This window comes from Cydia fagiglandana, chromosome 2 (genome assembly GCF_963556715.1).
Source record: "Cydia fagiglandana chromosome 2, ilCydFagi1.1, whole genome shotgun sequence".
In the NCBI taxonomy this organism is placed as follows: Eukaryota; Metazoa; Arthropoda; class Insecta; order Lepidoptera; family Tortricidae; genus Cydia; species Cydia fagiglandana.
In genome coordinates, this window is record NC_085933.1 from 3489545 (window position 1) to 3561633 (window position 72089).

General features: G+C 36.0%; 2 protein-coding genes and 3 long non-coding RNA genes across 5 annotated transcripts; all 5 read left to right on the top strand.

The window, feature by feature from the left end:
* The first annotated feature begins 1161 nt into the window (after positions 1 to 1161).
* Positions 1162 to 4396, top strand: LOC134679577 (uncharacterized). Its single transcript, XR_010100352.1, has 3 exons — positions 1162 to 1504; positions 1625 to 1812; positions 4035 to 4396. It is a non-coding gene; the product is annotated as an uncharacterized LOC134679577 (long non-coding RNA).
* A 24034-nt stretch (positions 4397 to 28430) lies between these two features.
* On the top strand, positions 28431 to 29149 carry LOC134679578 (uncharacterized). Its single transcript, XR_010100353.1, has 2 exons — positions 28431 to 28720; positions 28885 to 29149. It is a non-coding gene; the product is annotated as an uncharacterized LOC134679578 (long non-coding RNA).
* Positions 29150 to 38364: 9215 nt separating this feature from the next.
* Positions 38365 to 41142, top strand: LOC134679579 (FLYWCH-type zinc finger-containing protein 1-like). Its single transcript, XM_063538534.1, has 2 exons — positions 38365 to 38527; positions 39959 to 41142. Exons 1-2 carry the CDS (start codon positions 38452 to 38454, stop codon positions 40240 to 40242), a joined length of 360 nt encoding a protein of 119 aa, XP_063394604.1. The 5' UTR covers positions 38365 to 38451; the 3' UTR covers positions 40243 to 41142.
* A 6513-nt stretch (positions 41143 to 47655) lies between these two features.
* LOC134679580 (uncharacterized) lies at positions 47656 to 50480 on the top strand. The gene is made up of 2 exons (XR_010100354.1): positions 47656 to 47949; positions 49433 to 50480. It is a non-coding gene; the product is annotated as an uncharacterized LOC134679580 (long non-coding RNA).
* Positions 50481 to 51249: 769 nt separating this feature from the next.
* On the top strand, positions 51250 to 52074 carry LOC134671848 (uncharacterized; the record flags this gene model as incomplete). Its single annotated transcript, XM_063529704.1, has 1 exon — positions 51250 to 52074. A coding segment is annotated over one exon (627 nt), but the record flags the coding sequence as incomplete, so codon positions are not given.
* Positions 52075 to 72089: the final 20015 nt, after the last annotated feature.

Below are 72089 nucleotides of genomic sequence, written 5' to 3' on the forward strand. Positions count from 1 at the left end.
GTCAGCCAACATGGCGCCATTTTGAACCATGTCAATGACCACACTCATCCACCTATTAAGTACATAATTATATAAAAAGTCATCTGGACACCATTTTAAAATATACATAGTTAGGTTAGGTTAGTACCGTAAAATGTGCCTACTTTGCAGTTAACACTATTTTAATTTTTTACACATTATTTTAAATTTTAAACGGGTAGTAATAAATAAAATTAGTTATGGACTGTATAGAGAATATCTCAAGTTTAGTTTTATACTTAACTATTTTTTATTTACGTCCTATTTTAAGACCTTTTTTATTGCTTGTATTTTTTAGCACTATATACACTTACATACGTACATTAATTAGTACAAGAACCGATAAAGTAGCTACTAAATAAATACCAAATGCAGATATTTTCTTTATTATTCCCCAACGTAAATAATAAGTATAGATTGTTACTAGTTGACGGAAAGTTTTATTTTTTAGAGAACTGTTATTTTCCTGCAGATGGCCAGGAATCACTGCTCACTGTGTGTAAAGTAAAACATACTTCTGGTTTCGGACACTGGCCGGAACAGATTCCACTGCTAAAAAACTCTAAGTCGCAAGCTAAAAGATACATGAGATGCTGGGTGTGCAAACAAAAGAAGATCAGAAGGCAAACCGCAATCAGGTGCGGGAGATGTGCGGAGAAACCGGCGCTGTGCGTTTTTTGTTTTGAAGAATGGCATGTTCAAAATAATTCAAAGTAAAACAGCTATTGTCCAACGATAGCTAGTTTCCCCTCTCGGTTTGAAGTTGGAATGGGAGGTCTTATGGCAGTTGCTGTCGTTAAAAGTAGTGTTGCAAGCATAGAGGTACGCTCCTGGCTCCGATAGTGAGTGGTGGCAAAACTACTTTTTATGTATTCACTAAATTACAAAATATTTTAAGTCCTTACATATTCTTTGTAATATTTAGGAATTCACATTATTTAGTACAAAACCCGATAAAGTTGCTACTAAATGCAAATATGCTCTTTATTTAGTAGTTAATTATTCTGCTAAGGGTCAGAAGCAGTTGTTTTAGCTTTGAATTTAGAACTCTTATGGAATGAAAGTTCAAAATAGATTGTGGATTATGTACAAAAAATTGTACCGAGGTCTCAGGTGGATAAATTATTACAGCCGTATTCATAAAAAATCCTTAAATGAGGAATGATCAGCTTATTAGCTAATCCGCTGTTTAGGCTTAATAAGCCGTTGATAAGAACCATGATTTATAAACGTTTATTAGGGGCTTCTTAACTAATAAGTAGATTAGACGCGTTATGTTGGCATCTTGGCACATCATAGACAAAAATATGGCTGAACATTAAATTAAAAAAAAGTTTGACAGCAACACTAGCGGTAAATCGTAAAATCCTGAACAATACGATGTACAATTTTGATCAGTTTTCTGGGTTATTATATATTAAAATAGCCTCTGCATCACAAAAAACATATGAATAATATTGCACGGCTGGAAATTTTACAAAACTTGGTAAGTAACCACCTATATCACAGTCTGATAATCAGACATGTTTCCTTTTTAAAGTTACAAGTACCTAATTATGAGTTCTTTGCAAGCAATATTGATAAACCTATGTGTTATTGGTTATAGTTTCAATATATTGTGAGGTAAAGAGGACGGAGTCAAGAATTGGAGAAATCACAGCAAGAAATCACCGCAAGCCCGCCTGCGCGCCATCGCCACCGTGATACCACGGATTCCAACACATTTTGTTCTGGTGGCGAAACACGAACGATATTGACACTATTCATATCAAATGATCGTTGAAGATAAATCAGGTGAGCAAGGTTTGGTTATTCATTTTTATATTTTATATGAGCCTAGAGTGTCCCACTGCTGGGCAAAGGCCTCCCTCCTCCCTTTCCACGTTTTATTCATTACTTAACGTAAAATGTGGAAGTATTTTTATGAACATACACTCGACACCCAAAAAATTACGGCCTCTTCATTTTTAATTTGACATTTCATTTGACTTACTATCGGTGTTTTCTAGAAGAGCAGAGCTAACTAAGCTAGTTAGGAGCTGTTTATAATTAGAATTAGTGGATAACATACTTAACCAACCACGATGGAACCAATTCAGTGAAGTGGCGATTTATCTTCAAACCTTTTTTGTTTGGATTGGGCGCAGAGTTAAGCGCTTATATATGCAACTAGACAGTGACAATGTTTGCAGTGAAACATCTCAGCCAATAGCCGCATTAAAAGGCAAACTGCACAATTCATAATGAGGCAGAAATGTTCATTATTCACAGGAGTGTCGCTGTTGGTAGGTTATGTAATTTAAAACCAACATAGATATCAATATGATTTTTACATAATGTTCTTATCAATCATAACACACCTGTGTAGGTTAATTATTTGTTTAAAAGTATATTAGAATTTAAATTCATAACTTTGTTATTATTGTATAATTTCATTTTTTCAAACTACAATTGCCGGTAAGAAACAGTGTAGGTACGCTAGGTACAAGTACTAGTATGTAACTATGAACAAAACAGACATGTATGTAATTCTTAAGTTTTGCTGTGAGATAGCTATGGTATTGACAAACAACAACAGAATCTCTGCCTGGATGGAGATCCATTAACCCTTATCTTGGCAAGGCTCAAAATATCTTAAATATAAACATTTTTTTAGTTTTTTGTCACCTATTGAGCATACTAGACTATTAAAAAATAAGAAAAAAAATCCAGGATTTTCCAGTTTTGGGAAATCATATGTATCATATTTGATACAATGCCAATAACTCGACAAAATAGTTACCTACTTTTTAGAAGAAAAATGTAGATTTTAATAAAAATAAAACATGTAATGCAACAGAAATTAGCATTTACTGCTAATTAAACGCAATCTAAATCATCAGATGACTATTAAACCTGTAAAAATAAATTATATGTACGAATACCTGATCACATGGACGGAAAATTAGATCCCGTAAAGTTTCAAAAAAGTCGTCAGCAAAAAGTTGAGTAAAATATGAAAAGTAAACAAATAATTAAAAGTAAAGAAAAGTACATTTTTTTTTACTTTGGGGCCATTTTTTGCCATACACATATTTTTCCGTGCTACGGGCTACGGCGTAGCAATAATGCTACAGCGTACGAATACATAGTTAAATAACATCTAGTACTTAAAAAAATCAAAGTTTAATAACTAAATAATACGACAACTAATATTAAATAATTGAAGCATGTTTTGTAACCCCACAAAAATAAAAAAAATAAAAAATCATGTAAAAATATTTTGACGATAACTTGGCAATGTATTAAATGTAATACAATCCCTTCGATATGTACATTTCTGAGTTCTTGGCAGTGTATCAAATATAATACATAACAGTTTCATGTAAGGTTCTGTGTATTAAATGTTTTTAGATTCGAAGGCATTGTAAATATGTATGCACTAAGAGACAGTAAAGATATCAAAATGTAGATTATGGAAAAATATATACTAACATAAGAAATAAATGCAAAACTTCCAGTACGAACCGAAATCTATTGTTTCCGCGGCGCCATGTTGATTATTACTAATTAATTTACAATGACACTCGTGTCAATTATTTTTTTCTATAAGTAAGGAGGGTAGCTCGACATATTGATGGCAGAATTATTGTGTTAGGTAATAAAGTGAACCTGCTAGATTTTTTTAAGTTCCATGTATCACGGGTGTTACGATGCCAAGATAAGGGTTAAGGATGACTCGCGTTATACCGGGCCGGGTCCGGGCCGGAGCTTCCGGGGCTTATTTTTATATGACATGACAGGCGATCACGTGATGCTTTCCATAGAAAACTATGCGTCGGAAGCTCCGGCCCGGACACGGCCCGGTCTAACGTGAGTCATCCTTTATTCCCTATAGTTACCACAACATGTTGTTGCAACAATATGGAAATTATTCCATATCGCCATATCCATTAGGATGTTGTACTTAAACTAAAAATAAAAGATGATATAGGTTGATTCATTGAATATATTAATTGAAACTGTGTTCTTTTCAGGTTGTGAGTATTCCATCATCAGCTATTGTCCGGAGCTGGCTACACAATCCGGTGGCCACACTGTTCTGGCATCTAACCAGCCAGCAAATGAAGTTGGTTGTACTGAAATAAAGAAAAAAATATTAACTAGTTTGATGATTGTAAAATGTAATAAAATTGTTTTATTTAAGTGGGTTGTTTAATTTCCCTAAATTAACACATGCAATATGTTGATATGTTATAATAAAAATATCAGTTTAAAATACATGAACTTGTTTTATTTATCTATCACAATGTCAAAAATTAACTCTGCTCAGTGTGGACTTCAACACAGAAATCAGCATTCAGTGCAGTGGCAGCGTTAAAAGTGCATAGAAATCCAACCAAAGTAGTTGGCATAGTTTATTTTGATAGGTATATTATATTTTAGTGATAATGATACCTACAAATTGGAATATGATCCCCCAGCAAAAAGGTCCCACAACAAAGGTACCTATATACCTGCCCATATTATTCAATTAAGTATCTTCAGTATTGCTGTGAGTGGCCTTACAGGGTCCTATGTACAATGTGCGCAATTAATACCTTTTAGTTAGAGCTTGAGAATACCGTGATCTTATAATAAATCAACGTTTTATGGCAGGTAATGAGTATGTAAGAAAAGTAGGTATACTCACTTCTTTGCGCTGTAGTAGTTTTCATTCTTTAATGATAGGTATATAGGTTGGTGAGGTGCTTTATCCGACGCCGGTGCCCCAGTCGTGAAGTCTAGTCTTATGTATAACAGCTCGTATCGCATAAATTGCTTGCATCTTGATGAATGCGACACACAATCATGCAAAAAACTCCTAGCAAAGGCGCAATATCCAGGTTTCCCGCTATTTGCGCACTATATCTAGGTATGTAATGGTTTATCTCCTTATTTACACATATTAAACCACTCATTTATTAAATTTAGAGGTTTTTTAAACAAAAAGAACACCCAAATCACTAAATTACGATACAAGTCTCATCGACGTTTGCACTAATTTGTGAAACTGTCTTGTCAAAATCAGCTGTTTTGTGACCGCCATCTTGTATTTTAGGGATAATAAGCAGATAAAGAAGGGTCCACGGCTCCGTAACTTTCCGAGGATTTAATAAAGAGATGATCAACTGTTTAGCGCTAAAAAGTGTTTATGAATCACATTTTGTGACATCCGGTTATCATCAACTGATGATCAATGCTCTAACTGTTTATGAATACGGCTGTTAGTACTTAATAGATTGTTATAGACCGACCGCTTACATGAGTCCTCGCCTGGGCGGTACGAGGGCGACGGGGAGGTGCGGGCGCCGTACGCCCTTAGTCGTCCCTCCCCGTCGCCCCCGTACCGCGCAGACGAGGACTCATTTAAGCGGTCAGTTGACAGAAAGTTTATCTTTCTTAGAGAACCGTTATTTTCCTCCAGATAACCCGGATGCACTGCTCACTGAACACAAAATTAATCCTACTCCTGTTTTCGGACATTGGCCGGAACAAATTCCACTGCGTCAAAACTCCAAGTCGCAAGCTAAAAGATACATGAATTGCTGGGTGTGCAGGCAAAAGAAGATCAGAAGGCAAACCTCGATCAGGTGCGGAGGATGTGCGGATAAACCGTCGCTGTGCATTTCCTGTTTTGATGAATGGCATGTCCAGTATAAGGGCTTTGTGCCTCATGTTGAATCATCGAACGAATGATTAAAAGTAAAATGGCTATTGCCCAATAATATTTATAGTTATTACCCCTCTCGGTTGCAAGTTGGAGTGGAAGGTCTTATGACAGTTGCTGCCGTAAAAAGTAAGGCCATAGCTTGTGAGATCCAGCTATCATACCATAGATGACATAGAGATCTGTCATTACACTCATTTGTACATACAAATAAATTTTAATGATTCTACAATTACGACTACGGTATCTTGGAGCTCCGCTGAAAGATCACGGTCGATTTTTTCATAAAATGGTTTGCGTGTTGCGTATCCCACCTTGGCAAGTCTCTGGACTCAAATACATAAATCATGGTTCAATTTTACACAAATCAAACTAAGCCCGCCATAACTGCCATAAGGTCACACTTTTGAACAGGTAGTTTTTAAAATTTTAAATAAATATACATAGGTGATGGTGATTATACTTCGTTTTTTTTAGCATTAGAAATTAGGTAAACAATCATGATGTGTCTTTTAATTGAAAAACACATTTTAAAAATAAGTTACGGCAAATATGTAACAATTATGAATCTAATACGATCATTTATATTATTCTGCTTTCATAAGTAATAGTTATTAATTTTTTTTAAAGCGTTTTTCAATTAAAAGACATGCCAAGATCGCTTACCATCTTTCAAGTTCTTTCTAATGCTAAAAAAAACGAACTATAGATTTATTTTTTTGCAAAGGTTGCACTTAATTTAAATGATGTAATAAAGTAAGAAAAAATACATACAATAAATAAATGTATTGAAGAAATACTGAACAGGCTCTTTTACTGACTGAAGGTAAACTCATGAAAGTAACTAAAATTTTACTCGCCACAACATGGAACCCAGAGTTCGCACATGAGGTCCGTGAATTCGAGAGCTGATTAGCCAGGAGAGGGCAAGAGAGATTCGTTTTGGCTTACTCGGACCTCGTGCTTGAACCGTGCCGCAGCCGCGCACTGTATGGTTTCAAAGAAATCACGCATCCTGCCAAAGTTTTTTCGAATGAGGACAGTATACGGTTTACCAGTATAGGTACCTATAGTAGTACAGTCGCCATCATATATATCGGAGCGGCCAAGGTGCTCACAAATATCTGAGCACGCCTCTATTGTCAAGGCGTTAGAGTGCTTGTTCAGATATTGTGAACACCTTGGCTGCTTCGATATATCTGATGGCGACTGTACCTATCAGAACGCGACCGGTTGATTACAACCAGTAAAAAAAATCAAATAAAATTAAAACATTTCCTTCTTTAAATTTTCAGCAAAATATATTACTCTTAGTCGAGGAACGAGACTCCTTTACTTCAATGATTATACATACTCTCTCCACAAAGGAAACATACACGGTGGAGACTTCAGATATAGGTGCTCTAGTTGCCTAACCAAAAAATGCAAGTCTTTCGTTATGGTCAGCAAAAATGACGAAATTTTGAAAGTTGTTAATGAACACAATCATACCCCGATCAAGTATGTGAAGATGTCTACGGGACACTATATCAAAATAGGCTACTAAATTTTATTTAAAATTAATTTTATTCAAACACAAATAATAAATAACATAATAACTCAACATAATAATTATATTTATTTAAAATTGGAATTACTAAAATGTTAATTAAGGTTTTGTATTATTATTTGTACACATTGAACATTAAAAAAAGTATTCCATTGTACCTAATCGATTTGTTTCCGTTGAATCCACCATTAAAAATTTCAAAACTTTTGGATAATGTTGAACTGCCGTGGGACTTAGTTTAGTCAATTATTTTAACTCTTTTTGCACAGACAAAGACTGTCTACAACTTTAAATTAAGTATTAGGCTCCATTAAACATTTTGTTACAAGTTTTAATTACGAATGCTGAATCGGAATAAAAAAAATGACATTAGGATTAGGACTGTTGGTATAAAGTGAAGGTGCTCAATGGTGCTGGTATTCTTGTTATGACTGAAAAATAGTGGTAAAGTGAGGATCAGATCTAATCCAGAAGGGTAGGTTGGAAAGAGACCAGCATATAAGTCGGTTCATGTTACTGAAGAGTGTAAACGCTATGTCGCTATCGGGGACTGAAGGTGGTCAACATCGGGTCTCGTGAAGGGCAGCTACATCGAAGTCCAGGAAGAGTTTGGCTCTTTATAGACCATTAACTATTTGTTAGGTTATTCTTATATATTTATTTAATGTACCTATTCACTTATTTTGCATTAAATATTTTATTTCTTCAGAACCGAGGCATTAATTGGTCTTGGCAGGTTAGAATGGGGTGACAAACTGCAGATTAGCTCAGGGTAGACTTAGCAAGTTAACATCTCCCATAACGTGGATCGACGATCTGATGAAAGTGTAAACCTGTCGGTGTGGTGTGGACGTCGATAATTGACGGTGATTTCGTAAGCACTCTTCCCAAGGTAAATTGTTTAGGCTAGGTAAGCCAGCTTAGTTTATAAGCATCTTGAAGAAACCAGATAAAGATCCTTACAAACTTGTTTTACGAATCCTAGACTTTTTAGTTAATTTTACTGTCTTTTTTCAGCAACGTACATAACTTCAACACGAGGAAATAGGCTTCTCTGCATCGGAGAGTATACCTACTCCATAAGTAGGCCTGTGAACAGCGGATATCGATACAAATGCACAAATACCAACAGCAGGAAATGCACCGCATTTGCTTATGTGAGCTGTGACGACATAATTTTAAAGCAAGGCAATGAGCATAACCATCCGCCTAACAAATATTGCAAGACAACCTCGGGATTATATGCTAGAGTCTAGTAAATAGTCATGTTCGTTTTATTACTAATTATTATTGTACAAGGTCAAAGTTAAAATTCACTGGTTTGGTAACACTCCATCCACTTTTGATTTGATCAGGAGAACGTAAACATGTTATAAAAAAAATAAAACAAGATCAATATTACACAAGAATAAGACACGACATCGCTTCGTACGAATAATTGGTTGGCAACGTGAAGATGCTTTCATTGCACTCGCTTCCCACAACGACTATTACTATACAAAGTGAATTTTACACATTATGGAGCCCTAATAACGTGGATAAGAGTTATTAAATGAACGCCAACATATCAATCAACTACTTAAATGTTGTAGGTACGCTAGAATACAGTAATGAGGAAATTTTAATGGCCAGACATGACGGTTAGTGAACTGTAAGTGGAACCTGTGTTATCAAAAAAGTATTTGATTGCGAATATATTGTCATAGTACTTAATGACTGTTTTATTTTCTATTGAAAAACAAAAGTCACAAACTTTTATTGAAAGTAATTTGAAAGAGAATGATGCCCTAAGCGCCAGTCGCAATGAGATTTCAAAGACAGTAATTTCAGTTTATAATAAATCTTAAAATGTAATATTCACTAGCGAGTGATGTTCTTTCAGTTCGATTTGTCAGATCAGCCAAGGGCAAGGGCGCAGTCATAGCAATATGCAACAACTATCTGTTCAGCCGAAATTCGAAGATCGGCAAAGGAGGGACCAGATTCGCTTGCTCAAAACTGGCGAAGAATTGTAAAGCGCATCTTCATTTATCAAGCGAGTATAAATTAATACACGCTAACCAGGATCATAACCACCCACCTCCAAAGTTTTTGATTAATCGAGAAGGATATTTGATACACATATAGTTTGGGACAACGTCCCGGGAAATGGCGAGGCACTTAAAGAAGAACGACTTAGTAAAACTCGCAGGGAACGCCGGATATTGTTATCTGGAGACTTTATCCAGTGATGGACGTGAACGCCCGCGCTATGTTCTCAGATTGAACAATATATAAATAAATATTTTCTATAATTTCTAGACTAAGTAGTTCTCTGATGACAATACATTCTTTATTCAAAGTAAATTGTAGAAAAGTCCTATTACAGTTACATTGAATGTAATATTCAGCTGTATGTAGTATTCAATTTTTATAATAAAAAGTTACTGTTTATAATTGTTTTTTGTTAAATAGAATGTTATATCTTGATAAGTATGCCTGCCTTGATATTAATAACCACTTATATGTAACTCTCGTTCTATCCCCATTTATGTCCAAAGGTACAGATGTAGTGCATAATTATTTTCCATCGTATTTTCTCAGAAACGTTCGTATTTGTTATGCTACCAACCTCAGTACTTTTTGCATCGCGACTCATTGAAATTGCAAGTCACGTTCGTACGTTTCCGTGAAAATACGATGGAAAATATTTATGCACTACATCTGTTGTAGTAATTACCATGAAACACATAATATCCATCCTATTCTACTTGCTTAGAACGGAAAGTGTGAGGGTGAGATACGGCGTAGTAACGTTTTGATACCTACACGCGAGTTAGTGAGATTGTCAAACTTGTATCCCTCTTTATTTTGTTCCATCGAGAAACGGTTATCATTTAATAATAATTTCTGTTTAACATTTTCATGATCAATATCGATTATTATTTCATAAAATGTTCAGTTTAATACTTCTTCATTAGGCCGTGGCAGGATTCGCGGAAGGAGATACAGAACCATGGGCATACGAGCGAGATGGACCCAAGAGGAAATGCAACTTGCCATGGCAGCCGTGAAGAGTGGGGAGATGAGAGTGTACACAGCATCACAGCATTTCAACATCCCCAGGCGGACTCTGGATTACTACCTGAAGAATAAAAGGGAACAGAAATCGAAGCTAGGGCGGAAACCTTCTATATCAATCAGTGACATGACTGACTCGAGCAGCACGCAAGAATCGGGAGATGTATAAAGGCGTAATAGAGCCTTTTTAATTGTTAAGACTTAAGACGACCGACTAAGAAGAATTAAGGCGACCGCAGCTTTAAAAGCTTTTTGGCTTGTGTGCTGACGTTTTAAATGGAATATTGTAAGTTTTTCATGAAGAGATTAAGGCCAGGTTAAACTAATACGGAAATTTGTATAATATATATCGTTATGCAATGATCTATGCGATCTCATTTTATAGTTCAAGGGTATTTTTTGTAACTTTTGACTGTTTGGGTAAGATCTTTTTAATTTATTTTGTAAAATTATTAATTTAGTCGAATTCCCTAGATACCAATGGTGGCATAATAACTCATTTCGTAATATCTACTTTTTACTTCTAGACTTCTTGCAAATATACAATGTAGCTAATAAACATGTTTAAGTTTGATGTTTTACAAGTGTTTGCTTTACTGCTTTTCTAATCTGTTAAGTACGTTTTTAACCCTCAGAAGTCTCTTAATTTACTATGCGTCTCTATGTAGCATCAAATCCATATGACGTCAAAAAAATTATTGCATTAACAATTCAAATTAAAGGTTCAAATGAAGCACTTACCTAGAGTACTTAACCACTTTAAACAGTACATTCACATACATTTAGTTAAGCCCACAATGACATGAAAGACATAAAAAGATATAAGAATATGATAAAGAATCATTATAATGCAATGAATCGTACCTATATAGATTTTATCTGCATTACCTACTTGGAAAAAAATCGGGGACCGCGAAGGTCTGTTTTTCTGTTACATACTTCTGTATTATTTAAAATTCATTAAATTATTTGGTAAAATCACAAGTAAATTCAATACAGGTCGCAGTTTGGCATTCATTGTAATTTTTGCATTCTAGTTACAACAATACGACTGGTAACTGGCAAGCAGCTAACCATGGTGGACGGGTACACGTTCCACAGAAACGGGGCCAAGAGAACCGGGGGCATCAGGTGGTTCTGCTCGCACAGGTCCAGGGGTTGCCCAGTGTACATTGTGCTGAACGAGAGCGGTGTGGAAATGGAACTGGTCAGGTTTTTGGGGGAACACAACCATGAACCACCGAATTATGTGAGGGCTGGGCCGTATTATGTCAAAGTTTGACAGTAAGAGTTTATACTTTATTTGTAAGTAATCACTTGTTCTCAGTGAGAATAGTGCAGTTTTGGATCAGAGATTGAGGTATTGAATCCTATATTGTATACAAGTAATCGAAAAGGCACTGAAACTATTTTACGTAGCGCACGGCGGCATGATGCTCTTGCATAAGACTGTATTGGGACTTGGGACCCCTTGTTTGTGTAAAATAACATACCAAGTATAAAAATTAAATGAATAAATAATATATTTATCTGTTAAAACGACTCGTTATTATTCTATATAGATTTTTATCGATTTTGGAAGAGTATCATCGAAGGAATAGCTAGCTGTAATATACTTGGTAGCTGCAATTTGCTCGGTTGTTGTATTGGGAAACCTTTCAGTTACCAAAATCTAAACAAACCTTCCTTTCAGATTTCCAGTTCGTAACCCTCGTGAACGGTAAGCAGTTGCTCATAGTCAACGGGTTTACATACCACAAGATATCCAGAGAGATGTACTCGGGAGGCTTCAGATGGCGCTGTTCCACTACGCAGAGTAAGCACGGGAGGTGTAATGCTTTCGTGGTGCTGACTTGTGACGCGAAGACCTTGTTGAGGATTAGTGGGCATCAGCATTGTCATGACCCCCCTGTCCTCAAGAAGACTAGTCAGGGCACTTACGTTAGAGTTTGAGTGTAATGTAAATAATACGAGTATACGGTATGTCAGCGGTGTGGAAGAAGATCGTACTGAGGGAAAGCTGAAGCGTTTGCTCAGATCTTATATCCACAGAAATTATATGGACCATTGCATAAAAACTACGTAGCTTACAGATTAAGGCAGGGTTCTATTCTAACACTAAGAATACAATACAAAATGTTGTTTTAATTAAATTCAAAACTGTCGATGCTGCATAATGTACGATAATTTTAAGAAATCAGTCACTAGTTAATATTTCGTAAGTTGCCAATAATTACGGGTTAGTCCCATATGAAGGCAACAAATAATTTTACATTCCTTATACAAACGTCTTGATCTCTATTAGTAATAAGTCTGCTTGTATACAAGCCTTAACATGAATTTTATAAAATCTCAATGTAAGAAATTGTCTTGTATACGTTTCATTATACATTTCGTCATTTTTGGCAATATATTTATCAGATGATCTCGATTTTTTTTATTAATAAAGCATTAAAATCCTCGTTAAATTTTGAGACTGTTTTAAGTCTGATGTTTATTTGATCCCTTATTTTACCTTCTATTCTGAATACGGCATTCATTCAATGCGTTTAAGGACTGTTCAGTTTACTAAGCGGACACTCTTACACCTCTTTTAATCGGCGAATTTAAAATCAATTGACGTACAGCTCATAACAATATAATTAACAATCCCTTATTTATCAATTGCTACATATTTATTCCCATAATAGTCAAATATTTTTCCCGAAGGACCGAACAAATTTGGAACATAGCAAGTTAGTTCTGCAATAAGGATGCACAGGCTAGTATTCACTGCGAAAAATCGTAAATATGTACAAATTTTCCAAGTTAAACGTGAATAAAATTATTAAAACATTTGCAGAGCATCATATGCTTGAAGATTTTACAAAATCCCGGCACAGAAGCGGCCCGGCCAATCCAGAAACAAAAGTATTGTCATGCGGCTGTTAAAATCAATAAATTACTTATCGGTTCGCGAAATTCCTAAGACAGCAGGCGTTAGAGTAGGCACAGATTAAAATATAAGAAGTATGTACAATAAATGGACCCATAGAAAGAAAAAAATGGACAAAAGAATTACAGAGCAGCGAAAGCAATCGAAAAAAAGAAGCGTCAAACTGTACTACATTTTACATTAAGATAAATTTCGTAGCATTTTAATGGACAACGGAAAATGCGTAAAATGTTGCTGTAGTACGTTACCAATGGCCCTGATGCTACCATGCCGTTGTAGAAGATCATATATTCGACGAGGAGAGTAACATCAAAATTGACCAATTCATGAAGAAAGTCCTTGTCTGGCAGGCAATTGGTTCCTGTGGCCTTAAAAAGTTTGTTCTATTTTGCGACATGAACTTTGGTTGCGACATTTACAGAAAATAATGCATCTAATAACGAGTACTTTCCGTCTATCAGACGCATAATGTCACCTCTTCATTTCGGCCTGATTTGGCAAGTGCCCACTATGCTGGTCAGAAAGTAAAGCTACTGAATTTGAAAAACATTGATTTCGTTCAAAAACAAGTCAACTCATCTAATTGCCCGGAGCTCCACTCCATCGAGTGGCACTTGACCAATGTGAAGATGCACTTAAAAAAGGGTAGATGAGAAGCTAAAACATTGAAAGAATTCAAACGAATGTTGTTTACAACTTGTCAAAAAGTGTCAAAAATTTATGTGCAGGCACTTGAACGGCGCAACCGTGTAAAAGTACGAAAATCTTACCGATGTTATTATATTATACTATATTTACATTAAAATGTTTTGCGTTGGTTTCCGTTTTTATTATATTTATCTAAATAAAGCGATTCCAGAATTAGAAAAATGTAATTTATACTTTTTTGTGTGTCCGCTTAATAAAATGAACAGTCCTTATTCATATTTTCATGGTGTTGAAATAACATCAACGAATATGGCCTTGACAACTTCGCTTTATGTTATAGTATCTACTTAAGTACCCAGAATTATTCAATACGAATATTTTAGGGGGCAAAAACAGAACGGCGAAAAGCTTCAGTTCTCCGCGACCGAATAGGTACTTACACGGCGCGGGCGAGGGCCGTGGTAGGAGAAGTAAAAAACTACCCTGGATTTGGCAGTTGTCAAATGATAGGTTGTACAGAACACTCATTATGTCATTAGCTAAATGCTTGTCTATGTTCGTTCGTGTTCCGTCACCACAGAACCCAATACGTATTCCCTCACGGCTGTCCCTGATTCCCTTATCCCTGTTTTACATGATGATGTGAATTATTCATTTCAGCAGCCGAATTGATCACACTAGTAAACGGCAAGCAACTCTTCATGTTCCACGGCTACACCTACCATAAAGTCTCCAGTGGTTACGGTGGCGGGTTTCGCTGGCGATGCTCCTCCAGACTGAACAGAAACTCTAATATAAGATGTAATGCGTTCGTGGTTCTCAGCTGCGATTCGAGCCAAGTATTGAGGATATCTGGCCAACATTGCCATACTGCTCCGAAGTATAAGATTACATCTTTGGGAACTTACATTAAAGTTGGGAAGCCGGAACTGTATTTTTAGCTTGAGTTTTTGACAACTATAAAGTGGTCTGTTAAAGATCATTGAACGTAGAAATATACAATTACCGAATGTTTTTTTTTCAATGTTCTGCCTGGATGATAAAATTTATTTGAGTAATTGAACGAGTGTTTTTTTTTCTAAGTGCAGTGGGGGTTGGCAAATTTTTGAGAACTAGAACCAATCCCAGTAGAAATTGCCAGTTTAAGGAAGCTTAAAGAGCCGCAAGTTTAGTTTTCAGTGGTGTAAGAACTCTCAACTGGGTTCATTTTATGGGTAACGCAAAGAGCCGCATGCGATTTGCCGAGTCCTGCTCTAAAGTAACAACTCCCGATGTCTCCTTCGTAGTCCTCATCAGTGATGCGAGCAAGGTGTTGAGGACACAGGGCCAATATCCATTGAGGCATTTGACTAGTATTCAGGTTGCTAATGATGATGATTATTTCAGGAACCGGATTGATTACACTCGTGAACGGCAAGCAACTCTTCATGTTTAACGGCTACACGTACCACAGACTCTCCGGTACTTACAGCGGGGGCTTTCGTTGGCGGTGCTCGTCCAAGCAGAATCTGGTCTCCGGGTGTAAAGCGTTTGTTGTTCTCAGTAGCGATGCGACCCAAGTATTGAGGATTTGTGGACAGCATTTTCATTCTCCTCCGAAGTATACAATCACGCCAGAAGGCTTTTACGTTAAAATTACGAAGCCGGAAATATTTTTTACACCTCAGCAGCTCGCACAAAGTTACTTTGCTACTTAAAAACAGTGAGCAAAATCGCATTTTGGTCACTGAGTGATACAAAATGACATTCAGTTCAAGTGACCTTTATTCAAATGTCACAATATGCGGGGCCTAATACAAGCTCGAATCTATTCTCTCTTTCCCCTTCACCTCGTTAGCAATAGAAAGAGACAAAAAAAAACATACTTCATTCAACGGTACATACCGTATATACGGTGTATATACCGCATATAACATACCCCCAACAAAAGTAGTATGAATCCTTAATAATTAATTTATGAAATTTAAGTTTAAAATTTGAAAAATACACTATTTTACGTAAATAAAGAATTCTGCTATTAACAATCTCTACTATAGTGACATATAGTAGTATCCGCAATTCGGACCGTATCTTACAGAGTTTTTTTGTTACAAAAAGTTAAAAGTCGATTAAAGTGTCAATTGATGTTCGTTAATTCCATATTATTTTACTGAAATTTATTTCGTTTTCTTTTTGTGTTTGATGGTGGTAATTGAAGTTAATTGTTAGAATATCATTAAAAAAAAGTGAATAAGTGATGAAGAAGGATTACAATTTTCAGGTTGTCTAATTACTATATGTTCTCACTGCTGTATTTACTACATGAAATCAAAGTTATTTACATCTCGTGCGCGTTTGAGTCTCGAGCATATTATAGAATATTTCGCTTGTATGGGACTCAAAATTAGCACTCGAAAAAATGTCAGACTTTGCTCTCTTGTTGTACAAATAACTATTAGCGTAGCTGGAGGTGTTTTTAGCGTGTGAGATTCGACAACTGAAATGTGTTCTATAAGATGGAAATATACAGTCACCAAATAGTTTATTTTTCAAACTTGTGCCTTAATCTTATTCATAATATACACTGTATTTATTATAACACAATAAATTAAACAAAAATGTAAACTACATTACTATCTAAAATTAAAAACTATTAAAACTATTCATATTCATAATATTAAATTAATACGAGTAATTGCTATATGCACTGTCCAAAAGTAACACTGCATAAAGCAGTTACGATAGACGCACTTGTAAACCGAAGCTTTTATTTGAAAAAAACTTTGCGAAGTCGAAGTCTTATACTGAAGATTGAGAGTTATAATTACACATAGATTCGTTTCCAAATTTCATCATCATCATCATCATCTCAGCCATAAGACGTCCACTGCTGAACATAGGCCTCCCCCTTGGACCTCCACTCGTACCGGTTGGAAGCGATCCGCATCCAGCGTCTACCAAATTCCAAATTTGTACCTAAATAATAAAATGTAGGATTCTAGCATAATACAATAATTAATCTAGTATTATTGTTTCTTTGCAAAAAAGTCGATCAGTATATCGTGTTCATAATACTCTCAGTGTCTTTATTATAGATCAAATAAAAATTGTAATTAGGTATGTAGGTATAGGTACAGCTTTATTTATTCGTTTTGTAGTAGACAGCCAAAATAACTTGAACTGCATTTAGAGCAATTACCTACACATGACCAAGAACATTAAATTAATAAACAAGGTAGTTTTACACTATGGAGCACGTTTTTTTACATATCCCCCAAATCAATATAAGTCCATTGGAGCATTATGGTAGTCCCAACCTAACACCTAATTGGAGATAGGACATTAGAGCCTAGCATACAGGCAGCCGCTGCCGACGCGAGGTATTTATTCCAGCAGCCGAATTGATCACATTTGAAAGTAAGTGGCAAGCGACTCTTTATGTTCAAAGGCTTTTTTTACATATCCCCCAATATAAGTCCATTGGAGCATTATGGTAGTCCCAACACCTAATTGAAGGTAGGACATTAGAACGTAGCATATACAGGCAGCTGCTGCCGACGCGAGGTATTTATTCCAGCAGCCGAATTGATCATGTTTGAAAGTGGCAAGCGACTCTTTATGTTCAAAGGCTACACCTACCATAAAACACATGGTTAAATACAGCGGAAAGTTTCCTTAGAATTACTCGAGCCAGAATAAAAACTCTTCATGTAATGTTTTTGTCATCCTCAACAGCGACGCAAGCCAATCATTTATTTAACATTTACACTAGAACTTTTCTTTCAGACTTTAGATTCATAACCCTCCAAAACGGCACGCAGCTACTCCAGCTAAACGGCTACACGTTCCACAAGGCTAACACGGTGATGTACGCGGGCGGTTACCGCTGGTTCTGCTCGTCTCGCAGGAGAAAGCGGTTCCAATGCAAGGCATTCGCTGTGGTTACCTGCGACGGCGGCGCGGTCATGAGAGCCCCGATGTTCCATTGCCATGAGCCGCCTTTGTTAAGGCTCACGTCTGATGGACGGTATATTAAACTGTAGTAGATGTCATATATTAAAGAAAAAGTGACGAAGCCCTCCAGTGGTGAAGGCCGGATTACGATATAGCGAGAAAGAGCGTTAGCGATCATGAGAGCCGCGGAGCTCCATTGCCATGAATTGCCCTTGTATAGGAGCACGCCCACACGCATTCTAAAATCAAAAGATTGCTGTCTCGGCTCCCGCTCCAACCTATGGCCTGGCCGCCGCTCACCGCTGCCGCCGCCGCGCGATGTTGTGGCCGGGTCGTCAAAGATTAAAATAAAATCAGAAAATCACTAACTAGTCTTTTAGTCAAATTTGTCTTGTATGATACTAGGTTTGTTTGTTATGATTGGGTGAAGGAATAAATCATTGTCGTACAAAATGTATTTACATCAAAAACTTTTAAACATTTTATTTAAAAATCCAAATAACACCCCGTAAATAAGATGATCACACATTATTTTTTCAATTATACAGGTCTTCCCTTTGAAAGTTTTATGACGGTACACGGTAGTAATACATCAAATGCAGACGAATCTGAAATTAATACTGATGAAAGTCAATTCACTAAATCAGGTAAATCACGTAGAAGGAAGAAAACGAAGGTAAGAAAAGAAAAATTAATAGAAACTCGAAGACATGAATTTATGGTTAAACCTGGATGCAATCCCCTAACTTGTAAGAAAAAATGCACTAGTCATTTCACGGATGCTATGCGAAACAATATTAACAATATATACTGGAATCTAGGTTTCAGTCAAAGAAGAGAATTTATGAAAAAGTTATGCATTCATACGGAACCTAAAAACGCAACAAAAAGAAAAGTGACATTCAAATACTATTTCGAAAATACAGATTTAACGCTCACCCCCGTTTGTAAAGAATTCTTCCTAACAACATTAGGTTTTCATAAATTTAACGACACACCACTTTATAGAAATTTATATGCAGAAGATGTTCATGACAGAAGAGGAAAGTACGAGAGAAAAGAGGAACATAAATTTCGAATAGACAAATCTGTTTTCGAAGATCATATTACAAGCTTTAATCCTACTATTTCTAATTCACCAGACTGTCCAGAAAATCAGTTATGTCTACCAAAAAACATTACTATAAAGTCTATGCATGCTGACTTTTTGAAGAAACATCCTAACATAAGAGTATCGTATCATTGTTATAGAAAGAAAGTGAGAGCTATGAACATCTCTTTCATTGACTAGGATTGCGTTTATTTAGATTTTGCCAGAGATTCGTATTAATCTTCTTCTACCTAGCGTTATCCCGGCCTTTGCCAGGGTCCGCTTTCCTACTTGCTTTCCTCCACTTTGCGCGATCCTGGTAGCTAGGGTTCTAAGTGACAAAAAAAGGTCGAACCTTTTTTTTCTTGATTAAAGCATGAAACTTGGCACAGTTGTTCCTTATATCAAAACATGCCGATTTCGATCGGTAGCCCGAAGGAGCCTCCCCTCTGGGGCCCGAGAGGGGGGGGTCAAAGTACCGCTCCGCCCGGCTTCATTCTTAAAATTCTAACAGGCCCCGTTTAGCTAATAGGTCATATTTTGTATCAATTTCGGATAAATCAATAACGTAGAATTCATTTCTGGTATAAAAATTTAGCAATTTGTAGAAAAAATTAAAAAAAAACTCATAGTATCTAATTTTTCAAGTGTAATTTTTGTTTCTTAATTATTGTCAAAATTAAACTGCCTGGTTTTTCTACATTAAAAAAATATGATGATAAAGCCTATTTAATGCAGATTTTAAAAACATAACTTTTACATACCTTTATTTAGAGGAAATTGCATAAAAAAAACTTTTATCGTCTCGCGCCGGTGAATATCTTTTTACTGACATCGGCATCGATATAGACAACATCCGAAGTACACACTCTGGAGACCGATTAAAAGTATTGTTTATTGTTGTAGATCCTATTATAAAGATAGAAAAGCCTACAAATATTTTTTTATGTGTCGTTCAGTGAAAAAAGGGACCTTGGAACAAATTATCACAGAGCCTCGCGTTTGTATAGAAGCATACTCGTATTTAGTTAGTGCCAACCACTCCATGGACTCCATGGTCGCTGTTCTCAATATGGTATATTACTGCAATGTTCTGCCGCCAGAGTGCAGCACTACCGACTCTAGTAAATTCATAGACTAACTTATACATGTAGATGTAGATGTAGTGTAGGGACGCCCGGTCAGATGCAGGCGGGCTGTCGATCGCTTGTCGCGTTCATTCAGCCCAGTTCCCTGGAGTTGGAGCTTCAGGTTACTGTCCCGGCGGCATTCCCACACTATTCTCCTCAAATCTTCTTGTTTTCCTGCAGAATAAAAGGACATCTTTGAGTTCGACGTCCTTTAGTTCGTTTTCTTTTAGTGTGTCTCTACCGAATGCATTATATCGCGGTGCCGCGTACATAGTACATTCTGCTAGTAAGTGTAAGCTAGTCTCCTCCTTACCACAATGTGGATAGGAGGCGTCTCTACTAATTTCCATTATCTTGAGGTGTCTGTTGAGAGTATTGTGACCTGTAATGATACCTGTCAATAGTCTCAGACTGCTCTTACCTAGTTTCAGAAGATACCTGGTTCTCCTGTGGTCTATACCTCAATCCAGAGTGGCTTCAAGCCTAGCATTACCTCCATTGCGTGTGTCATCATGAGGCACGCTAATCTCTGGACTTTGGTTAGGTGGTCTCTTTGGTTTTCTTTAATATGTGCTCTATACCACCATGTCACGGCTCCATATAGCACCCTGGGTAGTATTATCGCCTTGTAGATCCAGTGGATCATTCCTGGCTTCAGTCCCCAGTTCTTTCCTATTGCCCTTTTGCATTGGAACAGTATTCTTATAGCTTTAGCCGTCTGCTCCTTGATGTAAGTTTTGTACCTGAGTTTACTGTCTAAAGTAATGCCCAGATATTTCAACTCCTCCACCATGTCTAGTTCTATACCTTGTATCTTTATGGGTTTCATCTCCTTTATTCTTCTATTAGTGAATAGCACCAGCTTTTTTTTCGATGGATTGAGATCCAACCCTCTCTCTCTACACCATCTCAGTACCTGTCTGAGACTTCTTATCATTATATCTCTTATCGCAGTGACAACCATTCCTCTCTCTAACAGCACTCCATCATCAGAGTAAGCCTGCATGTACATGCCTCCTCTGTTGAGCTCTTTTACCATTGAGTTTAGAAGTGGGCACCACATCAGGGGGGACAGGCATCCCCCTTGTGGGAACCCTCTTCTTGGACTAATCGTCTTTGTTACTCCTCCCAGCTCCGCCGTAATGGATCTACCTTTTAGCATTTTCCCTATCCATTGCGCTATTGCCGGTCAGATGCCCTCACTCTTCAGACTTTCCTCCACGGCCTCGAAGGTTGCTGTGTCAAAAGCCCCCTCAACGCTCAGTCTGTCTTCTTGGGAATGGAAGCAAAAAGCAAATGACTGTTTCCAAACTGTTCTGACAACCCTACTGTGGCCAGAATATGATTGAAACTGACATATATACTTACAGTTTACTTCTTATTCATTGAGAACAGCGACCATGGAGTCCTTGGAGTGGTTGGCACTAATTAAATACGAGTATGCTTCTATACAAACGCGAGGCTCTGTGATAATTTTTTCCTAGGTCCCTTTTTTCACTGAACGACACATAAATAATAATATATGTACGCTTTTCTATCTTTATAATAGGATCTACAACAATAAACAATACATTTAATCGGTCTCCAGAGTGTGTACTTCGGATGTTGTCTATAACGATGCCGATGTCGGTAAAAAGATATTCACCGGCGCGAGACGGTATAAGTTTTTTTATGCAATTTTCTTTTAATAAAGGTAAATACAAGTTATGTTTTTAAAATCTGCATTAAATAGGCTTTATTGTCATATTTTTTGTATGTAGAAAAACCAGGCAGTTTAATTTTGACACCAAATAAAACATAAAAATTACACTTGAAAAATTAGATTATTTTTATTTTTTTTTCATTTTGTTCGACAAATTGCAATTTTTTAATAACAGAAATGAATTCTACGTTATTGATTTATCCGAAATTGATACCAAATATGACCTATTAGCTAAACGGGGCCTGTTAGATTTTCTAGAATGAAGCCGGGCGGAGCGGTTCTTTGACCCCCCCTCCCTGGCCCCAGAGGGGGGGGTCCTTCGGGCTACCGATCTAAATCGGCTTATTTTGATATAAGGAACTGCTGTGCCAAGTTTCATGCTTTAATCAAACAAAAAAAGGTTGTTGCACTTAACATCCTCACTATGGGCGTCGTCTCGTGTGAGCCCGTTCACGCTCATATCTGCTTTCACGACATCAAGCCATCGCTTTTTTGGTCTGCCGCGGGTCGGGGGCCGCGGGGGCGGGGCGGGGTCAGTGATTCGTATTAATATTTATATTTTTTGTTTTGCGTTGTTAAATGTGCAACCTGAGGTTGTGTTACTTGGAATATTCTTCTTTATTAAAAATAAGTATTTAAATATTGTTCAGTGCCTAAATAGTGTTAAGTTTTGATTTCATATATATAAGTCTAAAATATTCATATAAGTCTAATTACGTGACGCGATAGAAGTGATAATACTGCGGTTCAATATTATTTATAAATTTAGTTCAAAGATTTGATTTTATTAAAAAAAATATTTTACTGTTGTTTTATATTTTTGCTTATGTAGTTCGTCCCTGGTACAAGATCGTTACATTACGTACCTTTCTCGTATGTTTAACTCTTCAATATTTCTGAATACCAGTAGACCACTGACGTTTAAAATACTTTTATGGGTTTATTGTAAGACGTACTATAAGTAATTAAGGCTTTCGGGACACTGTAACAAAGAAAAAAATGCCGTAGAAATGAATTACTTAACTTTCCCTGAAAATTAACTTATTTTGAGATTTAAATGAAACATTAACACAATATACGTTTAAATAATTTTCTTTTTACAGATGATGATGAGCCAAAATTCATAAAACTCTCCAACGGCAAAAGGCTGCTCATGTACAACGGTTATACGTTCCATAAGATCAACGATAAGAACTTCCGTACCGGCGCCCGCTGGCGATGCTCGAGCAAGAAAAAGGGCTGCAACTCCTTTGTACTGGTCAGCTTTGATGACTCCGTCATTCTCAAGATCAGCCCGTACCACAACCACGAGAGGCCTAATTACTCTATGATTGCTAACGGCGTGTATGTCAGATGCTGACGTTAGGTTAGATTTTTTTTAAAGACTGTCCGTTACAATACTCGTATATGGGGCATTTCATATGAAGCGGACAGGAAAAAAAAGTGAGGTTCCCGAATTTGTTTATATTTGGTTTAGTTCTTCTTCTAGTAGGTATAAAACCGGACGCCAAATATTTTTTATATATGACGTTTATTTTAAAAATTATGAGCTTTTCAAAAATTACCGTAATTGAAATTCCGATTTTTTGAAACTCGAATATCAAATAATTAAAATATATAACTTATTATTAAACCAAGCGTTTTGTATAGATTTTTTAATGATCTTTTCAGCGAAGAAATCAATTATGAAAAATAAAAAAAAAATAATGGTTAAAACCGGAAGTAAACTTTTCGAAACCATTTTTCGAAAACTTTGACCAGTTTTTTTTTATTTTTTTTTATCTCAAAATATAGCCCTAAGTATGTACAAAATACACTAGAAGTTGCAGAATGGGATCTCCATTGGTTAAGACAATAGGTCAATAAATGTACATACATGTCGCCCTGAGTGCGACGTACCGTACTGGTATACATACATATATTTAGCAGCTGTTTAGCTTATAAGAACATGTATTCAGTAAGACTGCTGGTAAATTCTAATCATAACATAATGAAATAAGAAAGTCAACAATTCTAACCAGTTTATTTCATAATGTTTATTATTTTACAATAAGAATCTATGCTAGAGCTCGTTCTTTTTACAAGAAGACCGTCAGTTTTCGGAATGAACGCATGAAACTTTTTTGTTCCTGGAATCGTGACTGCAGAATCAAACCTGGCCTGCAAAAATATCCTCTGACGTTGAATATCGTCTTTAGAGCAATAGTAGATTGCCGTTTGCTTCAAAGATGATTTTGCCCAGTCATACAATCGCATTGGTGAAATTATTGATCTACTTGGAGGTAACTGCAAACTTGCACGCGTCGCCAAACGTTTCAGGTTCCCTCCGAGACCGTCGAGGCCCTTTACCGTGAGATGTTGCGTGAAAATGTGCCTCTGCATTCGTATTAAAATCATCCTTGTAATAAATAAGATTAACAAAGTTAAACCTATTTTTAAAATGTTGTGAGGCACCATCGGTTATGTATATGATTTTAGATGCAATTATTTCTTTTTCTGAAAGGTGCTTGTGTAGTAATATCTGGTAAGCATAATAGATAGCTGTGTCATGTTTTAAGTCATCGGAAATCATGACAATGCTGCCGTGTTTAATTTCAGTGCCATCTCTATAGTAATAAACCGAAGTTAGGAGTGTAGCTTGGTCGTTATTCCAATGAAACGATTGGGCAGAATCTTGGACTACGAAACTGTAATTTACTGCAAAATCACACACACTGTACGATGATTTCCCCTTCATCGATAGTCTTTTTTTTTCTTAAATAAATAAATATTATAGGACATTTTTACACAAATTGACTAAGCCCCACGGTAAGCTCAAGAAGGCTTGTGTTGTGGGTACTCAGACAACGATATATATAATATATAAATACTTAATACATAGAAAACAACCATGACTCAGGAACAAATATCTGTATCATAATACAAATAAATGCCCTTATACCAGGATTCGAACCCGGGACCATCGGCTTCATAGGCAGGGTCACTACCCACTAGGCCAGACCGGTCGTCTACCAGACAAGCATAATAGGTAGCTGTGTCATACATGACACAGCTATCTATTATGCTTACCAAATATTACTACACAAGCACCTTTCAGAAAAAGAAATAGTTGCATCTAAAATCATATACATAACCGATGGTGCCTCACAACATTTTAAAAATAGGTTTAACTTTGTTTATCTTATTTATTACAAGGATGATTTTAATACGAATGCAGAGGCACATTTTCACGCAACATCTCACGGTAAAGGGCCTCGACGGTCTCGGAGGGAACCTGAAACGTTTGGCGACGCGTGCAAGTTTGCAGTTACCTCCAAGTAGATCAATAATTTCACCAATGCGATTGTATGACTGGGCAAAATCATCTTTGAAGCAAACGGCAATCTACTATTGCTCTAAAGACGATATTCAACGTCAGAGGATATTTTTGCAGGCCAGGTTTGATTCCGCAGTCACGATTCCAGGAACAAAAAAGTTTCATGCGTTCATTCCGAAAACTGACGGTCTTCTTGTAAAAAGAACGAGCTCTAGCATAGATTCTTATTGTAAAATAATAAACATTATGAAATAAACTGGTTAGAATTGTTGACTTTCTTATTTCATTATGTTATGATTAGAATTTACCAGCAGTCTTACTGAATACATGTTCTTATAAGCTAAACAGCTGCTATATGTATGTATACCAGTACGGTACGTCGCACTCAGGGCGACATGTATGTACATTTATTGACCTATTGTCTTAACCAATGGAGATCCCATTCTGCAACTTCTAGTGTATTTTGTACATACTTAGGGCTATATTTTGAGAAAAAAAAATATTAAAAAAACTGGTCAAAGTTTTCGAAAAATGGTTTCGAAAAGTTTACTTCCGGTTTTAACCATTATTATTTTTTTATTTTTCAAAATTGATTTCTTCGCTGAAAATATCATTAAAAAATCTCTACAAAACGTTTGGTTTAATAATAAGTTATATATTTTAATTATTTGATATTCGAGTTTCAATAAATCGGAATTTCAATTACGGTAATTTTTGAAAAGCTCATAATTTTTAAAATAAACGTCATATATAAAAAATATTTGGCGTCCGGTTTTATACCTACTAGAAGAAGAACTAAACCAAATATAAACAAATTCGGGAACCTCACTTTTTTTTTCCTGTCCGCTTCATATGAAATGCCTCATATAATACCTAATTTTGATCAACATAGCTAATTGGTGTCTATGTTTGGAGCAAGAGCTTGTTATCTAATAAGTAAAAAGTTAACTTGACCACTTATATGGTCAAACTGTATAGGTAATAAATAGGTAAATATCATTCAATGATGTGACTCTAAATAACCTAGAATTTTTCTGAAACAAAATGTATATTTTATATGATAACGAACAATTGCGTCCATATTTATAATATTGTTTGATGTGTCGTTTATTAGTAGATAGTTGACATGGGCCCAGACCCGGATAATTTCCTGCTATTTTAAGATTAAAACCGAATACGTACTTACAAATTTTACTGAATGATGGAGTGATCTACCGCATGATTTTCTATAACAAAGAAGGATCTCTGTTTTGCCTATTATTATTACGATCTATGTCACAGTATAAATAAGTTCAATTTAAGTGCTCAATTTATTTTATTTATACGTATTATTAACATTAGGTACCTTAATTTGTTTTTAAAATATGGTTATTGGTTGAACAAATTTTTTCTTGAATAAAATGTACTATGATTTCCATAAAATTTAATTATCTTTATTTTTCATGTTAGAATTTCCTACCTCTCGCTAGTCAACAAACCACTTTATGACTCCTCCGAGTCAATTTGGTTTTGACATTACCAGGCGAAATTTGACTTTCAAGGCTAACGTTTATTGATATGACCATACCATTTAAATGTTAACCATATTAATTATTAAAGTATCAATTAATTGAGAAGAAAATTACCTATATGTATAGTGCTCTGCAGCTATGCGCAAGACACCTATACCGTATCAGATGGGTACGAGCAGATCTGGTCTTATCACCAAATATTTACTCAAGTAATCGTGTAAAGTGGAACTTAGGTACATCCATAATCCATACTCGTACAGTTCATCTTTTCTTTATGGATAATTACAGGCTGCATACGTAAATTTTATGCTCTAGTGAAAACCAACAAAATCTATTTTTAAGATGGCCGCTGAAAAGACCGACTAAAAAAGGAGATAACAGACTAAGCAACTTCTTATTTCCAGCCCAAATGATCACGATGATCAGCGGAAAAGAGTGCCTTTATTATAAAGGTTACACGTTCTTCTACCGATATCAGACCAAGAATGGGCATAAGTGGGTCTGCACCAACTTTCCAAGATGCAAAGCCTTCGTGTACGTAGATGGAAACATGGAACTTATAGTTCTAGAGGGCAAACTCAACCATAACCACGAGATGAAAACTTTCCATAAATGTCCGAACGGTAGATATTTGAAAATGAATGAATGAAACTGAAAATAATTTATTCGAAACAACACACAGTCTTAAAATTAACAGATGTTATAACATTCACATACTTTTGTAATTTGTTGTCCCAAAGAGGATACCACTCAGCATGTGTCGGAGCGCATAGTGCAACGACGACGATTTTCAGTGGACCCTTAAACTTAAAACCTAAACCTTAAAATATTTGAAGTGTTGTTCTGTAAATTTACTACAATTTGTCACAAAATTCAGAGACAGAACCAGATTACCTTACATAATGCTGATATACGTAGTAATCATTCATCATACGAATCATAATATGTATAAGATGCGTTAATACACAGAAGATAAGATTATTGGTCTTACTGCAGAATTTGATGTTTTTAAAGATTCTAGAAAATGTTCATTATATTTTTAATTGGAATATAATATTGTTAATAAACATCTGAAGAATTTAATTTTTCTAAATAAAGTATCTCATAATACGGACATTGATTATTTCAGTAAACCTTAATCCGGGCATTGTTTTTTTTATAAAATAAATGCGGTAATAATAAATTAATAATCATTGCAAAAGTTACTCAAAATGCAAACAAACCAGGATGCAGGTTTATAAATGATATTTAATCAAAACAGATTATTACAGCTCAAATGATTACGATGATCAGCGGCAAACAGTCCCTCGTGTACCAAGGATACACTTTCTTTTTCCGTTACAAGAAGAAGAATGGCGAAAAGTGGGTGTGCACCTACTTCCCCAAGTGCAAGGCGTCCGTTTGCGTGGACGAGAACCTCCTAGTCCTCGAGAGCAATGAAAATCACATGCACGAGAAGAAGCCCTTACATCGATGTGCGGATGGGAGATATTTAAAGTAGTTTTCTTTGATATAGAGCCTGTATAATTATTCAAATATGAAGGCATAAGTAATGTCCCATGTGATGATAAATGTTCTTAATTTATAAGTATTCTGTACATGGATGTGTAATAAATCAAACACATAGGATTTTCAGAATGCTTAGGAAATTGTTTTTGAAATTCCTGACTAATTCCAATCGTAAATTGGTAAAAAATAAATCTCTAAGGCCCACTTGCACCATTCCACTAACCCGGAGTTAACCGGTTAAACCAGGAGTTGGCATGGTTAGCCATACAATTTGACACTAGGTTAATAGTTTAACCGCTTAACCCCGGGTTAGTGCAATGGTGCAAGTGGGCCTAAATGACAACATGATTATTCGTTTCTAGTGACATTGATAACAATGGTGAATGGCAAGAACCTACTTCTCCTCGACGGGTATGCTTACTACAAGAGGTATACCAGGAAACTCTTCGACAAGTGGTGCTGTACAACTTTCCCGACATGCAAAAGCTACTTGAGCGTCGACAAAGATTTAAACCTAAACGAGAATGATATGAATCTGGAACATAATCATAATAGGAAGAACTTTGTTCAGCTAAATACTGGAAGATATATGCGTGTGTGATTTATACCTGTAGGCATTTCAAAAATTAGGTAATTAACCAATTAAACATTATTAACTAACAAAAACTAAGTTTCTTTTACGTAGATATGAAAAAATAGGATAACACTCTACAACTTTACAGTAACTAGGAATATACTCTACTACTGCTGACATAAAATATCCAAACTAACACTCGTGGAACGTTATATTTCAGCACACACTATCACTCTGGCGAATGGCAAAACCCATATCTTCCACCAGAACTATACCTTCTTCAAGCACTATCCAAAGAAGAATAACATTACTCGATGGACCTGCACAGCTTGGCCTAAATGCAAATCGTATCTTCTTGTTACACCAAATTTTGAAATAATCAAAACTGAGCTATCACATAATCACCCAATGAAAAGACTGGTGGATAATGAAATTGGTTATGTAAAGTGGTAATACAATTAAAATTAAAGTTTTTTTTGCGAAAACGGTTGTTTCAAATTTAGTTCCTAGTGTAAGAGTGAGACGAAGACTTAAAGAGTGACATTCCATTTCCAACTGCAGCTGCAATACTGTTCATTTTACTATGGAAATTGACAATGACAGTGACGCGTTTCCATAGTAAAATGAACAGTATTGCAGCTGCAGTTGGAAATGGAATGTCACTCTTAGTGAGTAAATACTGGTGGATAATGATAATTGTTAATTGTTATGTTGAATAATAATAAAATTAGAATTAAGTAAATAATTGTTTGGAAATGTTTGTAGTCGTAAGTGAGCCACATAGTTCTTTTTATCCTTATTTTAATTGTTCACATTGTCTATTATTCACAAGTATTTATTTATTATGTATTCTGTTGGACTTCCGAACTTTAATTGACGATTTGATGAGAACAGTTGTTGAAGTTTTGGAGTCTTTGGACTTAATTATAAAACAAAATTACTTAATTATATTGTATCATACTATCGTTCATATTTAAATTAATATCCGTAGGCGAGATTATTACCACAAAGAATGGAAAGCAGCACCTCTACCTCGACGGCTACACTTTCTTCAAGCACTACAGCTCCCGCTTCACCTGTCGCTGGTCATGCACCTCCTACTCCAAATGCAAGGCCTATGTCCTCGTTACCAACGACATGGTCATTGTGAAACGTGCTAACGAGCATAATCATGAACGTGTAAAGTTTTATAAGACCGCTGAAGGGAAGTATTATAAGCTTTAAATAGTTTTCTTTTTGTAAATCCATGTTTTGATCTATTTCTGATCTCTGTGATTTAGATTGTGACAATTGTTACAAGAAGGTATCTCAATTTCTTTAAAGGAAGTAAGATTTTGGTTCTATTTAAGAACGCCGTCGGTTGGAACGAATGTCTTAAATCCGATTGTGTCCGGTTGCTGACAAGAGGTAAAATATAAAAAAAAAACTCAAAGTAACGCGATCCGTGACATTATTTATATTTTTATTATTTTTAGGTGTACGCTTTTGTATGTGTATTTTAAATTCTTAAATGAAGTTTTACTATTCTTATGTCTGATTAAACATAGTAACAAAAGCATATCTATTGTTTTATTAGTACATTTTAAATCTGGAAGTAATACCATACTTAATTGGAAATATTTACAATAATTTTAAATTGAGGAAACTGTCATCCCACGTATTTCCAATTAAGTATGGTATTACTTCCAGATTTAAAATGCAATGTACCCCTGTTAGCCCCAGTACCAGAAACTGAACTTACAAATGATCGGAAACAGCTAATAATCGCAGACTACACGTTTTACATGGCCAAACAGTCTAAGTACGGTAAAACATGGCGGTGCACGTACGGTTCTCAGTACCGCACTTTTTAACCGACTTCCAAATCTCAAAGAAGGAGGTTATCAATTCGGTTGTATGTTTTTTTTTTTTATTTTTTTTTTTTTTTTTATGTTTGTTACTCCATAACTCCGTCATTACTGGACCGATTTTGAAAATTCTTTTTTTGATTGAATGTATATGCATACAGATTGGTCCCGTTTTTGTCAAAATCCAGTTCTGATGATAGGATCCATGAGGAATCGAGGGAACTCCTCAAATCTTAAAGGCATACACATAGTGATTTTTGGTTTTTTATCAACGAATCAAGCATATACATCCAAAAAAGTGACATTTGATGAAGTGGAACTGCTGATGATGATCAGAACGGAACTCTTCAACGACGCATAGTTCACGGTTGGCGATTTGTCCTCTTCGTTATGTTTGTTAAGCAAGTTAAATTTTTAAGCCTCATTTTTGTCAAGCTCGAGTTCTGATGATGGGATCCACGAGGAATCAAGGGAACTCCTCAAATCTTCAAGGCATACATATAGTGATTTTTGGGTTTTTATCAGAAAATCAAGCATTTTCATTAAAAACTGTTGCATTTGATGAAGTGGAACTGCTGATGATGATCAGAACAGAACTCTTCAACGACGCATAGTTCACGGTTGGCGATTTGTCCTCGTCGTTATGTATGTTAAGCAAGTTAAGTTTTTAAGCCACATTTTTGTCAAGCTCGAGTTCTGATAATGGGATCCATGAGGAATCAAGGGAACTCCTCAAATTTTAAAGGCATGCGTATAGAGATTTTTGTATTTACATCAGAAAATCAAGCATTTTCATTAAAAACTGTTGCATTTGATGAAGTGGAACTGCTGATGATGATCAGAACAGAACTCTTAAACGACGCATAGTTCACGTTTGGCGATTTTTCCTTTTCGTTATGTTCGTTAAGCAAGTTAAGTTTTTAAGCCACATTTTTGTCAAGCTCGAGTTCTGATGATGGGATCCATAAGGAATCGAGTCCTCAAATATTAAAGGCATACGTATAGATTTTTTTGTATTTTCATCATAAAATCAAGCATTTACATTAAAAACTGTCGCATTTGATGAAGTGGAACTGCTGATGATGACCAGAACAGAACTCTTCAATGACGCATGGTACACGTTTGGTAATTACGAATTTCGATTTTGACTTGGACTGGGACCCGGACTCGGACTCATACCCGGATCCGGTTCGGACCCGGACCTGGACTCGGATCCGGATTCGGACCCGGACTCGGAACCGGACTCGGACCCGGACTCGGATCCGGACTCGGACCCGGTCTCGGACCCGGACACGGACCCGGACTCTGACCCGGACTCGGACCCGGACTCGGACCCGGACTCGGACCCGGACCTTGACCCAGAAAACCACTATGATACCTTAACTAAATAAACAACTATGATTACCTACCATAAAATTAATGTAGGTATAAAGTACGATGATGCCAATCTTACTAGCCCCTCCCGCTTAAACCCCCGTACACCGCACGACATGCCCCATTAAGTGGGTTAGGTTAGGTTTGAACTGCGATCCTCACAGAACCGAACAAGGATTAGGTTAGGTTAGAACTGCGAGCCTTACAGAAACGAAATGCTACTTGAAAAGTGGGTTTGATTAGGTTCGAACTGCGATCCGCACAGAACCGAACTGCTATCTGAGGAGTGGGTTCGGTTAGGCTAGAACTACGACCCTCATGGCTCCTCTTCACGATGGGCCAACGCCGGCCACTCCAAGGGACGCATTTATGCGTTAGAGGGAGCAAGTGATAGTGCATGGCTGCGTCCCTTGGAGTGGCCGGCGTTGGCCCATCCTGTAGAGGAGCCATTATACACAAGCGAAATGCTAGTAAAAAAGTGGGTGGTTTTACCTCCTTTTCTACATAGTGTACCATCTACAATAATCTTTCATCGGCCCCCATGGAAGTCGGTTTTTTTTTCTTAAAAATTATCTTAAGACTGATCATGAGCACCACTTTTTGGAAATATGCGGTAACCATATCCACTCTCCCCCAAAACATTGGATAACTAGTAATGGACAATGCGTTAAAATAAAAGGTAGGTAAATATACTTAGTAATATACATACAGGGCAGCGGTTACGGGCTCGTTTGGGCAGCGTTCGGGAAACTACGTAATGTCTTTTCGTCCGACATACCTCAGTGCCTCAAGACGAAAGTCTTTAATCAATGTGTGTTACCAGTGATGACTTACGGCTCCGAAACGTGGTCTTTCACTATCGGCCTCATCTCAAAACTCAAAGTTGCTCAACGAGCTATGGAGAGGGCTATGCTCGGAGTTTCTCTACGTGATCGAATCAGAAATGAGGAGATCCGTAGACGAACTAAAGTCACCGACATAGCCCACCGGATTAGCAAGCTGAAGTGGCAATGGGCAGGCCACATTGCACGCAGAGAAGATGGCCGATGGGGTCGAAAAGTGCTCGAGTGGAGACCACGGACTAGCAAGCGCAGCGTAGGACGTCCACCCACAAGGTGGACAGACGACCTTGTTACTTAGTGTAGAAATAAAACTTCATTGAAATCTTAATTCGTATTCTTTGATACACTTTATTTTTAGTCAGTGATATTATGTACCGTGCACCGTCCGTAGTAGAAGTCTATACCTACTTACAACTTATGCCACCATACACTTAAATAGGTGCTATTAAAGTTATCGTCTTTTGTGAAATGTTGCATATTATACAATAAAATGGGATGTGAATAAATAAATTATCGTCCATAAACGCAATCGTATCGACTTTTACAGATCTCTCAATCACAACATTCTATCATTTCTAAGCAAATCTATTCTTTGCCTAAAAATACAGAATATTTCTTTTACGCTTTTGTTTAAATATGATCTAATAGTCGACTAACTGTCATCTAAAACTTTCAAACATTTGTTGTCACTACAGATCAGCTAAAAGAAATAACGCTCATTAGCGGAAGAAAGCAGCTTTTGTACAAAGACTACACATTTTACTTCGCCACAATACAAAAACATGGTATACGCTGGCGCTGTACTGGTACCGCTTGTCCTGCTACCATTAAGACTTCCTATGATAAGGAATTATTGAAAGAAATAGGAGTTCACAGTCACCCACCTATGCAATTCTACGTAACCCAAACCGGACAATACGTGAAAGTGAATGGTAAACCGAAAAGACCAGAGTCCGGTAGATTTACAAGACTAACCAAAAATAATAATATGTATGTCGCGTGAAAAGCCATAGTGTGGTGATTTTATGGTGACCTGGTAAAATATAATTTTTTCTTGTAAATAAATTCAAAGTTTGTGAAATGCATCGTACACATTGCAATATAGACAAGACCAAACAAGAAATAATTTTAGTTTTTTTCTTCTTTTTAACCCTTTGACGTTTTAACCCTTCTAGTAGTTTCAACCCGATTGTCGTTTCTTGCTTTCTGTTTCCCCTTCACCAACTTCGTTTGTTATAGAGACCGTAATGGAATTGAATCTGGTTAACGGTGCGAAATACCTTCTACACAACGGCTTCACGTTCACGTACGAATGTAAACTTCGGAAGAAGCAGCGATGGAGGTGTAGCAAAACTTCGTTTTGTAAAGCTTTTATTGAGGTCTGTGAACGGAAACTAGTGAGAGTCGAAGGCCAACATTATCATGAAAGAGCTCGACTTTTTAGGACGCGTGATAATAAATATTTGAAGGTTTGAGTACGAAGAAGCTGATTTAGTCTGAGAGAAGAAGTACGTTATGAAACGAAGTGAAACGGTGTGGAGTTAACAATATAAATACATAATGGATAGGAATTTTGTAAAAAACAATATCAGATCATGTAATACTTAGAAGATTCATTTCGTTGACCAAATTAAAAAGTTGATTTTTATATTGTGACTTTTGTTAAACGGTCTCGTGCTTTAAGCAGAGTTTTTTTTATCTTATTTCTAGTCTTAACTTTAAATCCCTTGTTCTAGAAACGGTACAGGAACTTTTTATGACAAATGGAAAGAAGTACTTAATTTACAACGAGCACACATACACATTGCATTTTGTGTATAAACGACAAGATGCTCAGTTTTGGCGCTGCACCAGTACTTCTGCTTGCAAGGCTTATATCACGGTTACTAGCGAAAATTTGTTGTTGAGAGCAGTCGGAAACCACACCCATCCTCCTAAACAATACATTAAAACACAACAAGGATATATCAGAGTACATTAATAATGCTGTCGCATAAAAATAGAAATACCGATTTAGGTACAACTTTGAAATTGTCATAAATAATGTACTAGAAAGACGTTTTACTCGTACAACAACTGGCATGATGGTAACAAAGAACACTTAAGCTTATATGTTAATCCAACCAAAAAGCTACAGATGTTGAGGTTTATACCTCAAAAAAAATATGGTTGTCTGTGAAGTCGGTTTACGGACGATAATTAAGCGTGATAACGTCATAAGAAAACATTACTATTATATTACGTAACGTTACCATGGAGATCCGTCCACAACGTGACACTTTTTCGTTCATGCTAGTGGTGTTCATCGATTTGTAAGACGTTGTCACGTCAAAAACCTATTGCAATGCATCTGTCCAAGCCATAATTCTCAGAGAATCCCAGGAATTTTTAACGATCCTTAACAGTCGGAAACCAACTTAAGGAGGAGAAGAATACTGCATACTCGTACAACATTAATTGTAACAAGAGTTTTAAAGATATCCAAGATTTTAGAAGTATTGTTAACACTGGTCGATATTTGCGTGCGCACATATTGCCAAACATTTATTTTGAAGATAATAAAATGTGGATACTAAATAAAAACGCTTTCACATCACATGTGTAACGTCTTTTTCCATAGGAAACTAGCTGTTACTACCTAGACCTACTATCTTTGGGCTACCTTTCATACCATTTTACTTTGCTTGTAGAGCTTCAAGAAATTACACTTATAAACGGAAAGAAGCGCTTATTATATGACGGATACTTGTACGCATACTGTTTAAAATATGCAAGAAATGAATGCCACCGTTGGCGTTGCGACAAAACAAATATGTGCACGGCATATATTATCGTCACTGGAAATGGGGAACTGGTAAAGCAAAGTGGCAAGCACAAGCACGATAGAAGGATTTATAGATGCACATCGGAAGGAAGATATTTTGCTGTGAAATCAACGTGAAATATGAGTGTAGTGAGATTAGTTTATAGATTTGAAGAAGAAAAGTCAGGAAGAAGATAGGTATTTAACATAAAAAACGAATCTCGGACGTTTTGTATTGTGTCGCATCACAGAAAAACAACTTCTGAATAAATAAGGAATAAATAAGAAATTAAATCATTGTTCTTAAGAACCGAATTTGTCTATCGTGGTACTTTGCATGTTTGGTGGTTTTTAGCTAGATGTTGTAGCTTGCGTGATAACTATAATAAGTTAGATGTTTTTATTATAAAGTACAAGAAATAACCACACAAAAGGGCAAGAAACTATACATGTACAAGGGTTACACGTACAACTACCACTTCAAACGCCCGGGCGGCGTCAGACTCCGCTGCATGTCCAACTGCAAGGCGCACATCACCGTAGATACCGATGGGAAGATAATAGTAGCTGCTGGGGAACATAAACACGCTACCCCGGGATACTATAAGACGGATGATGGGACATATATTAAAATATAGACATAGAGCTTAGGCGCGGGTAATAAAATAAGGCCAATTAATAATGCTAGAGACATGAAGTCCTCAAAGTTTTGGTCGACCTCTTATTTGTGACTGGGGTAAGGTATAGGATAATAGAAGATACTGTAGATAGTACATTTTACTAAATATTTATATGCAATTAAACGACATAATTTTAGCACTTGTTTTATATTTAATTAAGGTTATTTGGACTACTACTAATTATGGCGTTTCTGTCTCATAATAACAGAACTATTTTTTTATATATTATTAGTATTTAGCATGTCCAACCTATATAGCGTAAAACTATTAAGAATTGTAAGAATTGATGTGAAGTTAATTATCTAAAGACATTTCAAAGTTACAGTAGTGTTTCGTTTCTTATAGATTCAGTAAAAACTGAGAAAGGAGAGAAGAAAATGAAAAGAAACTGGGACAGCATAGATTTACAAACCGCGATAACTAAGGTTCTGAGTAAAGAACTTAGTATAAGAGAAGCATCTTCACGCTACAACATCCCAAAAAGCACTCTACATGGCAGAACATTGCAATTGAAAAGCGGCAGAAAAAAACACGACTATGAACAAACTTTAGTAGCCTACGTAAAAGATGTGGCCATTAGTGGGCTACCTTTTGCGAAAAAAGACTTTTTAAAGTTTGCTTTCGATTTGGCTGAAGATATGGAGGTCCCACACCATTATAACAAAAAAAAGCGTATCGCTGGAAAACATTTCTACTACGATTTTATGCAAAGGCATCCTGATGTGGCGGTTCTTATCGACAACCTTTAGTAGTTACTAAACGTGTGCTGATTTTAGTTTTCAGCTGTGTTGACAAATTCGGTAATAAAGTTCCATCAAATATCAGTTATTTTTTTTACATGCAGTCATCATCATTCATCATCATTTTAGCCTTTATACGTCCCACTGCTGAGCACAGGCCTCCTCTCATGCGCGAGAGGGCTTGGGCTACAGTCCCCACGCTAGCCCAATGCGGATTGGGGACTTCACATACACCTTTGAATTTCTTCGCAGATGTATGCCGGTTTCCTCACGATGTTTTTCCTTCACCGAAAAGCTAGTGGTAAATATCAAATGATATTTCGTACATACGTTCCGAAAGACTCATTGGTGCGAGCCAGGATTTGAGCCCGTGTCCTCCGGATTGAAAGTCAGACGTCATATCCACTCGGCCACCACTGCTTACATGCAGTACTATATTAAAAAGCCTTCAAATTAAATGGTTCATAATTGTATCATATAGAAGCAACAACGTCGGGTAAACAACAACAGGCAAAAATTTCTGACTTTGCTTCTACTAAGATATGACTCATGTACGCGCTCAGATCATCGTAACGTAACTGATCACGGAAACTCCCTAGGGGCTAGACTCTAGATCCCTCTAGCCGCTAGAGGGATCTATAGGTTTCCCGAGCGGGACTTTGTAGTAACAGCCATCAGGCATGTAAAGATACTAAAAGTAAAGAGTAGAATGAACTTTTTTCAAGGTAACCTTGAACCGTCGGAAGCTTGGTAGCCAGCCGTGTAGTACGGGCTTTAAACAGACATTTTCAAATTCCTAATAACCAGTTCTATCCGCACAGACTTCAAAAGCATCACAATGACTAACGGCAGACAGCTCTACATGTATGACGGATTCGTCTTCTGCTTCGCGAACAGCGCGAAAGAAGGTCAGCGCTGGAGGTGCAACCAATGTACCCTGAAGACCTGCAGAGCGAGGATCACGGTCTCGGAGACGGGGCAGTTTATCAGAGCCCACGGGTCCCATACCCATCCGAGACAGAGATACATTCAGTTAATTAATGGGTGTTATACTAAGGCATCGTGAATGTTTCGAAGTTACTGTTTATTTTGTTAAACACAGGAGAATTATAATAAATTGGTGTTAGATCAAGTAGTTTTTTGTCTGTTGTTTTGTAATATTCAACTAAAAAAGACATACGTCTTGTCTGTTTTAGTCGAATAGAAAATTAATTGTCTTTATGGTAAGGCCAAATGAAGCTCTCTGTACATTTCTTTGAAGCAGAGATTTTATTGTTCCTATACGGACGATAGGAACTTTACCTGCTGTCTGATTGTACTCGGCTTATAATTTGAAAACAGGTCACTTTTTTGTTAATTTTGTTTAGCCATATCTATTGCTGTAATGCTATGTATTTATTTAATTTTCAGTAACCTTTGCCCAATCTCAAAGAGGGGGCCGCCTCCTCATATTCAAGGGTTACTCGTATAGCCTACAGAAGTTCAACAACAACATCGGCCAATGGCGATGCACCATGGTCCAGCCCGGCACGGCGAAGAGGTGTACTGCCAAGCTGTTCACAGGAGAGGACTTCCAGGTACTTGACGATTGCGGTGACCACTGCCACAGGAAACCACAGTTTGTGAAGCGGAACAACGTTTTTGTCAGAGTGTATTGATGCGCCAAAGGTTTTTGATATTTGATGTATGAACATGCATGTCGATTTTTTTTTTGTATTCCATAAAGATGATATTTCTCTAGTGATGGCTATTAGCCTCACGCTGATCATTATGTCAGCCCTATATTGACTTTGAGACCATTGCTTGGCAATATGCTCAAAGTAGTAAACTTGCTTGCAAAGTAATTCTATACAAGTTCATTACGATTTCTATTGTCACGGAACAAATGAAAAATAATGTACCCCTTTTTCCCTTTTATTTTGACACATCCGCTTTATTTGTTTTTGTCGGAAATAAATGTTTTCTTCTTTTTTTGTATCCGTCCTTTTTACCTATCTTTTTTCTTGCCTTTTTTTCCAAGAATTTTTCGGCTAGGCTAATACTCAAAATAAAGTAGGTATAGTCGCACCAATAAAAGTCTGCAGCGGATTTGATAGCCCACGCAGCGTAACTGTTATTTATACGTCATGATTTCATGTGGGCTATCAAAATCGCTGCAGACTTTTTACGGTCTGACTATATAATGTATTTAAATTACTCAATCCAAATCTTCAGTCAACTATTTTATATTTTATTCGTAATTAATTATAATATAATATTACCATTCCGTTTCGTGGTTAAAATGTCACTTGCAACAGTATGCCACAAAATTGTTGAGCTAACTTGATATTTAAAAATGGTGGAAGGTACAGTCAGCGTCGTATAGTAGGGTTAGGTAGCATTCAAAGTATTCAAATAGTTCGGTATGCCATACAATAACATGGTGTACCGAACTAATTGAATACTTTGGATGCTACCTACTATATAACGCTGACTGTACCTACACTGGTAGTACTCCCATGTTTTGGTATATATAGACTGAATTTGTAAGTATTTCCTGTTGTTATTTTACTAATTGAATAATAAGAACCGTACGTTGTATCAAAGTTAGTTCATACACGTATTGATATATTATCGTTGTTAAATTTACATTTTTTTACGTTAAAGCCCATGTTTATATTCCATTATTAGGTAATTTATTAGAGTAAAAAATTAATAGCACAAAGCGTTGTGCCTTATCATGTGATCGGACTAGAATGCTTATACAAGCGCTCGTTATATGTAGTTATTGCCTGTTATGAATATTTAATATTTTATTACACGTTTACTACATAAAATAAATATTAATAATCAAAATTTCAAATAACTTTTTCGTTTCTATTCACCTCTCTCCGAACTGAACTAATAGTTAAACTGAATAACTTTTGCGACAACGGTATTTCGTGTTCTTTTCATAATAACGATATCAACATCCACACAACTAATGTTACTCCTAAATTTTTTTTCTATTAAATCCCATAATTTCACAGGCGAATTCCTCTGGACCAAAAGGGGCGGCAAGCATCCCCTCCTCCTCTTCTCCGGGTATACCTACAGCTACCAGAAGGAGAACGCCCTGGGCCGGATTTCTTGGTACTGTTCGAGGAGGCTGAAGGGCTGCAGAGCGTCGGCCGTTAGCTACGGAACCCGCGTGTTCGCCTACAAGCCTCATGATCATCCACCGCCGAGGATAACTATGGGGTCCACAGAGACCCAGCAAGAATCTGATCCTCATATATTTGCTGTTTACACAAAATCTGAGGCTAAACAATGAAATCATGTCTTCTATCAGGCTTTTCATTGGTAACAGTTAAAATACTAGGCAATATTTATTATTAAATACCGCTAGAAAATTATGTAGATACCACGGTCCTAAAAAAAATAGGCCAGGGTTATATATTATTTGGTAAGTAGATTCTAATTCTTTCCCAAATGTTCATTTTCCTCACGATCCCCTTAGAACAATGTGGTTGTTAGAAAACGAGGATAATTTATTTAAATATTTACAAATATGTTACTAGACAAATGCAATTGTAAGCAATATTATATGTAGCTATTGAATATTATAAAGCTTTTGATATTTAAAATTCTTTCAAATAACAAATATTAGTATAGCGTAACTGAATCATATTTTACATGTTATGCGTTTGATAACTGATATACTTTTAGTTATTTCTATGTGCAATACCTATTTTTGTTACTGTACTATTTACGTATTTATTTTATGTTATTTTTCCTATAGAACATTATAAAATTATTTTGTATGAATCATGTAACATAAGACTTTAAAGTAAAAACACATGAAAATAGCTTTTGATTTATAACAACAGCGATTAATAAATACAAAACAGTAAAATATCAACTTGAAGAAATTACGTAAGCCATGACAATTTGTATCTTTTACAATAGTATGTTTATTTATTCAATGAAATTTAGATCATAGTAATTTAACGTTAGCTTTGTAACTTTCTAAGTTTCATTCTATATCGTTAAATTAATTGACAAACCTACCTCTAGGGTTCTTAATATCCACACTGTGTTAGTACTGTTAGTATTAGTAGTTCCTATAAAATAAGCATTTATTTTATGAATAGTTCCTAGTTCATTTTACGGTTTTTATGTACGACAATATTTGTACGATGCCTACATTGCCTATTATATTATTAAGGAAAAAAATTAATTATATCGGAATATTCATATTTCAAATTTTTTTTTTGGCAAATAATATTTTACCACAATGACTTTTTAAATTCGTTAGTATTTGAGTGATACGAGTATAATCCACATTAATATTTCAGCGACACTAGTTCCTTCTGGCAAAGGCAAATACCCGCTGCTAATGTACAAGAACCACACATTTACGTACAAAGTTTTGTCCAGAAGCGGTGTCCTGTGGCATTGCTCCCGCCGAACTACCACCGGTTGTAAAGCCTTCATACGATCCTTGCCTGACCGGCTCGATGTTATACAACAAGTGAATGATAAGCATTGCCACCATCCCAAGGCAAAAATATTCACTAATGAGTAAAACCGACGATTGTATGTGTTTTGGACAGAGCCTTCACATACGACATATGTAACGAAACTAAACTAGTAAAAACTCCGTAATTACTATGGAGAAATAATCGAATTTGAAGTTGAAGTAATGGTATATGCTGTAAATTTAATATTTTAATATATTTAGTTTGATTGAAATCATGTTTTTTTACACTACCTACTTTATATTTGATATTTGCACACCCACTGACTCATTTTCACTGATCTTCAAAAGACAATTTTAAATTCCAAAATGGCTATGGCTATGAAGCTAACAAATTTGGTTGTTTTAGCCGTGCTCCTGCCTTCTGGCAAAGGCAAGCATCCTCTATTGCTGTACAAATGCCACACTTACACATACAAGGTCGTCTCCAGTACGGGTGTCCTCTGGCACTGCTCTCGAAGGACCAGGACTGGATGTAAGGCCTTCATCAGGACAGTGCCGAATCAGATGGACGTGATACTTGCCGTCTATGATGAGCACTGTCATCAGCCTAAACTGGGCTCAAATTAATCATTAAAGAGACAATGATACTGATGTTAACCTCCCAAGGCCCACCAACCCACCATACAAGAAAAGGCAGTTGAATTTGAAATCAATAGTGTAAGAAATATGGTTGGATTTATTCTGTTTGGAAATCGAACGAAGAAATGCAATTCTGTTCCAATTGAGATAATTTATTACTACAGATAGGATCGTGGGCCTTATTAGGATAACATTTCAGTCACCGTATTTATAATTAGAGTTAACGAGGTATTCTAAGTCACTAAAGTTAAATAGGTTAAAAAAATCATTTTTTGAAACCAAAGTTTTGCTCAAGTATAACTCCAGATTTGCCCCAGTATTAAAGAACAGAATGACATAATTAACACCATTGATAAAAAATCATTTTACTGTACAGAAATGTAAATTTCACCAAGTCACCATTAATAAATAATAAATAAAAAATGATTTTTCCATTAAATATCCATTTAATGTTTTGATCATGGACGGACAGGTGTCGACTTCAATGAGCCTTGAAAGTATTTTAGGCGACACATATCTTTCTTTTTCCCGTGATCGTGATATTATAAATTAACAATGCATTACAGAAATTAAATACCTTCCAACTGGGAAGAAATACCCAGTGATGGTGATCCAGAAGCATGTGTATAAACGAGTGAAGCAGAACAGCTCCGGCAGGGTGTTCTGGAGATGCGTCCTGGTGCACCGGACCGGATGCAAGGCCTACTGCCTCGTCGACGACCACGAGATCGACATGGGCAACGATCACAACCATGACCCACCTAAAAGCAGAACCAAGACTGGCCGATGGCAAATACCAAATATTAATGTGAAGAAATATTAATAAGAATAAAATGTTTTATGTTGACATTTGTCTTCATTTTTATCATATCCTATTTTCTATCAACCTACCTACAGCCACGCCGGTTAAAAAATAGCGTTATTCATAAACGTCTGTCAACAAGCCATTGATAATTGTTTGTCCCTATTTGTTATTTTGATATTTGTGTTTGTTAGAAAGGGACTCATTTTAACCAAGGTTTGTTAAGTTTTAAAATGAATATTAAGATTATTGTTTTTCATTTTCATCTCATTGCACGTTCTATTACGCATGCTATACTTCATCAGCCTAAGCAGATTCATTAGACAACCTACAATTTGAACCTGTTAACGAATATTTATTTAATTGTTTCAGGTGTTACTCTTATCCCGTTTGGCAGAAAATATCCACTCCTCATGTACAAAAGGACATACTTACAAGAGATTTTCTAAATTCATGTCTGGAAAGGTCCTATGGCGATGTTCCGGCATCCTTAGAGGATGCAAAGCCAACATTATCAGCAAAAACGAAAATCCATCGGAAGTATTAGAGGCATGCAAAGGGCAACATAATCATGAGAGACCACAGTACCATCAAACGGTGGATGGAACTTGGATCAAGGGTGACTTTCAGAAAAACGTCAGAAATCCGCACGCTGCACAGTTTTTTTATAAGTACGTAAATTATAGAGTTTAACAAAATGTATTTAATACAAAATGCAGATTTACTTATTTCGTTTAATCAATATATTTATTAGTATGCTTTTAAATATTTACGCAGGTACAACGACCTGCAAAAGTGCATACCCACTTTATAAATGAATTCCATTAATAAAGTGGGTATGCACTCTTGCAGCTGTGTGTACTCTACATTGCGTCGATACTATAAATTATCCTTTTGATATCATTTTCTTGAAAAGTTTTTCTTGTATAATTGATCTCATTTGTCTTTATGTATACTAATTATACTACTTAGGAATCTTAGGATTTTTTTAAATATAATTTTTGTTTTCACTAAGCTTTCAAACATATGTAGAAAGACAATGTGATGTAACTTAGGCTTTTTATTTTAAGTTTATTTAGTTTAGAGATAGTTTGTATTATTATTTGTAAGCTAATTTAATGTTTTATATTTACTTAATTATTTGTGAATTAAAATTTTTAAATGTTTTAAATAAATACCAATATAATGTCACATTTAAACTTGTAACTTAAATAGGGATCTGTTAATGACTAAATAATACAATAATGAGTTATTCATACCGTACATACAGTATTACTGGAACGTATATGAAGGTATAAATTAGGTACACCCAGCTGCAAAATTGCATGGACACATTATGTATATATCCATAAAGTGTCTATGCAATTTGCAGCTCGCTGGACATATGCGTATTTAGATTTGAAAATAGTCTCAAGTGTGACATATATATTTTATATAGATTGTGTATGTGTTGTAGTGTGTTTTCATACCTTAAAAGAACCTGTGTGAGTCGTAAAATATATGAATTGTATAATTCATTTCTTATTTTTCATACTTCAGTTCGGCATCCTCCTCCTACGGCTTCTATGGTACAGTCAGCAGCAGATATACCTGAGCGGGCAAGGTGTCCAAGAAAACATATACACTTCAATCGTCACAAAAATAAGGACATCTAAGATGTCATTTTCACGTAGGCTTTCAGTTCGTCACAAATACCTTAACTTCTGAGTTTTTCTTTAACACATACACCCTTATTTAATCACAATGACAATAACGGTTAAAAAGTCAGTGGTAACTAAGCAATCAAATTCAAGCTGCTGTCATTAATACCTACACGCACTGCCAATCACGTACGTCAGCAGCCAGGGTGCCCCCAGTTGCTAAGCAGTTGTTATTTCAATGGTAACTAAGCATCAACATTTTATCTGTTTAACTTTAAAATAAATACTGTAGCACTACGAATTGACACCTCCTTTCTTAAAGAAGTATTTTATCGTTAAGTGTCAAACTTATACAATAAATAAGTAGGTTCTACTAGAATGATCGGTTTTTTTATTTTAACTGTCATATGCAGCTGTTCTTCCAAACCGTTGATCATATTATATACCTATGTTAATATATTTATTTAGCCCACTTATTGTAGTAAAATATACTATACAGGGTGGCCCATTTAGATCGGCCAGTATGGGAAAATCTGATACTATTTATACGATATACACCGATCTCTTCTTAGGAATCATGTCATCGATTTTAGTAACATGAAAAACTGCATTCATACATAAAAAAAAATGTGTACTCAGCTCGGGAATCGAACCCCGAACGTTTTGAAAAATAAAACTAAGACTATTTCTATTTAGATATCGATTGTGTAGGTCTTAAGCAATAAATGTTACTATGAAACATGATGTCTGAAATTAATAAAATGCATTGTTTTCATATCCTTTAATTTAATTTAGTCAGTTTTCGAAGAGACCAGCATTTTTAGGGTTCCGTACCCAAAGGGTAAAACGGGACCCTATTACTAAGACTCTGCTGTCCGTCCGTCTGTCCATCGACATCCGTCCGTCCGTCCCTCTGTCACCACGCTGTATCTCAGGAACCGTGATAGCTAGACAGTTCAAATTTTCACAAATGATGTATTTCTGTTGACGCTATTATAAGTAACAAGAAATACTAAAAACAGAATAAAATAAAGATTTAAGTGGGGATCCCATACAACAAACGTGATTTTTGAGTAGTAAATATCAAATGGCATTCCGCACAGGAGTAATCTAAGTAACGCCCACTGCGGGTTCAAACCTACAACGTCCTGATAGAAAGTCGTACATACGCTACATGTGCCATTATCTTCAAAAATTATATAAACTAATGCGAAATTAACATAAAACCAGAAGACACAAATTAATAATAGAAATGAAATCCAAAAAAAAAACAAAAAGCTGTAATCTCTAGGTGCGTACGACTGAGATTTGAACCCGCGGTCTCTGCTTTGAAAAGCAAACGCCTGTTACTGAGACCACGACGTGCCTTGACAATTGGCTCTAAATTCGGCTTCAGTTAGCTTTTCCTATGTGTCATTCGTCTTGACGATTCTGTTAAAAGAAATAGTTTGCAGTAAGTTGACCGAGATGCTCCTGTCAAATGGTTGAAGGGCAAAACGTGAGATAGATGTATGTGATGACAAGACTGTACTGCTTTCGATGATTGTCAAAACGCTTTACCTGAAATTAGCATGGCTATCTTTTATTCAATATTCGACCATACTTGTATGCTTTAAAGTCTATTTTTCCATATTGTTCAGATATATTTGACACGTTGACCGCTTAGATACCATTGGTTTTTTGACAGATAAGGTATCAATGACTTGTTGTAAGTGTAGAAATTAATGAATAGCGACTGTTAACATATTTGTGACACGTTGAGCGCTCACAAGTAAATACTACCATGACAGTCAACAACTTTTTGACAGTTTAAACGTTTACCTCTCTTTGAGCACCTGGAGTGTATAGCGACTTCTGCTGCTGACTGTACGCTGGTAAATAAAAAACCGGGCAAGTGCGAGTCGGACTCGCGCACGAAGGGTTCCGTACCATAATGCAAAAAAAAAACAAAAAAAAAAAGCAAAAAAAAAAACGGTCACCCATCCAAGTACTGACCACTCCCGACGTTGCTTAACTTTGGTCAAAAATCACGTTTGTTGTATGGGAACCCCATTTAAATCTTTATTTTATTCTGTTTTTAGTATTTGTTGTGTTAGAAATACATCATCTGTGAAAATTTCATCTGTCTAGCTATCACGGTTCGTGAGATACAGCCTGGTGACAGACAGACGGACGGACGGACGGACAGCGAAGTCTTAGTAATAGGGTCCCGTTATAGCGGCAACAGAAATACATCATCTGTGAAAATTTCATCTGTCTAGCTATCACGGTTCGTGAGATACAGCCTGGTGACAGACAGACGGACGGACGGACGGACGGACAGCGAAGTCTTAGTAATAGGGTCCCGTTTTACCCTTTGGGTACGGAACCCTAAAAAAGTTAAACAGAGATACTTTCATATTTTTCAGTAGAAGTTCTATATACATCTAATGCCAAATACATAGACATTGGGAAAATAAGTACTACAATCAGAAGAAATTCGATTACACTAAGATAAGATAAGATAAGATAAAAAATAGTTTATTCAAGTAGGCATATTACAATGCGCTTATGAACGTCAACTAACACTCATAAGTAAAATATTTAGGTCCGCTAAAGTAAAAATTGTCATAACTTATAAGTCTTATAACTTAAACTGTGACGTGTGCTGTGTTACGCGTGAAACATTCCTCATCATCAATCAAAACTTTTATCAGAATTGTATTAAATACAACCTAAGTTACAACTTACCATTCCAGTGTTTTATAAGACATCGGCTAGAGGTAAACGTCAGCTGGTGGTGAATGGTTTCGCCTTCATCTGCCGGACGTACTGCGTCAACCACATCAAGAAGAGATGGAAGTGCGCCTCCCACTCGGACTGCACAGCCAAAGTCCACACTATCCAAGACCAAATCGTCAGTCTGAACAACGCTCACAATCATCCAACGCATGCTCTAGATACGTTTTTCTAGTCTATATACTTTTATATTTGTAAAATAAAGTGTCAATCAGTTTGTTAGAAAGGGACTCATTTTAACCAAGGTTTGTTAAGTTTTAAAATGAATATTAAGATTATTGTTTTTCATTTTCATCTCATTGCACGTTCTATTACGCATGCTATACTTCATCAGCCTAAGCAGATTCATTAGACAACCTACAATTTGAACCTGTTAACGAATATTTATTTAATTGTTTCAGGTGTTACTCTTATCCCGTTTGGCAGAAAATATCCACTCCTCATGTACAAAGGACATACTTACAAGAGATTTTCTAAATTCATGTCTGGAAAGGTCCTATGGCGATGTTCCGGCATCCTTAGAGGATGCAAAGCCAACATTATCAGCAAAAACGAAAATCCATCGGAAGGATTAGAGGCATGCAAAGGGCAACATAATCATGAGAGACCACAGTACCATCAAACGGTGGATGGAACTTGGATCAAGGGTGACTTTCAGAAAAACGTCAGAAATCCGCACGCTGCACAGTTTTTTTATAAGTACGTAAATTATAGAGTTTAACAAAATGTATTTAATACAAAATGCAGATTTACTTATTTCGTTTAATCAATATATTTATTAGTATGCTTTTAAATATTTACGCAGGTACAACGAGCTGCAAAAGTGCATACCCACTTTATAAATGAATTCCATTAATAAAGTGGGTATGCACTCTTGCAGCTGTGTGTACTCTACATTGCGTCGATACTATAAATTATCCTTTTGATATCATTTTCTTGAAAAGTTTTTCTTGTATAATTGATCTCATTTGTCTTTATGTATACTAATTATACTACTTAGGAATCTTAGGATTTTTTTTAAATATAATTTTTGTTTTCACTAAGCTTTCAAACATATGTAGAAAGACAATGTGATGTAACTATAATAGGGATCTGTTAATGACTAAATAATACAATAATGAGTTATTCATACCGTACATACAGTATTACTGGAACGTATATGTAGGTGTAGATTAGGTACACCCAGCTGCAAAATTGCATGGACACATTATGTATAAATCCATAGTGTCTTTGCAATTTGCAGCTCGCTGGACATATGCGTATTTAGATTTGAAAATAGTCTCAAGTGTGACATATATATTTTATATAGATTGTGTATGTGTTGTAGTGTGTTTTCATACCTTAAAAAAACCTGTGTGAGTCGTAAAATATATGAATTGTATAATTCATTTCTTATTTTTCATACTTCAGTTCGGCATCCTCCTCCTACGGCTTCTATGGTACGCTGGTAAATAAAAAACCGGGCAAGTCGGACTCGCGCACGTAGGGTTCCGTACCATAATGCAAAAAAAAAACAAAAAAAAAGCAAAAAAAAAACGGTCACCCATCCAAGTACTGACCACTCCCGACGTTGCTTAACTTTGGTCAAAAATCACGTTTGTTGTATGGGAACCCCATTTAAATCTTTATTTTATTCTGTTTTTAGTATTTGTTGTTATAGCGGCAACAGAAATACATCATCTGTGAAAATTTCATCTGACTAGCTATCACGGTTCGTGAGATACAGCCTGGTGACAGACAGACGGACGGACGGACGGACAGCGAAGTCTTAGTAATAGGGTCCCGTTTTACCCTTTGGGTACGGAACCCTAAAAAAGTTAAACAGAGATACTTTTATATTTTTCAGTAGAAGTTCTACATAGGTATATACATCTAATGCCAAATACATAGACATTGGGAAAATAAGTACTACAATCAGAAGAAATTCGATTACACTAAGATAAGATAAGATAAAAAATAGTTTATTCAAGTAGGCATATTACAATGCGCTTATGAACGTCAACTAACACTCATAAGTAAAATGTTTAGGTCCGCTAAAGTTAAAATTGTCATAACTTATAAGTCTTATAACTTAGACAACTGTGACGTATGCTGTGTTACGCGTTAAACATTCCTCATCATCAATCAAAACTTTTATCAGAATTGTATTAAATACAACCTAAGTTACAACTTACCATTCCAGTGTTTTACAAGACATCGGCTAGAGGTAAACGTCAGCTGGTGGTGAATGGTTTCGCCTTCATCTGCCGGACGTACTGCGTCAACCACATCAAGAAGATATGGAAGTGCGCCTCCCACTCGGACTGCACAGCCAAAGTCCACACTATCCAAGACCAAATCGTCAGTCTGAACAACGCTCACAATCATCCAGCGCATGCTCTAGATACGTTTTTCTAGTCTATATACTTTTATATTTGTAAAATAAAGTGTCAATCAGTTTATTTTTCCAAGAATTTGTATTATTTGAAGGGTGAATTGTATCACTCAATAAGTTATTCTGGTTAAAAATGGGTAATTTTAAAAATATTGTAACATGTGTCTTACAGACAGCGAACACATTTGAAAAGGATTATAATTTTAACATAATTTGCTTTTTGAATAATTTTCAGACTTCTTCTACACTGTGTCGCAACGCGGGAAAAGAATACTGAATCTCGGAAAATATCGATATCACGAAAAGGCTCTAATGAAACCTGGCAAATTCAGATGGTTTTGTGCTAAATACTACGACAGCAATATACGATGCAGAGCTGCTCTAATAACTTACGAGGATAGGATCGTTAAACACCTGGTCAAAGAACATACTCATGATTAACCGTTCCTATTGTGACATACATAAAAATACATATTCCGGTTATTTAATATATTTTGTATGATGTTAAATGGTGTTTTTATCTTGTAGCAACATCAATGATAGGTATATTGTTTTTTTTTTTAATTCATGATAATGCCAAAAGGCTTTCATTTAAGGAAACTGACGCAAAGATATTTTACAGGTAAACGAGCTTTCTTTACTCAATCCCGACGAGGCGGTGTAATTCTCCATATAGGACAATACACATTTAACAAGAGTTACTACACGTCAGCAAATTTCGAGAGTTCGAAAACCTCATGGATCTGCACTAGCTACTACGGCCGGGATAAGTGCAAAGTCAGAGTGAAAACTCATGGAGCTCACGTCATCTCTATAAAAGGACAACATAGTCATTAATAAATTTTGCTTAAGCAATCATTGGCTAGTTTTATTTTTCTATGTATAAACACCTTCTACTCTCAGTGTTCCAAGTTCAGTTATATGAAATCACAGAAGAGTTTTTAATTTCTTTTCGTCGTCTATAATTTAATTTGTATTGTGCTAACAGGGCAGATCATAACAACACATCGAGGATACGAACTCCTGATGATGAGCGGCCACAGTTTCCACAAAGAGTATGTTCGCGGTGACAGGAGTTTGTGGCGCTGCTCCAAACGCATGCGCCACAAGTGCAAGTGCACTGTCAGCATAGTTGCGGGAAGTGTTAACATTAAGAACGAACATAATCATGATTGATATGGGTGTGATTTTATTGTGATTAAATATATTGGCTCAGGAGCAAACCAAGTTGTAACAATTTATTTTTCATCTTTACATTTAACATTATTATATGTGACGTCCCACGAGTAAAGGTAACTTATGGCGGTTGACGCTTACGCTATTATTAACGCCGCTCCAATATTATTGCGGCGCTATGTGACGTAAGCGCCAGCCGCCTTAAGGTACCTTTTGCCGTGGAACGTCACATATATGTTGAAATATGATTATATGCGTTTCTATTATAGGTATATTTAATGTAACAAGCATAGACATTTTAAGTAATAGTAGTATTAGTAGTAGAACAAAGTAATTTATGAGCATTGATTTTGTTGACAGAGAAATCGTTATGAATATTTTATAGCCATTTCCGTGTCACTACAGATAGCCATATTTTCTCAGTCACTATACTGATGACTTAATTTTTTATTCCAGGAGATGCTGGATTAAATTTGATAATAAGTGATATTACCTCTGGTGTCACACAGGACAATTCTGATGATGATGTGATTGAAGTAGTAAGAGATGAAGCCCCCATTGAAATATTATCAGATGGAGAAGAATATGAATTAATTAAAAAGAAGCATAACGAACAATTTTCGGTAACAGAAAATTTCCAATTTTCATCGCTTGTTATTAATGAAACAAAAGAGGATTCCTTCCTCGAAAAAATGGACACAAGTGAACCGGTCGATCCTTTGAAAAGTTTTGAGGAGAGCGACATTTTGAATCAAAATCCTGTGGAGCCTGCAGCTCCAGTGATTCATGCTGTTACAGTACCTGTAATAGCGCATTCCTCCTCCGTCGACATTCCAAAAGAACCCACAAAATCAGATATTGAAAATAATGTCGCAAAAATAAGCATTACTGATAAAACAGAACTAAATCAAAATGACAAAACAAAGAAGGATGATTCATCAAAACCAGATAAAGTTGATAAGGTGGAATTCCCTAAACCAGACGAAAACAAAGTACAAACATCTGTTCCAGACGAACCTCAAAATGTACCCAATGATCAAGTGCCTAACAAAACTACTACAAACAAAGTTGGCTAACTGTTACTATTAAAAGATACTCTAATTTTACTACTTTATGAACACATCGTATTAAAATATCACATATTCGATTTTTGTAAGCTTTGAAATAACAATTAATATTAACATTTAAATGTGCTAGAAGTTATGCGTACCTATTTTAGTTGATTTGTGTGTATTTAGTCTCATTAAAGAAATTAATAAATCATACATTAAACGTTTAAATGTGTCATTCAATATTTTAAAATTATTTCTTACTATTAACCGGTTTATAACTAGATTATTATCATTTTGTTCTCAGATGGGTGTAAATTTTACGACGATTTCTTTTTGACAAGAAGCAAACGTGGAGCTATCGTATTGTGCTACGAGAGATTCAAGTTTCGCCAGGACTATTGTCACGGTAAAAGAGTTTCGTGGAGATGTGTAAAAAGACACAAGGGCTGTAAGGTCTCAGCAGTAACCGACGGGGAGGTGCTGCTCAAGGTAACAGGCAAACATAATCACAAAGAAGAAAATGATCTGCTGCAATAATGTATGAAACCAATATAAACTTCATTTAATGAACGATTTGTGAATATGATTGAGTGTGTATCTTTCCAAACGTGTAAATATGATCACGTTAATTATAAATCTTCGTGTTCATGTAAATACGCAATTTATGTGGTAAGATCCGTTATTTTTAATCTTATAAAGATATATTTTTATTATATTCCATTAAAGTTATGTTATACATATCCACCCAGTATTTTTATTGAGTACGTCGCGTAGATTCTATCCCTGTATCTTCAGGTACTTAAATAAAAGTACCTACAATAAAAATAAAAGTATTTTCGGGTAGTTATATTACATCATCTTTGCCGATGATGTAAAACTGGCTTATCCTGTTGACGACTTGCGGGATACGGCCGTACTTCAGGTTGATATAAATCAAGTACACCAATGGGGCATAAAAAATAGTCTCTCGCTTAACATTCCAAAGTGTTCTATAATCTCATATACACGATCAAAATCTCCATACCATAATGACTATCACATAGCGGGTGAAAAGATAAGGCGAGCTGCCTTAGTGAAAGACTTAGGCACTTGGTTTGATCCACAGATGACATTTCATCACCAGGTTCTTCAAACCTGCAAAGAGGCCCAAAAACGTATGGGTTTTGTTAAGCGGCAGACCAAGCACTTTTCAAATAGACGAACTCTGAATCTGTTGTACTATTCATATGTTAGAAGCAAACTAGATTGTAACGCCATTGTATGGAATCCTCATGAAGACAAATATGTCCTAACAGTCGAAAAAGTGCAAAAATCCTTCGCGAGATACTTGTTTAAGAAAATGTATTTTTACTATCCGTATCTGTATCCAACCCCGTACGTATTGGGTATGGTGGGATACCAGACACTCGAAGCTCGAAGAAATGTAGCCTTGGTACGGTTCTTGCTTCGTTTACTACGAGGCCAGACAAAGAACAGCTACCTCTTAGCGCAGGTATCTTTCAACGTTCCACCTGTTTCAAGGCACAATCTCCGTCCTCGTAAACTACCCTTACTCAACCTCCCAAACACCAGTAAGTCGAATTCGCACTCCCCTCTCTACCGAGCTCTAAAGCTTATTAACGCCATATTGACCCAAGACGATTCATTGGACTTATTTTCGACTCCTGAACCGAGATTCTTAGCCACAGCCGGGCGCTACCTCGAGGCTATAGTCGCCCCGAGCACCATTAGTACTGACTAGATAATAATATTATTTAAGTTTTTGACTTACTGTTTGTTTTAGTTAATAATTTATTATAGTTATGTATAATTCAATTTCATGCTTATATTCCTATGTGTCATGTTTAGTGTATACTGTAAGTGACATTATAATAAAAAAAAAAAAAAAAAAAAAAAAAAAAAAAAAAAAAAAAAAAAAAAAAAAAAAAAAAAAAAAAAAAAAAAAACATTTATTGATTAACCAATCAAATATAAAACCACCTGAATCTGTCACTGAACTAGCTGACTTTAACCTGCATTATGTGATCATGTAATGTTTTCATCTACCCTCAACTGGCTTAAGAAGCCATTTGAGGATAGATTTTGTTTTCTCTTTTTAAATACCTAAAGATACAGACTATAAGTTTAATGGATTGTTAGTCATATCGTGTGTCACCAGGCTTTTCAGAGAACAACTATTACGTAGGTAGATACAAAATTGATTACAATCATATGTTAACCTACAGCTCTTTCAGGTCTCAGGCTGGTCGCGTTTGTAGAGCAGAACGGGAGAAGAGTCCTTATGATCGGCAATAATCGTTTTATGCGACACTACGTGAGCCGGCAGGGCCGCACGCGGTGGCGTTGCTGCAAGTCCTTCAACAAGTGCAGGGCCATCGCCATCACCCACGGCAACCAGATCATTAAGCTCAACGACTTCCACAATCACTGATTTTTATTTTCATATTTACTCTTTTATATACTGCTTCTTAAGTGGGTACATCAGCTTTTTGTTGTTATTTTCTCCTGAGTCATTCTTTAAAACGTGTTTGTATACCATTGACATTGTATATTTTTTTCTGATAGCTATAAGCTGTTCCCATAATGGATTATCCACTGACCACGTAAGTAGAACATTCCTTCTAACACGTTTTGTTTCCTTGTATTGTCAAGGTAACATTGTGATTGCGACCGCAGCTGGGTTACTGTTTTCTTTACTGTCAATTTCCTAGTTAAATTGCGGTGTTGATATTCCCGCATTACAGTTTACTTTAATGCCAACTTCATTCTAACGGGGCAGAATAACAACACGAAATAGGTAGTTGATCCCCTCAGATAATGCGCACTTTGCCCTAACCGGCACAGGAGTAGCAATTTTTAAATTGTGCGCTAAAATTTTTAATTTAAATTTATTTAAAGTAAAAATGAAAATCCAATGCGCACAATTTTACGTATAACGAGCAGGACTGTAACGAGGATTGTGATCGATGTTGACGCATATTTTCAAGATAAATTTAAGATTGACATTGAATGTACCTACCAATAATGTTTATGAATAAATCTTCTTATTCTATTTTTTTTAAATTAATAGGTAAATAAATGTATTTCAAGTGAAAAAAAAAAAGATAAATTGAATTCATTAAAACTTCTGATTCATGAAGCGATTGCAAGCTACATATAGTTTTTAATACCTGCTCACTCTTCTCGGTACATAACCCAAATCATCGTCAGCAATGTAACAAAATGAATATTTAGTTGATAGACCGGGAGATAGTGACACATTTTACTGGGTCATTTGTACCAGTATGCGGTTCGTCAGGGGTCTAAGCATGTAATGAAGGAAAGAAAAATGATGGTCATAGCGCTGGTACCGGCGGCCCAATCGCGTGGGCGTTAGTCGAACGTGTCGGGTAAAATACGAGTGTCGAACGATTTGTACCACAAAAATCCTCGTATTATTCGATAGTCCATAAAAAAGAAGTAGACGGTAGCGTAATGCCATACTTCTCCGGTGTGGCTTACAGCCCGCCATACTGAGGCGAACACGTTAATTAAAAAAAACAATTCAATCATTTGTGCCAAGCTAATTTTTGCACAGGTGATCATCGTCGAGCAGCCATTCATGGACATCACCATGCCATACTTTTCGGATGGTTCCAAATGGCCGCCATACCGCCGCAAAGGAGTTAATTTTTTTTTTAATAGCTAAACTATTTGTACCAGTATTGCATTTAAATTTTTGGAAAGTATTTGATAAAATGTGACCGTTATTATAATTGCCATACTTATAGTAGGGGGAAAAAGTACTGCCATACTTGAAAAACTTATTTAACCGACACGTTTCAAAAATACGACTATGTATACGTAAAATATTTTTTTACAGCATGGCATCATCATATTCTGTTTGTTTGGATACAATTATACCTAAAAAAAAATATTTCAGTTTATAACTACGGGGCGGACGACTGTGAGACTTAAGCCAAGACTTAAAACAAAAAACAATTTTTTGACGATTTGTACCAGTATGGCATTTGGATTTTTGGAAATTGTATGATGCAATGTGACCATTATTATATTTGCCATACTTCTAATAGGGGGAAAAAGGGGCACCATACTTGAAATAAAAAAAAATATTGTACACATTTGCCACCTCCTACAGGTATGGCATTATGAGATTTCCATTTATGATCACACAGAAAGTCTTGAAAAAAAATTACAAGATGGTACAAATCGTTTAGCTATAAAAAAAAATTAACTCCTTTGCGGCGGTATGGCGGCCATTTGGAACCATCCGAAAAGTATGGCATGGTGATGTCCATGAAAGGCTGCTCGACGATGATCACCTGTGCAAAAATTAGCTTGGCACAAATGATTGAATTGTTTTTTTTTAATTAACGTGTTCGCCTCAGTATGGCGGGCTGTAAGCCACACCGGAGAAGTATGGCATTACGCTACCGTCTACTTCTTTTTTATGGACTATCGAATAATACGAGGATTTTTGTGGTACACTCGTATTTTACCCGACACGTTCGACTAACGCCCACGCGATTGGGCCGCCGGTACCAGCGCTATGACCATCATTTTTCTTTCCTTCATTACATGCTTAGACCCCTGACGAACCGCCATACTGGTACAAATTACCCAGTAAAATGTGTCACTATCTCCCGGTCTATGACGCCTTTGATATTGCCGAATTCTTCTTTGACTTTTATGTCTTTGTCCTCCCACGTGTACATTACTTCCATTTCAATAAATAGCTTAGTAGTAAGTAAAATATAATATTATAATGTAACATATAGAATCCAGTTGTATATGGTTGCAGTTTGTAATAGTCAAGTCTGATCGTGTGCTTGGCTTTTGTATATAATCTTCTATAGTAGAGTCGATTGTGATGCAATGTTTTTACTTGATTTTGAATAAGTATAGCAACAAACTAAGTCCTTTTGTATGATGTTTATTTTTATCAACGGTTGTGTTTGTAAAGCCTATATTTTATAGGATTTTCACTCATTTTATACCTTTTATAATTTGTTTCTATTTTAACTTATTTAAAATAATGAAGTAGGTTTGTAAGTCAAAGAGTCATTTAAAATCAGTGATATACATGATTTTTGAAGAAAGTGAATGTATTAAGAAGAGTTTACTTTCTATTTGTTTAGCTTGAAATGACCTCATATAGTATAGATATATTATAAATAAACAATCATGTCTGTATATTTACGATTATCTTGTAAATAACCCAATGAGATGCAACTCTGTACGTAACACTATACGTAAATGCCATATTTAGTCACAAAATGTGATGTAATAGTTTCAGTGAAAATTGAATGATGTATCATTCAAGCTTTATTACCATATATTTGAGTAACGCCCTTATCATAGCCATAAAATTGCCATTTAGCAGAAGCGCATTATCCGTTTTTTAGGGTTCCGTACCCAAAGGGTAAAACGGGACCCTATTACTAAGACTTCGCTGTCCGTCCGTCTGTCCGTCTGTCTGTCACCAGGCTGTATCTCACGAACCGTGATAGCTAGACAGATGAAATTTTCACAGATGATGTATTTCTGTTGCCGCTATAACAACAAATACTAATAACAGAATAAAATAAAGATTTAAATGGGGCTCCCATACAACAAAAGTGATTTTTGACCAAAGTTAAGCAACGTCGGGAGTGGTCAGTACTTGGATGGGTGACCGTTTTTTTTCGTTTTTTTTACATTATGGCACGGAACCCTTCGTGCGCGAGTCCGACTCGCACTTGCCCGGTTTTTTTTTTATTTAGTCTTAAAATCATTAGATTAAATAGAGTTCATATCAATCACAACAAGGATTTACTAGTGTGGCTACCACCAGTTTGGTACTGACATAAACGCTATCGAGAACGGAAATTACTTTCTATGCATCTCGCTCGTACTCGCGTATTAGTGCGAGCGGGATGTATAGAAAGAAAATTACGTACCCCCTTATTCATAAACGTTTACTAAAGTTGACAAGCCGATAATAATCGTTTGTCCCTTTCTATCATACTAATACGTCGGAAAGGGACAAACGATTAATATCGGCTTGTCAACTTTAGTAAACGTTTATGAATAAGGCGATACAGTACAGACGTTATCGTATATTATGTCAGTTTTGACATTGTCAGTGCATGACTCATGGTACGGGTATAGGTACTTACTTAAAGTAATTGTCATGAGTATGGTGAGTGCTAATATAAATTGACTGTGAATCTGTGAATATTTTTCCGGCGTCAGCTCTTTTGAATCTGCCTATACAACCATCATCATCCTATCTTCATCATTATCCTCTGCCGTCCCGTGGTCCTGATACTAGTATTTATTACCTTATCTCAAATAAAATTGAAATCGTTATGGAATTGGTATGGAACAGAGTTGCTTTTGTGTTGTTACAAAATTTGAAACAAAACAAATTCAATTCAATTTTCTAATACCATTGATTCAAATTTATCTGCCAATTCTTCTTTTATTTTATAATCACAGTTCTTTTAGTCCTTCCGTTGGGAGCTACTAATATAAATATGTTTCAATAATATGTAAGACAAAATAAATGTAGTTTCGTGTCGTAGAGTTAAGAAATAGACATTTGAAATTACTTACAAGACTTTTATTTAATATTCACCATGTATCTATTATAAATTGATAATGTAACCTAATCTTCAAACAAAATTATACAAAAATAAGCTATAAGTATTAAGATAAAGTTAAAACAGACAATGTTGTATTAATTGTGTAACATACACAATACAAAAATTTCAATCTGAATACACATGCCAATGACGAATATAAAGTCCACAAACATGTACGAAATACATTTGCAAACCCTATAACAACTCTAAGTAATTAAAATGTATCCTAAGCGCGCTTTGAAGAAGCAACTATGATGAAGGTAATGGCGGGCCAGATGATGGTGATTGGTGCCGGGCTTTCCACGCATTCTTACATATTATTTTACCTATTATGACTAAGTGTACTAATTTGTATGAACAAACGAAAAAATCTCTCAGATTGGGGATTAAAAATAAAACTTACTAATTTAACTTAAAAATTAAGTACCAAGTCAAACTAAATGAAGATACGCACTGGGCGCTGAATCAAACATACTGCCTGAATTATTTAGAATCATATACTACGAGTAAAAGAGCTACGGCTACAAGAAAACTATATAGGTAAAAATGTGCCACACTACGATTATCTACATCAAGAGTATCAAAATAATGATATTAAAGGGAAAGTTGTAGCAGAGTGGAGAGTTAAGAAGTTATACCATTACAAGTAGAGGAAAATTTGAACATTGTGTCATTTGTGTCGTATCAGGCGTAAGGGATTTTGCTCTATTGTCAAGAGCCTATCTGTTAAATGATTAGACATGAAGAATTGTGATCATAAAACCATAACGGTCTTTACTTAGAACGCCCGTTCTGTTCCGTATATGCTTAAGTAAGAAAATACGTTAATCCATCAACAGTGGTAACATTAGAGATAATGTTACCACTGTTGATGTATTAACGTATTTTCTTAAAATAAGAAAATGGGTCACTTCTCCCGACAGTCTCCCAAACATCTTCAAGGATACAAATCACTCATTATAATTATGATAGTCGTCGAAACATTTCCCGACGCAAAGTCCAGGAGACTTGGGACATTTAGCGCAATATGTAGACACAAAAACGATTTTCTTTTGTTTGTAACACAAGACGCATCTTTTACGCGTGGCGTAGTTCCTTTTGTCCCGCGGTAACTTCTGAGGAGTATGTACGGCATTGGCGGGAGATATATGCACTTCTATTACAGTCTCCTTTTTATCTGTGAACAAGGATATGTGTGATTTTAACTTTGTAAATGTGGTATTTGTAATATTAAAACTACATAGTTAAAAGTTAATCACCATTTAAAAGACGTATGTTTTAATAATCGTTTTTTAATACTTACGCAATTTTCTCTGACTATTTTTTTGTTCAATATTTATAATTGCATCGATAACGTTATTCCAACACAGGTTTCCTGTCTCGTTTTTCTTAAAATACAGGCAATACAGCTAATCAAAACAAATTTCTATTTATTTTGATTAACTTCATTTATATTTCGATATGGGGCTCAAATAAAATCAGACTCCGGAAATATGGCGAGAGCTACGTGAGAAGCTTTTCTTGAGAAAAAAAAAGATTAATTAGTGTGCCGCTGCATCCACAAAATGCCCAAGATTCCTAACATTATACTTGTGAAAGTCTTCGAAACATTTTCCTAAGCACAATCCGGGGGTCCTCGGGCATTTTGCGCAACATGTAGTAACATAAACCGATTTCTTCTTTCTGTAACAGACAGTGCATCGCCACGTGGTAATTTATAAGGCGAATGTATGGAGTTGAGAGTGGCTTTTTGGCTTTCTTGTTGCCAATAGTTACAATCTGTGAACAAGAATCCACATTAATTCCGTATATACTCTGGCGAGCCAACTTTGTTAGTAGAAAAAGAAGCGAAATTATTATTTTTTGAGTTCGACTCTTACTTGAGCAGTTATTTTAAAAAATCTAAAATCGCTTGCAGACGTGACCGAAGCAGAGGCTTAGTACGAAATTAGTTTAAGATTCTCTGATTATTGGTTTGTTTTTGAAATTGCAATTCTCAATAGCAGAACACTTCAAGTACGATTCGTTCTTTTAGAGCTCTTATAGGTAGCGTCAGAACAAGCTAAGTTGGCAGTGGGTTTGATAGCCCAGATAGTGCAAGTGTTATTTTAAACGTCAAACTTCTATTAAATTATTACGTCAATTACACCGTCTGGGCTATCGCTGTTAACTTAGCTTGTTCTGACTATATTAGTGGGTCCTGTATAAAAATGAGCATAAACAATGATTTAGTAATAAATAATTTTTAATTTTCGCAATTTCATATTTATTAATTTTGAAGGGAAACAAATACGTGATTTCGCCGTGTCTCTAACGCCGAAAGAAATAAGATCTGAAGCGCAGCACCTGCCATTACTTATGGAGAAGCAGAAACGCTGCAAGGCACCCGATTGCAAGATGAAAACTAGATTCATGTGCATTGTGTGTAAGCTGCCACTTTGCGTAGTAAGAGACCGAAATTGTTTCCTCCAGTTTCATGAAATTTATCTTTAAATGTTTTATATAAATAAATAATATCACGCGTTTGACAATGATTTAAACTTGCATTTTAGTTTAATTAAATCCTTAATAAGCCCGAAGTTACCTACACGAAAGTGACTAGTATTTAGGAAATATTACCAATAATGGTTCATAGAAGTCTACATAGGCTAACTAGGTTTCCGTACCGTAACCAACCTCAAACATCACATTATAACATTGATCTTTTAATGCCGGTTTGCTAGAATAGTATTAACGTTATTTAATTATTTCAGAAAACAAATCAAAGAGAAAGAAACCTTTTCGCGACTACACCGAGGAAGCTTTGAATAATGCCCTTTACGATGTCACCGTGAGAAAAAGAAACATTCATTCGGCAGCCAAAGTTCACGGCGTACCCCGGGCCACAATTTACAGTAGACTCAAAGCGAATCACTTCGGGAAGATGAGAATGGGACCAGATACATTATTAGGAAAAGATGGAGAAGAGCGCCTAAAAACCTGGGTTTTAGATAACAGTCAACATGGTCCTATCAAGAGAAAGGACATTGTTAATGCCGCTCAACAAATTGTAGATGAGACGGGAATAAACAATTTCAAAAATGGAAGACCTAGTGTTAAATGGTATAGGGGGTTTTTAAGACGTCACCCAGATATACATGAAATTGTGAAGAGAAGTAAGCAGGAGCCGAATGATAATGATAGCGATGAAACTTTAAATGTTTATGATTACCTAAGTATTAATTAAAACTGCCCGAAAATGTTGATGGATACAGCAAAGTTTGATTGGTATGAACTATGTACATATGTCTTTATTGCTAATAATATGTACCTACCCTATATTAAATTAAAAAGATAAGTCTTGAATACACTAGCTATAATATACCTAGTAATTGTAATTTATTGTGTAATAGATTTAAGCTATGTAAAGCACATTTATAACTTATATAACAAGCAAGCCACACAAGTAACACAGTATGCAAGTATACAAGGGCAACACAGTTCTTTACCTATTAGTGTACGACTGTACGTACTTATTACATACTGTGTACAACTTTTTTCTAATTACATATTGTAAAAAAAATGTAATAAGAACGAAGCAAGTTCAAATGTATGCGTATTGTTGTTGTAGTGAACATCTGTAACTGTACCCTTTTCACGCAAATAAATGATTTATGATTTATGATTTATTTATTAACGTAACGTAATGCCATCAAGCTAGTGAATATTCATAGATTATGTTCTCTGTGGCCAGCTTTGTTAATTTAATAAACACGATGAAAACTTAATTCTACTTTTGCTTTTACATCTTTAATTTTTTTGCGCCAGTATAGACATCCATCTGTAGCTAAATTACTCGTAAAACACATCATTATCATCATATTTAATAAATAAATAAATATTATAAGACTAAACAAATTGACTAAGTCCCATAGTAAGCTCAATAAGGCCTGTATGATATATAAATATTTATAGGTTTTTAAATACATAGAAAACACCCATGACACAGGAACAAATATCCGTGCTCATCACGCGAATAAATGCCCTTACCGGAATTTGAACCGGGATCATAGGCCTCATAGGCACTAGGCCAGATAAGTCGTCAAACGTTCTGTTAATATAACAGAAGATGCGCAGCATAACAGCGGATATAAATGTGAAGGGGAAAAAACTGTTATCACATTATTGATGTTATAAAATGTGCTCTAAGAGACTTTAGGATCTCTAGAATACCTGCGGGCGCAGCATGGTTCCATTTTTATCGCTTGTCGCTATGCCCGTCACTTTCGCACTTACATTCTTGTTAGAACGTGCAGCGGTGACAAGCGATAAAAATGCGACCGTGCTACCACCGCTGGAGTAAGGGTTAGCTAAGTTAAGCGCGGCGCAGACCTCTAGATATGTGTAGATTGTGTAGCATATGTACTGAAGTTTGTGTATGCTTAGATTAAACAAATAAACTACTGCTGTATTGGCGTTGGTAGTAGTCTATAAAAAACCAGACAAGGTCCCGTTTGTACCCTTTGGGCACGGAACCCTAAAAAGGTTGTGTCATACGAGCAAAAATAATTGATTAGAGTCCTATCCGACTTACTTATTTTGTAAGCGTTACTTCATTTCAGAAAACGCTTCTAAAATACAGAAGAATAGTAAACGTCGTCGAAAAACTAAAACTGCGTACACTGCTGAGGCTTTAAAATGTGCTCTTGGCGATATCAGACGCGGCAAAAGTTTCAGACAAACATCCAGAACTTACGGAATACCCGTAAGCACAATCCATCAGCGTCTAAAACTGAATCGCTGTGATACGATGAAAAAGGGACCGACTCCCGTGTTAGGTGAAGACGGGGAACTCCATTTAAGAGATTGGATTATTAACCAAAGTGAGAACGGACTTGTAAAGAGAAAGGATATTATGGATACCGCACTTCAAATTATAGTAGATCTTGGTAAGAGAAATACTTTTAAAAATGGCCGGCCTGGACAAAAATGGTACGATCGCTTTTTAATACGACACCCCGACTTAAGAATGTTAGTGAAAGAATAGAGAAATAGTAGTAACTAATATGATAAAGTCTGTATTAATTGCTCAGTCAGTATGAAAAACACGACAAACTCGACGACAAATGCAATTGTTTGTTCATCATGTATTGTTTCGTAATAAAAATAAACTTCTAAGCCCTAATATGTTTTTTTATTAAGCAACTTTTTTTAAACCACATATTTGATGTGATAACTGATAATGGAATTATCACAAGGGCATTGTTGTGGGAGCTTATATATAGACGCGATACTGATCAGAAAAAATCATATTGTGTAGCAGTGTAGTTAACTCATAAAGTGCTTCTTTCTAGTTTACCTAACCACTGACTTGATTAATATTTTTCAGTGACCTCTATTTTTATAATAAAATAAGGATGACAGCTGGTAGCTTCAGTTACCAAAAGCATTTGTGTGGCTAACCAGTTTTCTATCTATATTATTAAGTATAGCCTCATTTTCAGGCACTGTCTGAAGTTATCTTAATGCCTGGCTGTCAAAACTCCCTGCAATTGGCTGTTGCGACATTAGTTAACAAAAAACATTTCTTCCAGTTGAATTCTGGGAAGGCGACGTGTACCCCAAGTTGATATATAAAGGTTACCAATTCAGGCCCCACAACGCGTACCGTCGCAACAGACTTCAGTTATGGTACTGTCGCTTCAGGAAAGGCTACAAATGCAAGGCTTTAGTGAAGACCTTTGATGGTGCGGTTGTAGAACCGTACGGAGAGATGGAGCACACTCATCCATTAAATCCTTACCCCATTATTCATAAACGATCTACAAGCCTCAATTAGCTAATAATCGTTTCTTTATCTGTAATTTTGACATATGTATTGGTAAGAAAGGGATAAAACATAATTTAACTAAATCAGGCCCGTAAAGTTTTATGAATAAGGGGGTTAGAGTGCAGCTGAGTGACAGCGAACAGCGTGGTGTCCAGTGTTCTTAGTGCACGCTGCTCAAATCACTTGGACGCTCGACGCTACTTTGCACGCCCCGCCGCCGCCGAACGCTTGCCACTGATGTACGGCCCGATTCGGGAAATGAATTAGAGAGTCACTAGATGTGAAATAGTAAAGATATGTGACGTTCCACTGCAAAAGGTACCTTATGGCGGCTGGCGCTGCGATTCGGGAAATGAATTAGAGATTCACTAGATATGAAATAGTGAAGGATATCTTTACTATATCGTATCTAGTTAATCTCTAATTCACTTCCCGAATCGCGCCGGTACACTTATATACACAAGGGCCACGGAACGTTCACGGAGCGTAAACGCTTAAAGGAGCACAGGCGCGCTTTTCGGGCGGGGCGTGAACGTATTATATGTAAAAGCAGCGCGCCCCGCTCACGCCCCGCCGGGAAAACGCGCCTGTGTGGACGAAGCCTTAAAGCGTGTTTCGTGGCATGCTGTATCCAACCATTCATGTATGCTGTATCTTGGACTTGTTTCCATCGTTTCGGTATATGAATAAAAATTTAAAAACTAAAATGTCAAGTATAACAGATTAGTGAATAATTTCTTTTTAATCAGGATCCTTGTGATAATAAAAAATCGCCACCTAGCCTGCAACCAACAAAATGCGATTTTTCTCACTGTTTTAAGTAGCAAAGTATCCTTGTTAGAGCTGCTGAGGCGAAAAATGTATGAATAATTTGCAATTAATATTCTTTTAACACTTTTATATGGTAGGATCGTTTTACCTAATGCAGGAATTGTAATAGTTTGTTCACTAATGCAAATAAGGTGACCGCACATTTTGGTTTTCTACACTAGTAAAGTTTCCAGCTAACATGCCAAAGTTAATGTGAACTGTTAACAATAAATTTAATTTCATCTGTAAATTTACTGTTTATTGTGTAAAATAAAGCCCTGTAGGTACTTACCCCCTTATTCATAAACGCACTACATACAAACCCCAATTAGCTAATAATCCTTTGTCCTTATCTGTTATTTTGACTTATGTATTTGTAAGAAAGGGATGTAACATTAATTTATCTAAATCAGGCCCGAAAAGTTTTACGAACCACGTTTTCAATCTTCTTTTACAGTTCAAATCATACATACTAACGGAACCCATCCCACACTGATATACCAAGGGTTCTGCTTCACGGCGCACAACGCCGGCCGAGGGAATCGGGTGCAACTCTGGTACTGCCGATACAGGCGGAGGTTTAGCTGCAGAGCTGTGGTCAAGACGGTCGGTGGTATTCTAGTGGCTGCTGAGAACGCGAAACATTCGCATTTGTACCCTTAAAGGCCCGGATCACAATGATACATTCGTATATGACCGATCTTGTTGATTTAGGTTCCCTTTCCACTGGGGCGGAGATCAGAGACGTGTGGGGATCAACCAATAGCATTGGTTGTAATCCAGCGGAGCGGTAAAGACGACCAATGCCGTTGGCCCTATGAGAGATCGTCTCCGCCTCAGTGGAAAATCTTAGCTGTCCAAATGACTCGTGCACGTGTGTGCCTTTACGTTTAGCTACGTGTCCGCTAGGAGTTTGTGGGGCCATCGCGAATACAGAAGTTGAAGAATCTTAATGTAAACATGGATAAATAAATAAAGTATTTTATTTAACTGTTTATTTTATTTTTTACCCGATATGACAGGTTGTGAAATGTGTTTTTGCATTTTAGTATGTACGAGTATATTTGTGTCATTGGTCCACCGTTGTGTCAATAGTATGAACATTCGTATGACTGTGTTATTCCCACTAGTTACCACCAAGTAGATCCCAAGTTGCCAGTAGATGTCTTTGAGAATTTGTTGTCACACCACTCACACCTGTTCACAGTAGTTAACTAAGTAGTGGAAATTTTTATTCTCACTTGTTACCACCAAAATATTTTGATGTTCAAACCAGGTGAGAAAAAAATGGTAACACCGATAACAACTTTGTGTTAACTAGTTGGAATAACTCGTATGAAATACCAAATTTTTCAACTAATTTCCAAAATACTTACCTAACTGGACTTCTATGTCAAACTGGACTACTAAGCCGTACTGTACAAAGTTTGTTAATGGAAACTGCATTATAAAAGTAAGTTACTTTATTCAATATTACTGTCAAAACTTAATTAAGTAATACAAACATGTTAAACAGTCGCACTGGCTAAAAATAATCAAGTTATCATGGTACAAAGTAAACATGACTTGACTAAACTATTTTTTATCAAACAGATACATCTGCGAGACAAATAAGAATGTAAAGGAATGTGTTGACAAAAAATTACGTTCAGTTATAAAAAAAATATATCGTTTAAAAACAAATACATATTAATTTATTTTTGTAAGACAAAGGCAAAATCCACAACGTAGGTATAAGCCTATCAAGCAAAAAACATCTGTATAAAAATACACTTCGTCAAAATATGCATTATGTACTTGCACAGTTACCTCCAAAATACACATCCACAACATGTTTCAATTGCCTATCTAGTACATCTTAGATGCATAAAAACAAATACAAATTACCCCCAGTCTGATATGTCCCGGAGTCCCGGACCGTATAGGTCCAAAAATATTGATGGTCCAGAAAATGTTCATAATCATACTTCCTCAATCCACATTTTATCACGTAAATGGGTGCAAAGTAAGCTTAGACTGGCTCTATAAGATATTTTAAAATATTTGTTTTTTTTTTATTCAAAATGTTTATGAACCAACAAAGACTTGACGACATTGGGTTTTCCGGAGGTGTTGGTGGTGATGATGCTCGCTCTGCAGCCGAACTGCTGCCTCTTGCTGCAGGTCCACCTGATCCTGTCCCCGTACACCATCTGCTTGAGGAACTTGTGCTCTCCGACATCGACTGCTACCTGGCCACGTCGGGAGACGCCGAAGCGGGCTGGAGACCAGAAAGATGAAAGACAGTTTTACAAACAGAAAGATTTACTAAAGTTGGACTATTAGAAAAACAATAATTGTATTATAATTATTTATTAAGAACCCATCAACGTGCTCCTTACCGCCACTTTAAGTAATCGTGATTATTTAAATTTAACAAAGATATTTAAAAAGGGGGCCGCTACGTACTGTATTTTGAATTTAAGTACCTTTTGAATACATCAAACTAGTTTTTATGTTGCTGGATTCGTCATCTATGCGTCGAAATTTAAAACGCCCGTTTTTGTTTTGAGTTCATAGATCGACGAATCCAGCAACATAAAAACTAGTTTGATGTATTCAAAGGGTACTTAAATACAAAATACAGTACGTAGCGGTCCCCTTTTTAAATATCTTTCATTATCTATCTCTATCTTTCAAATATCTTAAATATCTTTTAAATATCTTAAATTTAAATAATCACGATTATTTAGCAGTGGCACTATTAGTGTGGACGTTGATGGGCTCTTAAATAAGAACTGAATAGTAAATATTGATACTGTGCTCGCAAGAAATAAAAGGCTTTTTTTATTTTATTTATTTATTTACAGACAGTAGCAGAATACCTTGGACATTGCAGGACATTTATGGTCACTGGTGTGCCTAGAGATAAATTTCGGAATTTCGGAAACTTCTCATATTTTTGTTTGGAGATCGAAATTGATTTCTTCCAAAATGAAAGTTTCCTTAATTTCCTACGAAATCGTCCTGAAATTTCCGAGAACTTTACCAACATTCATATTGTAAAAATTATAAAAATCTTTAAAAGGACAATGTCTTATTTTATTTTACAATTTTAATATTTAAAAAGGCACATCATTACTTTAGTGATTCAACTACTAACATGAAATATCACTAATTATTCATTTACATACATAAAGTGTGTGTATTATTTTATTGCTTTTTTTAATAATTCGATATATATTTTTCAGACACGTATATTTGCATAATATTTAAACATTCTAAACCAATAGTATACACTAAAAAACCTACATGCGTGTATTTCACTAATTTCTAAGGCACTAGAAATCTTTTAAGGCCACTCAGTTATTCTTATTTTAATACGCTAAAACTAACAAATAAAACGAAGGAATGACTTAAAAATATTAAAGTACCGTGTCCTGGTGCCAGCTGTTATTAGCATTTATAAAATGTACATTATAAGTAATTGACAAACGAGATCGAAACCTATTTGAGTCGACAAAACTTTGAATGAAAGTCCGTGTGTCTCGTACCTACATAATAAGCGAGATGCGCTGTATAACATAGGTATCAACAATTTAAAACTTCAAATACTGCTATTTCTCCATAATGGAAGCTTTGCAGCCAAACTGGACTTCCTGTTCCTGTATTATTTATATTATGATTGAAAACCCTTTAAGGCTAATTTAGACGGCGCGCGAACTCTCATGCGATTTTAGTTACATTGCGGACTGTTGGTTACATCCACTTCAACCGATCTATCAAAACCCGCAATGTAATGAAACTCGCATCGTCTAAATAAGCCCTAACTCAAGCAGCATGGTTATGGTCCAAGAAAGACCTGACGATATCAGGCACACCGGAGCAGTTCTCCGTGGTCAAGTTAGCTTTGCAGCCAAATTGGATTCTCTTACAACACGTCCACCTGATCTTGTTTCTGTAGCACTCATGCTTGATGAATTTGTGGCGCCCAACGTGGACGACCACGTGGCCACGATTGGAGAACCCGAAACAGACTGAAAGAGAAAAATATAGTTAATGGCGTTATTAAATAGTAATTCACAATTAGATTATCAGCACAAATTAATTCTTGGCCGTACTGATTTTCTTTACGTCTGCAGATCAAATTTCCTCCCTTTGTTTATAATACTTACTTTCACGATTGTTAATACCTACATGTTTCCTCTATGAGTTTACAGTTTAAGAAATAAACAAGGGTTTAGGATTGACTTCAAAGGCTTCGTCACATTGCATGCGGGCTTCTTCCTGGCGAGTCACGCATGCATCTGATGTACGCGTACCCTTAATGCAGAAACGCAATGGTGGATGGCGTTATCATTGATTGATCAATTAACTCCATTCAGGAACATCTTTGTAAAGGCAAAGGTTTGTATAATAAAATTATGGTACTTTAAGAAAGTTTCTAAGTGTGCGCTTTAAATGTTAGATATAAGAGTCCTGATTTTTGGTTCGTTCAATAACTACGAGTACTTGCTCTCAGATCAACGAACGACCCAAGAATTGGATTATGCAGATATATAATTTGCCTCGATAATTTTCCTAGCTCAACAATACTGACACTTCCCTTTTTCCAGTGGGCCTCATCGGCACCGGCATCGATTGCTTCGCGTCCTACTGCCTCAGCAAGCAAGGCAAGATGGGCATCAACGTCGGCGGCTACAGGTTCCGGTTCAACGGCTGCGCGAGGAACGGCAAGATCCGCTGGAGGTGCTCCCGGGGCCCGTGGTGCAAGGCGGCTCTACATACTTACAGGGGCAGGATTGTTTATATACAGAGCAAGCATAATTGCGGGCCGAAGCCGCCTGCTGCTGCGACTTAAATCTATAAGCCCATATTCAGCTATCGTGAAACGCTGACAGTCCTTCAGGTGTAGTTACTCTAACCTAGCGTAACATGCACAGGCCATCAAGATAAGGAGGTCTTAAAGTCAGTTCAGGTGATTACTTCGCTCGTTGCAGTATTTGTTGAATATTGCGCTGCATCTCTTCTGTATTATGAGACCGCTAAGTTATTTGGTTGCGAAAATATAAACGCAATTGCTGCCAAGTGCCAAGTGATGTGCTCGCTTTCGAGCCCATTAGGCGCATTATGGTCGAGTTGAGTACGCATGTCATGAAATAATAGTAGGCATCACTTACTCCGTAACGCTGCCTTTAGTGACGAGCGCCATAGGTATTATGTCACGTGGTTCACAATAAACGCGACCATAATTACGTCTACACTACAGTCACAAAAAAGTACCTACCTAACCGCTCTCTATCATCTTTGATCTGACTCTGAAGTCATATGTGATATCAGTGCAATGAAACGAGTGAAGTAGTTTCGTAGTTTGAGTGTAGATGGAGCTTTTTGTTATTATTATTGACTTCTAAATCCGCCTTGACAAATCAATATGCGGTGCAAATTGAAAGCAACATTCAACTCATCGAATTTTCAGAATATGTATTATCAATTAACAAACGTATCAAATATTTATTAACTACATTGTTTACGTCTGATAAAATTATTATTTTATTTAGGTACTATTTTGACTTCTGTCCTTTTTCCTCTACTTTTTATAATGTATGTCAGAAAAGGGTAGAAAACAGTACAAATATTAAAACGCCGTGCCAAAATACTTTGCCTGTGAAATCAATGGAATTTAGTGTTAGTTTAGAAATGTATATAGTACTGCCAAAAAGACGAAATATTATTTATAAAAAATGTAAATATATGTACTTATATCATATTAATTAAGCTCAAAGAATATTAAACAGCATGATGATTGCTATATGAAGCAGTATTCATTTTTTATAATTTTGTTATGGTTTTGTAATTGCTATGTTATTGTTACGACCTTAATATACGTAGTAGTTTGGAACGTTTCTATAAGCGTTAGCAAGGATTATTCTCACTATAACTAGTGAGAATAATCACTAGTTATAGTGAGAATAACTAACTGTTACCACCAAGTTGTGGTAACAAGTGCGATTATTTTCTTACGTATTCCCACCTTTTAGGGTTTCACCATATAGAAATGTAAAATCTGAATAAGGCTCATAATAGAGGAGTTTGTCATTATCAAAATAGGAGTCGAAAAGGTCACGAAAAAGAGTAGCCCGTCCTAAAACCAAGTCTTAATTATACCAATTTAGTATTTATTCCTTAAGCAATAAATGGATGTTCTCAACAATAATTAGACTTAATGTAAAATGTTGTGTACCTCATAGGTATAGTGTATCAATTGGATGTGAAAATAAAAATATATCATATCTACATAAGATATATATTGGTGTTGTATCAGCTTACTTGATTATAACCCCCTGTTTACGTAAGTATTTTATTTTATAAATTTAGGTCAACTCACGTTTATCCACTGCCGATTACCATACTCTTAAAATGTTTTGTGTATTTGTTAAACATGTACTTATTGTATGTTTATATTATTTTTTGTTGAAATTATATTAAAAGAATATTCAACTTTATTAGGATCAAATACAGGGTGTTACTTATAAGCAATTGTATTATCAAAGGTATTATTATTTATAATATCACATTTCGAATTGCCAAACTAAATTCTTGCTATAAATGTTAATATTTGACAGATTTAAAGTTATTATAAAGTGGTAAAACAAGCTAAAGCAATTAGTAATGAGACTAATGAGTTATTTCCATCTGTTACCACCAAGGTGTTGCCACGGTAACAGCTGGGATTATTTCTCACCTGTTACCACTGGGAACAAGTGAGAAAAAAAATACTGGGACCTTTTTCTCAAGTGTGGGCCAAAATGGAAATCGTAAATAGACAAATAGAAAAATGTATCGGGATGACAGATCCTACGAAAAGTGACGTGACCTTCCATACAGTATTTAAGCCTCGCTTGACGTTTTTTATCGACGATTGTCGTCTTGTCTAAGCCCAGGTGAGAAAAAAATCCAATCAACCAAAATTAGTGGTAACAGCTGGGAATAACCAATTGTTCGATATCTGT

What these genes read in the sequence shown, in the direction of transcription:
- LOC134679579 (XM_063538534.1), top strand. Translation starts at nt 38,452, where the DNA reads ATGGCGATGCACCATGGTCCAGCCCGGCACGGCGAAGAGGTGTACTGC. An exon ending in TCACAGGAGAGGACTTCCAG is followed by an intron (nt 38,528 to 39,958) that starts GTACTTGACGAT and finishes ATAATTTCACAG; the next exon opens with GCGAATTCCTCTGGACCAAA.